Below are 60159 nucleotides of genomic sequence, written 5' to 3'. Positions count from 1 at the left end.
AGTGCACTCACCATGGGAAACCCATCCTGATGACTAAGACAAATTATCTCTCCAATTAGGAGGCATTGCACAATAGTCCTACCAAATTGCCTAAATTTATGAACTGGCTGTGAAAAATTTATCTTACAAGGAACCCCTAATTTGTATCTTTTATACAACTCCTAATATAGTTAAGTCATGCACAATGCAAGTGATATGATCTTGAATGCTCAAATCAATATCAATGCATAAAAAGGATAACAAGGGAAACGTAAAGTCTAACTTTGTTACATTATGTCTTGCTTTTATAGACATAGTATTTTTATGAACTCATGACTATTAGATAACCTTATGTCATAATTCACTGTAAGTCTTGTCTAATATGTAATCATACATACTAGTACACTTACCATAAGACCCCATCTCAATGGTTAAGACCAATCACCCCTCTAATTAGTAGTGCACTATAACCTTAAATGAATTGCTTAAGTCCACGAACTAGCTATGAACGAATAATCTATTTGCAAGGAGTCTATAAGTTGGATCTTCCGTACAACTCCTGATGCACTGAAGTCATATACAATGTAAGAGATGTCAGGCTAAAATAGTCATAAAGTATAATACATGGAAGAATGATAGATAAAAGTGAAATTGGAATAATATTAAATGAATAATAAATTCCAAATTTGTTACATTATGTTATACTTTTAAGAGTTCTATCCTAACACTTACCATGATTAGTTGAGTTCTATACCACATGATCAACTATATCTTTATTCCTTGAGGTGGACATTAAGATAAGGTCTTATACTATAAGGCTTTTTTTATTTTATTTTATTGATTCCATGTTAATTGGCAAGAGGATCAATCTTGGGTTTATCATACTTCAAAACATGATGCACTATTGTGAGAGTAAGTCAAAAGTTCTTTCCTAATAATATTTTTCTAATGAGGATCTTTAAGGAGTTTAATATTGACCTAAAGATTGAGAAGGATGTGCAACTACCCATCAGTTATAATACATATAGTGCAAAATACATGGACTAGATGCACTTTGAGAGGTTACTTGATAAGTCTTGGGTTTACAAAAGGGGTGGTTAAGAAGCTCATGATGAGAGGATTTAGCAGGAGGATGAGATCAAGGGTAAGGAAATTAGACATTTCATTCCAAACTTGTCAACCTAAGATAGATATACCTATTGAGGAAACTTTTACCGAGGTGCCCGCACCTCCTATTGTTAAGTTTGCCACTTCCTATGAGTCTCCATGAGTTGAGCAGCATATGGGGTAGATTTTATTTTATTTTTTGCTAGATTAGCTCTCTTAGTACATAGATGGAGTTTACTATGATTATTGATTCTCAATTCTATTCTATCGAGGATTGCATGGACAAATACTAGGCAACCTTCACTACTTAGCTTGATCAGTTTAAGATGGCCTGCACAATAAAGCTAGATCAACACTAAGGAGCCTCCAACCTTTGCTACTTAGAATGAGGAGATGATGGCACCCCTCTACTCCCCCTTTCAACCTCCACCTTCCTAGCCTTAAGCTTACCATATAGTGTTTTGCCCCATTTTTTTATGTTTCCAAAAAGGGAGATATATTTACATACATAGGCATATTTAGGGAGTTAGGAGTGTTTTGAATATGCTTAGTCAATCCTCCATTGGTTGTTTTTTTATGGATATATATGTTTAGATGTGCTTCATTTTCAAGTTCACTCATGGATATTTTGGATATTTCTTTGGATTTTATGATCATCTCTAATGTACTTCATGCTATTCATATCTAATTTATGTCATTTATATCCATTGGTACTTGATTTCCTTAGTTGGATGAATGTTGAATGGATGATCTTGCACTTATGTAGATTTCTTTTAATTTTCCATTTATTTTGAGTATATTTGAGCTTTATTTACTTGATTCTTCATGCATTTATTGAGAGAGAGTCACTTCCCTAGATAGCCTACTTTTGTCATCATAAAAAAAGGGAAAGCTTGTTAGCCTAAAGGTTCCCGTACCCAAGTTTCAATGATTATAAAACAAGGTTAAGTTTACTAATGACTTAAATCGAAGTAGTATTTTCAGGTTCAAATGAGAAATCTAAAGAAAGCTCAAGCATTAATTGTCAAAGAAAGTCAATATCATGAAGACTTAGAACACTTGAAGACTTAAAGTGACATAGAGCAATCTGTAAGATGGTATTTATTGGTGCACTTAGGTCTAAAATGTTTTTCATTCATTTTGAAGTTTGTTTTCATCCTCATATAAGCTTAAAAACTTTGTTTTTATCAAGAAAGTGGATGAATCTTTGTTTTAATTCAAAACCTTAAGCCAAACTCTTTCTAAACTTACTTTAAAGGTTTTAAGAAGGATTACACTAGTAATTGAGAGTTTGAGACCTCAAATCAAGTCCTTTTAAGCACTTTAAAGTGCAACTAATTAAGGGGGCCTTGCACCAATTGAATTGGTAGGAAAACTAGCTCAATCGGTTATGCTCAATTGATTGAGGTGTAGTAAGGATCGGTCGCACCTTCAATCAAGCTTAGAAACCCCAACGATCACTTGTAGACCATTTAATGCCTAATGACTAGGCCACCGGTGGTAGATCGATCGAGGGTCTTTTATGAATTTTTGGGTTCCCAAGCTAAAAACCTATAAAGTGAAGAGTCTTAAAATGTTTATGAATATGAAAACAACTATATTCAATTAGAAAAACCTTCTTTCTCTTACTCAAAGCTCTTCATCTAAGTGCATTGATTTCATCCTTACAAATCCCAATAGTGCACTTATATTGTGAGCCAAACTTGTATCTAGGATTGGAAACCGTAAAACATTCCTTATTTACTCATTTTGAGTGAAGAGACTTCAAGTGGGTGGAGTACTTGAAGGGATTGTAAGTGCCCATTGGAGCTCGTGAATCCAATTGTAAAGCTTGAAGACTTGGGTTATAAACCTTGATGGTAGAATCTTCACTTGGTTAGGTAGTTGAGAAGAGTAGATGTAGTGCCAAACTACTATAAAAGAGTTTGCATATTGTTTCTTTTTATGTTTTACTTAATTGTTATCTTCCTTTTAACACCTAATTCAAACACCCTTTTCCTTTTCCCTGATGATCAATTTACTTAGAGCACATTTGCTAATACTTTTATAGGTGTTTCTAGTTCTGAAAATACTTAAAAGTGTTTTTAAGGTGAAAAATAGGTGTTTGCCAATATTTTAAAAACACTTAGAAGTAGTTTTTATAAAAGCACTTGGAAATTGTTTTTTTGAAAAAATATTTTAAAAATGTTCAAATATTCCTAAAATATCCCAAGTATTGCCAGATACCCTTCATTTTTCTTTCATTCTTATTTTTCTCCATCACTATTCTCTTTCTCCTATTCTCTCCATATGAGTAGAGACTCTATAGTCTAAAGGCTCTCATCACTCTTATTCAACATGGTTGAACTCTATACTATCAATTTTTTTTTCTTCCTTTTTCTTGAGTTAATGTTTGATTGGCTTGAACTTTTGGTTATGGTAGGCTCAATGGTGATGTCAAATAGAGAGAGGAAGTAAATGAGGAATAGTGATGGATAGGAATGGCAACAAGGCGGGTTTGGGATAGGTCATTCTCATCCCATTCCCACACTCAATTATATAGTTATTTCCCATCCCCGGCACAAACCCGTGTTGGGGCAGGTTGATTGGTTCCCATCCCCGTTAACAAAAGAATTAATAACCTCATCCTCGCCTCATCTCGAATGTCCATTGAGCCCTAACCTTAATTGGTGATGAGTAGATCTTATACCTAAATGCACTTTCCTTTCATTGCAAAATAACGATCTTATGATAATATACCAAATATGAAAAATAATATCAAAGTTGAAATTAACACCACAACAATCAATAATTTTAAGCCCATAGCTAGCTTAAATGATACAAAATTAAAGCAACACATAAAAATAAAAAATAAAAAAAAACACCTGAACAATTTACAAGAGAACATAATGAACAATGAAGCAAATGGGAAAATGGGTCAATATCAGCCATGGATTTGAATCCTTCTTCAAGCCAATCTTTGAACCAAGATTTCATCAAATCCACTACTTCAAAGGCTTTTGTGTTTCTTTTGAGTTGTGCTCTAGGACAAAGACTTCAAGGTGATGCTCTAAATGATTGTGTTGCACATATTTAAGGCAAGGAGATTGAAGTCTATGACTAATTTGATATCACCATAGAGGAGTTTTGGGCTCTGAGGCTAAACCAAGAGCAAGATAGAATTGATTTCAGAGTATTTTAGTTGGTGTGAGGGAGGAAGAAAAAGTGGTATTGATCTTGGAGATAGGGTTTCAGGCAGTGCATCATAGGAAGAAGAAAAAGAAGCAGCTGTCGGAATTAGGGCAAATGGGAAGAATGAAAGACAGTGTATCAAAGGAAGAAGAAGAAGAAGAAGAAGAAGAAGAAGAAAAAGAAGAAGAAGAAGAAGAAGAAGAAGTAGTTGTCAGAATTAAGGCAAATGGGAAAGAATGAAGTGTGTATATATATATATATATATATATATATATATATATATATATATATATATATGAAGTGTGTATATATATATATATATATATATATATATATATATATATACGTGGAGTTTTTTTAGCATTTTACTAGTAGTTAAAGGACAATTTTGTAAATTTATATTCGGAGCAGAATGGGGAGGGTTGGAACAAAATCCATACCTGTCCCAAACCTGATTCGGGTTTTTAAAATATTCCCATACCCGACCTATACTCATTTTTTTATATTTCACACCCGTCTCAATAGGGGCGAGGCGGGGCAGATTACCCGATTAGCCCAAAAAATTGCCATCCTAAGTGATGGAGGCAATTGGTGGTATGGAGGGATATGTGTAGGCTAGTAGTGGAGATGGAGGCATGGCACTGGTATGGTTGAGGATGGTTTTCTGCATTGTCATGGTGATCTGACTGCGTAGCGCTATTAATAGTGCATAATGGTGTTCCTGGAGAGGTTGCCTGTGGTGCGATAGATCTGAGATAAATGGTGACAGTAATGAACATTGCGAGGACAACAACGAGGATAAAATCAATAGTATGAGCGACCATGAAAATGGTGGGGTGACTAGTAGGAGAAGGGAGACCAATGTGTGGCTGCCATAGTTGTGGTCGAAGTGAGGCTATGATGGTGCAACCTATGGTCAGGCTTGAAAGTTAGTGATAGTGTGGTGATAATATTAGAAGAAGGAAAAGTAGATTGGAGAAGAAGAAACCGCCCCCTCTAAAGAAAGCCAAAATAGTTGTAAGAAAAAAGAAAAAAGAAGCAGAAGGGAGTGGTTGTGCTATGGTGATGTAACTTGTGTTTGGATTATAAAAAAAAAAAGGAAAGGGGGGAAAATATACCCTTCTCCAATTTCTCAATTTTTCTTAAAAAATTTCATGTTTTCATCCTCAAAGTTATGATTCTCTTTTCCAAAAATCTAGCTTTTTACTTAAAAATTTGTTAGCAATGCTTTTGTAATGAAGCAATTATAATCATTTTTTAAATTGTATGTCTTTTTTGGTAATTTATTAAGATTAAAAATGCTTTTGTACTCATACAAGATAGTCAAAAATATTATTAGAACCCTTTTTCCAAATTCTCATAAAATTGTTTTTCATAAAAGCACTATAAAAGAAAACATTCCTAATAAAAACACTTTGACTAGAAGTACTATTAAATGGACTCTTTGAGTATGTTTGAGAGTGATTATAAGAAGTGTTTTTAGTCTTTCTAACATAGTTTTAAAACTGGATTGGATCGGTTGGTCCGACCGATTCGACTGTCGGTAGATAACGATTCTAGTCCGGTTCGGCCAAACGGACCAGAAAGCGATTGAATCGGAATCGGACCACTTGAATTGACGGTCTGAAAAACGAATCAGATGAATTGACCAGTTCCCTTTGAACCCATAAACTCATTTTCCTTCCCCTTTCCCCGTGCGGTAGGTACCTCTATTGTCGCTTGGAGCATCATCCCGTTGGCAGCACCCCTCGATGCTAGGAACCCCACCCCAACCCAGCCCCCACTCCTATAGTGCATTGAAAAGCCCTTCCACCTCACCCCCAAAATGTTGCAAATCCCGTCATCTCAATGGGAACACCCTTCAGCGTTGGGAACCCCGTCCCGCCCTTCCTCTTCCCTCCCCCATCCTTCTTTCCTCCTACCGCGTGTTGGAAAGCACCTTCCCTTTGTGCGTTGGAAACCTCCCAACCTCGACCCCAAATCACTGTAAATCCCTGTCGCTAACCCCCTGCTTGCAAAGCCCCGTCGCCCTCCACCCCCGACGGCGCACTGGAAAGCTCCCCCCAGCGGCAAAGAGCTCTCCTACTGCATTGGAAACCTCCCAAAGAGCCTTGCCTTCCATTTTTGTTTTTTAAAATTTAATTTTGATATTTTATATTTAATTTTTTATTGATTATAATTGTAGTGATATGTTTAATATTTAATTCTTTTTTATTTTTTTATTGCACTTTGAAAATTTAATTTATTGAAAATATTTGGTTGATTGACATCTACTAGGAAAAATTTTTTGTGAAAAAACTCAACAAACATAATAGATATTGTCAAAATTTAGATAGAATTTATTAATTTTATTTATTGTTTTTTTTAATTTTAATAATATATAAAATATATATTTATGACGTCACCGGTTCGATCACGATTCGACCGTTGGTCTGACTAATGAACCATGAGCCGATAACTTTTTTCGATTCAATGATTGGTTCAGTTTTGAAAAACACTGCTTTCTAATGTTTGAAAGACAAAATTTTTTAAGTATTAGAAAAGTTAGAAACACTTCCTAATATCACTACCAAATACACTCTTAATCAAATTACCTATTTTTTCACAAAAACATTGTATCAAAATGGAAACAAACCCCCTTAGATAGTTGGATAGTCAATAGGAAAACACAAATATTAATCCCCCCCTCTAATGGACTCTAAAAAAATACATCATGCAACTAACAAGAAACGAAATGTTCAAATATGAACTAATAAAAGGAATGTATTATATTAATAATGGACTCATGATCATATTTAAGACTAAAGTGTTGTTTGTTTGTTTGTTTTTTTTTACTTAATTCTAAATAGAACTTAAAACTAAATAATACTTAATAGTGTTAAATATTAGGTTATTCGTTTTTGTAATATTTTATTTCTATTTAAAAAGTAAACAAAAATCAGCATGTTATTTTTTCCATTTAGAAAAAGTCAAATATTTTGATTTTTTTTATTCGGTAAAAAAATTATAATAAGTTTTGAAAAAGTAGAAAAACAAACAACTTAAAAGTTCAAAAGCAAATTGTTTTGAGCAAAAAACTCAAAAAATAAACATCCTCTAAAAGGTGTCACTAATCCACTCTCTTATTAGCACTAAAAACTAAGGTTTTCTCACGCTTAAAGAAATAAATTTTGTATAACTTTGAAGTGTTATTCAGTTTCTCTTAATTGAAATATAGACTAAGGTGGTGTTTTTTTTTTTTTACTTAATTATAAATAGAACCTTAATGCTTAATAATGTTAAATATTAGGTTGTTTGTTTTTATAGTATTTTATTTCTATTAAGTATTAAAAAGTAAAGAAAAATCAATATGTTATTTTTTCTATTTAGAAAAAGCTAAATATTTTGGATTTTTCTATTTAATAAAAAGTTTATAATAAGTCATGAAAAAGTAGAAAAACAAACAACCTAAATTCTGAAAACAAATTGCTTTCAGTAAAAAGCCAAAAAAACAAACACCCTCTAAGCCTACATTTGAAGGCTAATGTGTTTAAGTCTCAAAGCAATAGGGGAGTTCTGGAGGTTGAAGGAAGCAAGTTCAAGAGGCAAAGGAAGAAATGAAGAGAGATTTTGACATAAAAAATTAATTCTTATTATTTTCATTTTAAAATTTTTTAAGGAATTTTATCATTTTGTATATTTTAAATTAAATTTAAATATATATATTTGAAACAATAGTTTTTTCATTTATATTTTATAATGTATGGTATAAAATATAGGTTCCAAAAAAAAAGTTTTGGAGAGGACAAGAAAAAAGAAATATGTAAGGAAATTTTGAAAGAAAATTATTTGAAGACATAAGAATCAAAGTAAATTAAAAAACTCTAATGCTTGGAAAATTACTTACAAAAAGTTATCGTTAATCTTCTTAAAACTATGCTATCAATGTGGTTCAAATTGCTACAAAAAGATGTACATTAATGTATGTTACAAAATAACGAGAATAGACGATAATAATAAAAAAAATAGAATAAGAACACAGATTTACGTAAAAAAATCTTAAACGGGAAAAACTATTGACAAAGGAGAAGAAGATTCACTCTGTCATAAAATTGGTATAAGAGGGAAGAGTTGTGAGCGGTTACAACAGAAGTATAATCATCATCATAACTCTAAAACTATACATCATCATCATCACACACACACACACACACATATATATATATATATAACTATACATCATTACTATGGGATTAAGCCGCCTAATCCCTCTACTACCACCATAGACCCTAAAAAAAAATCTCATAATTATAACTTCACACAAGCTTTTCGAGTTGGACCAAATAGAATTTGGGTCACCAAACTCTAACAATTGTATCATGTCAACATAATGATATAATATGGTTATCCATTCATTGTTATGTCATTTCACAAAATATGAAAGATTGGTTATATCACATCAGCACAACATTGCTCAAGAATGATAGTTCAAGAATAACTTTTTATTTATTTTATTAAACAAATTATTAGGAAAGAAATTATGGTAAAACCGTAAAAGTGATTCTAGGAGACCTAAAATCAATTTCAAAAGAGGCCTTAATAAGTGATTATTGATAAATATATTTACAAGAAATATTTGGTTAGAAATGATGAAATAATCCCCAAATTATGAAACTAGCATTTTCTATATTTTTTCTTAAAAAGTAACCAATTTTTAACATAAATGCCCTTTATTATTTCAAGTGTTTAGATATAGGTTTTAAAATAAAAGGTTATTTTTACAAAAAAAAAAAAAAACGAGGGTATTTTTATAAAAAAAAAAAAAAAAAAAAAAAAAAAAAGGTTAAATTTAAAAAATTGGGTTTCACTGGCCCTTTTAATCAAATAACCTATTTATAAAAAGTGGTCCATTAGAAGTGAATCAAATAGCCAAATTGTCAAATTAAATCAGATTGTCAAATTCAGAGGTTTATGGTACTTAAACGAATATGGTAACACATGCATGGCAAATCAAAAGAGAAAAAGAATCTTGTTTGGTGGAGTTTGTCAATTAGTGTCTTTTTTTCTTTTTTTTTTAAATTTTTTTTTAAAGTGTTAAAGAGAAAACTGGCTTGGCATAGTCGCTAATCGTGTTCTGACTTCGTAGGTAGCTATTAAACTAAAATACAAGAAGCATAACCCTCAAACACAGCTGCCCACAGGATTTGAAAAAGAGAAGCAAAAGAAAAGGTAAAAAAATCTCCCTTTTGTATCTCTGGTTTGCCGAGACATGGCCATCTCGGACATCTCTTTAGACTCCGAGACACCATTCCTTGAGGACGCCGTGGAGGGTGTTGTGGACTACAGAGGTGTTCCAGCCAAGAGATCTAGATCTGGTGGTTGGAGGTCTGCCTCTTTCATCATCGGTAAGCTCTACTGGGAAATCATTTGCTTCCCAGCAAGCTCGTGGAATTTGCTTTTCTGACAAACCAAACAACTTTTCCTATAGTTTTGTATGGAATTAAGAGCAGTTTTTATATCTATAGGTGTGGAACTGGCGGAGAGGATTGCTTACTATGGCATATCATTCAATCTTATAAGCTATCTTACGGGGCCACTGGGGCAGTCCATGGCCGTGGCTGCCCAGAACGTTAATACATTTAGCGGGGCTGGGTGTCTACTCCCTTTGCTTGGGGCATTCGTTGCAGATTCCTTTCTGGGTCGATATCGCACTATTGTTATTGCATCTCTTCTCTACATCCTGGTTTGTCTCACTCTTTATCTTATTCTTGTGATATCTGGTGGTTGGTCATAGTATACCTTTTATTTTACATATAGAAATCAAAGGTAGTCTATGTAGTTGTTGAGAGAATTATCGTTAATAAATCTTTTTACATTGTAAGAGTAGGTGTGTTAATATGTACCTATTGTAAAAGTCGATCACAATCCTATCACTTGGAGATTTTTTTGAATGGAATAAGACATGTAGATTTAGAATCGTTGTCCACTAGCCCACAAGTTGTGCGTTATTATTCTTTCCATTGTATAAAAAAGTCAAAAATACTGATGGGACTGGTCGGCTTAGCATTAATCAACTTTAATACATGTTATTCTACTCCATATATTCTTTCAGTTCAGGACAAGTGTCCCACACACATTATTTTGATCAAGAGATGCTGTCGGTGGGTTTTCCTTTTTCTTTTTGTCCTTTTTTTTCTTTTCCAATCCTTATTATTGTAGTAAACAGAAAAAAAAAAGAAAAAAGAGAGAGAGAGAGTATAGTTGAAAGGGAGGTAGGGACTCGGCTATTAGTATTTTGAATAAATGAATATGATATAGAAGGGACCAATTTGTGGCTGCTTCTTATGGATTTGTTTAGACTTTAGGTTAGAGTTAGTAATTAGTCAAGGGGATAATTAATATGCGATTAATTAGGATAAATTCAGGGTTTAATTTGAGGTTAATTAACAAGATTAATTTATAAGTTAATTTAAAGTAACTTGGGCAATTTCATAATCCCAAATTTGGAGTGAAATGAGCATCACATATCGACAAACTAAAGGGGCATTAATTGCCTCGAAGGTGGTTCTTGTCACTTTTGTTAATAGAGGAAGGTCTAATGTAGGGATGGCAATGGGACGGGTTTTTTTGGGTACCCTCCTCACCCCACCCCTAATGGGACGGAGTTCAATTTTAATAAACGGGTTTTGAATGGGTTTGGGACTTTTTTTAAATACCCGGGGCGGGTTCGAGTATTTCCCCATCCCATCCCGTCCCGTCCCGCCCCGATTATATATAAAATTTAATTTAATTTAAATTTTAAAATTATTTTAATTTAATTTTTATTTTACTATTTTTAATATATAGATAATAAAAAAATATTTTTAATAAATAAGTTATAAAAAATATAATAATTTAATTATTCATAAAATATATTTATTTTAATGTAATTAAAAATTTTAAAAGTAATTTTAAAAATAAATTAAATTAAATTTTAAAAAAAGGTTAAACGGATGGGGCAAGGCGTGTATGAGAATTTATCATACCCGCTCCGCCCCGTCCCGTCCTGTTTAATTTTTTAAATGGGACAAGGATGAGAATTGTTCTGAATAAATGGGGCGGGGTTGGGATGGGGGCGACTCGTCCCGAACCGGCCCCGTTGCCATTCCTAATCCAATGCACACCAAACCCAGGGCATATGATAAATTGTAAAAGGTTAAATTTTGCCCTTTTAAAAAGTTATTCAAGGGTCCATGTAGAAAGTGAACAATTTTCAGAAATTTTTTTTTCATCAATAGAGTTTACAAATAGAACTTAAGTGGTATTAGAACCTTATTTTATTTGAAACATTGACTGAATTTGCTATATTTTCCTTATTGCCTATGTACCCAATAAGGATTAAGTCATAATGTATTTCAAGGAAAATTTTCTTTGTTCTTTATTTTTATTTTTATTTTTATTTTTTTTGCACTAACATTTTTCAAAAAAATTTTAATTTCTTATTTTATTTTTTATTTTTTATTATTTATTTTATTTTATTTTTTTAAGGTTACAAACATATCCTAACTTCTGTCTAAATCACCCTAAACCCCTAAAGAGGTTTATATAGACTTCCTTATAGGCTTAAGTGACTTGGGTCCAACTTATGCTTAGGTCACTTAATCTAGTTCACTTGGGTCATAAATGATTAGTGAACCCTATTTAGCTCTAATTAATTAATTAGCCAAATTTAGAAAGGTTATTCATAAGATTTATTGTAACCTGTTATTTTTACCAAAATGCTCTTATGCATACTTATGAACTATAAATCCAAAATCCCTCATACAAACATGCCAACATGAATTAGTAGTTCAAGTGAGGATTACTAGGACCCATAAGAAAACACAAAATCCCTTATAATCTAATCTTCAAGTTGACTCAACACTTCACTAAAAAGAGTCAACTTTAATTAGTATCATATGATACTACAATGAGGCAATGTGGGATCTATGACCTACTATCCACTATATATAGACCACCCATGAACTGATGTTTGTAATCTAACCAAATAATCTTATTAACTTCTTAAAATTACCTTTCCAATCCTTGATTTACATATCCTTCTATCATGTGATCAACTAACATACTCTAACTTACAAAGAGTATAAGTTAAATTCCTCTAAAAAAATTACTGTAGTCATAGTTTTCTTGATTACATGTCTTATAATCATTCAAAATAACACACTATCTCAATCCTATAAGATATCATGGTGTTTCTATTGAGAATATCTATTGCCACCAACTTCTATCAATAATGACCCAATCCATAGTGAATATGTGACTGCCTTAAGGTCTCACTTGTAGGTCAAAACGTTCTGTTGATTTCAGTACAAACTCAATAGCTAATGTCATGATTTACCATAGGTTTTATCTAATGTGTAACCATACACACTAGTACACTCATCATGGGAAAATCATCTTGATAATCAAGATAAGTCATCTCTCCAATTATGAGGTACTACACTACAATCTCTGTCGGATTGCCTTAAACCGATTGTAAACCACTTATCACCTTAAATAGAATCCATGACTTGGATCTTCTATATAACTCCTAATGGATTGAAGTCATATACAGTGCAAGTGATATAGACACAAATGCTCAAATAAAGATTAATTAATGCAAAAAGGGATAATAAAGATAACTAAATTAATCATAAATAGATACATTTATTAACGAATCTAAACTATGTTACATCATTTCATGCTTTCTAGGGCTCTATCCCAACACTTTGGCATGTCTTGAGTCTAGGTTTGGACCTTAGCATATCTGAGGCTAGGCTTGTACATGGGCATGTCAAGCTTGGATTCATTAGCCTGACTCATGCTCACTAAGAACATCAATGCTTAATGTTGGATTGAAGATGTCTCAAACTTGATCTTCAAATCTTCAAAATTGATCTTTGAATCTTTGCACTTGTTTTTAAATCTTGCAACTGGATCTACAAATTTTCAAACTCAATTTTCAAGTCTTCGAGTTTAATCTTAGATTCTTTAAAGTTGTTCTTCATATCTTTGAACTTAATGTTCAAATTTTGAAAGATTTGAAAAACTTCTAAATCCCCGAGTCTAATGATGATGAGTCTTTGAGATTTTAGGTTCTACTTATGTCATTGATGAAAACTTTAATTTTTAACTATGGTTGGTGAAAATTGTGTGATTCTTGGATTTTAGATTATAAATTCTCATGTGCCAATATAAGAACTGTTTTGACACCTAGAAGGAATGTCATGTTAGTATTGTTCTAATGGGTAATGTTCTAGCTCTAAAGCCATTAACATGGGTACTATGAAGGTCATGATGTTTGATGGTATTGTGAGGACATTGTCTGATGTTAAGCATGCTCCAAAATTGAGGAGTTTGATTTTTTTAGGGCCTCTAAATACTCTGGGTTATGATTTTTCTACAAAGAATAATATTGTGAATATTAATAAAGATTCTTTGGTAACTATGAAGGGATAAAGTAAAAATTATATACAACTTAATTGGGAAGACAACTTTAGGTGAAGTTATAATGGTGGAGCCATACCATGAAGAGTCTTATACTAGTGTTGAAGAAGTTGTCCGAATAAAAGATCATGACAAGATGTTCATATTAGATGAAAAGAATAAAAATAAGATGATTAAGACTCCTCTTTCAGCTAAGGATGATAACTAGGATAAGGATGAGGCTAGTTGCAAAAGGAATGAAGTTATTAAAAAGCAAAAATAATTTAGACAAAATCATAAACATAAGATGATCAAGACTGTCATAAACTAAAAGTACTTATTAGGATAAGGATGAGATCAATTTAAGGAATGAAGTTATGGAAAAAACAACATTTCTTAAATAAAGTTTAATGAGAATTTGAACTTGACACATGCTTACTCTCATTGATAGTGCAATGGTGGCAACCTACACATAAAGGGTGCAAAGGTGGGTATTAAGAAGATAAACCAAATATGGAGTAGTAGAATTTGAGTTAAGGTAGAGATTGTTAAGAGTAATTTTGATTCAAAAGATTTATTTTTATTTTTATTAGGTTTGCATAAATTACTATTTTTTAATTTGATTAAGATTTGGAAACTCACTATTTAATGTTAGCCCATAATACTTCATAAATACGTAGCGTTATATAAGATTTATAGTGTGAAAGTAAAAAAAAAAAAGCGAGTTGTCAAAGTGTTAGAATCGTGAGAAGAGTGAACAGGAATAGACATAGTGTATTAGGTTATAGATAAAGAGTTTGAGAAAGAATTCTTAAGTTTATTAGAGAATTTGATCTTCCATTCTTGTGGATGCAAGTAATTACATTGAACCATGCAAATCTTTTGTCTTCTCTCTTTTTCTCTATTCTTCTACTAGATTTCGATGTAGTCATTTCCCAGATAATCTGGTTCCCTAATATTGAGCTAAGCTCAGGCTAGAACTAGGATTAGTTGGGAATTAGTTCCAGATCAACTAAAGCTCGGCTGAAGCTTGAGCTTAAGTAGTCTGAGGCAAACTAGGGCCACGAAAGAGTTGGATCCAACCCAAGCCTTGAAAGCCCAAGTCTGGCGTAACCTGGCCCTATTACACCCCTGATTGTAGCCTCTTACATTATTGAAATTAGCAATCAATAAAGTCAGGTTATTTTCTATGAACAACATGATTTGTTTTTTGACATGTTTCAAATTTCTAGTGCTAAACCGAGTTCCTTGCTTCCAGTTATCTGCCCCAGTATAGCTAGCGCTGTTAAACTATCTAACGGAAGAATCACCACCATCAGATTCTAAACTCTCTCCACTAAATATTTATTTATAGTCTTACAAAGAAAATTGGTAATAATAGGAAGAACACCATTTAAAGGACTAATGTAAACACTAAAAATCTTAAAGGCTCTCAAGAAAACTCTTCTGCTGTAATTGAATAATTACTATCATTGACTTGAACTACTACATATTGCAGGGACTAGGCTTGTTAACTCTGTCGGCTATGCTTCCTTCTCTGTTCCCTTCCTTCTGCCAAAACATTGACAATCCTCCCCAGTTCCAAGTAGTCTTATTCTTTTTTTCTCTATATCTAGTAACAGTTGGCCAAAGTGGGCACAAGCCTTGCACCCAGGCTTTTGGAGCTGACCAATTTGATGGACAACATCCAGAGGAGTGCAAAGCTAAAAGCTCGTTCTTCAACTGGTGGTATTTTGCTCTATGCAGTGGTATTTCAGTAGCTTTCTTGATCTTGAGCTACATTCAAGAAAATCTTAACTGGGTTCTTGGATTTGGAATCCCCTGCATTGTCATGGTGGCAGCGCTGCTCCTTTTCTTGCTTGGAACTAAGACTTACCGTTATAGTATCAATACCAATGAGGAAAACCCATTTGTGAGAATTGGCAAGGTGTTTGTTGAGGCAACTAGGAATTGGAGAACCATGCCATCACTGAAAACTGCAGAGGAGGTTGCTGGAGAGACCCTGCCTCACCATGGTTCTCATCAGTTCAAGTATGACTATTAGGTTTAGCGCATTTCAATTTTTTTTCAAAAAAAAAAAAGAAAGAAAAAAAAATTGGGGGAAAGCACATATTTCTCAGCAATGAATTTTGTAAATGAGGGTCTTGTATGAATTTCTTTCTAATTTCAAGACTTTAGACTAAGTAAAAATGTTCTGAATTCAGATAAATATTTTAATAGGTGTAGTTCTACTGTAACATTTCCATAACTTGGCTCTCTTTCAGTTGTGACAGGTTTCTCAGCAAGGCCTTGCTTACACTAGACTGTTCGAAGGAGGACGGAAAGGCATGTAGCTTCAGTGACGTTGAAGAAGCGAAAGCAGTTCTAAAGCTGTTTCCCATATGGATTACTAGTTTGGTGTTTGGTATCTTGCCAGCACAATTATCCACTTTCTTTACCAAGCAAGGAATTACTATGGATAGATCAACTGGCTTGGGTTTTGACATACCGGCTGCTTCACTTCAATCCTTGAATACCACCACCATTGTCATCTTTATTCCCATATATGACCGCATTTTGGTTCCTATTGCAAGACATTTAACCAGGAAACCTTCTGGCATATCAATGCTTCAGAGAATTGGAACGGGGATGTTTTTATACATCATTTCAATGGTAATTGCAGCATTAATAGAGGTGAAACGGCTCAAGAAAGCTGAAGAACAGGGCCTGGTTGATACACCAAATGTGACCATTCCAATGAGCGTGTGGTGGTTGGTTCCTCAGTATGTATTGTCTGGAGTTGGGGATGCGTTAACCATGGTAGGTTTTCAAGAATTTTTCTATGATCAGGCCCCAAATGAATTAAGGAGTGTTGGTATTGCCCTCTACCTCAGTATTTTTGGGTTAGGGAGCTTCCTGAGCAGCTTTCTCATCTCTGCCATTGATAAAGTAACTGGTGGAGATGGCCATGATAGCTGGTTCAATGATAACCTCAATAAAGCACATCTTGATTACTTTTATTGGCTTCTTGTTGGGCTCGGTCTATTAGGATTGGCTGGCTATGTGTATTTTGCAAAATCTTACATTTATAATAAGAGAGGTATTGCATGAATGCACTTCATTAATCATAAGACCCTAAATTTGTATCAGTGGTGTGATCAGTGGCAGAGCCAGTAAATAGCTTGGCAACATGAGTTGACAAAAGTTGCAGGGGGGGGGGGGGGGGGGGGGGGAAGGGCACAAAAAACATTTATTGTCTAATGGTAATAAAGAAATTCTTCCATAGTCAATACTTTTTTGCAACAATCTAGCTATTTCATTTGTATGTCTACATGTTTCAAGCGATACACACAAATGATCTATTACTATGAAGTATCAAAGGATGCATGAGATATGATTTCATCTTCTTGTAATTAGGCCTCTAAATTAAAGCCATTTAATTAGGGGACTTTTGAACCTCTTGGGAAGACTCATTCAAAATCTTCAAGGAGGATCCAATTGAAATTGAAAAGCTTTTATTGCCTCTTCAATTCACTCTTCTATAAATTTAGTAGATATCCAAATGAAGTACGGAAAGTTGATTAAAAAATATAGATAGTATCATAGAAGACTCATAATTCTTAAGCAAATTCATAATAGTCTTTCTTCCAAATAAAATCATATTCTCCAAATGAATTAAAAAATGATGCAAAATAAATTAACAGGACAAGACAGTCTTCACATGGTCTAAACCAGTGATGTGCGAAAGATGTATTAAAATACAAGAAACATGACCCTCAAATACAGTATACACAACTTCACCCGCAGTTTGGAAAAGAGAAGTGGTTGAAAGGAGAAAATCTCCCTTCTGGTCACTGTGTTTTGCTGAAACTCGGCCATGGCTAACATGCTCCAAAGCCTGGAATCTCCCCTCCTGGAAGACACGGTCGATGGCTCCGTTGATCATCAAGGTTATCCGTCCAAGAGATCCATCTCCGGTGGTTGGAGATCTGCAATTTTCATCATAGGTAAGCACCAGAAACCATAATTTGCTCTTCCTTTTTTCTCCTGTACACCCAATAACAATATGCATTATAACTTCGTGCAAAATGGAGAATATGCAAAGGTGTTGAAGTTGCGGAGAGGTTTGCTTACTGTGGCATAGGATCCAATCTTATAAACTATCTTACGGGACCTCTGGGGCAGTCCACAGCCATGGCTGCTGCTAACGTGAATACATGGGCCGGGACGGCGACCTTACTACCCCTTTTAGGAGCTTTTGTTGCAGATTCTTACCTTGGTCGATATCGCACCATTGTTCTTGCTTCTCTTCTCTACATCCTGGTTGGTCTCCCTCTCTCTCATCGACTGTCCTACCATCCCATGGTGGTTGAATATGCCTTAAGTTCAGCTTCTTATTAGCGAAAATGGCCCTCTACATACCCAGAACCACTGTTTATTATCATAAGAAGGATCCTCTTCTTTGGGTTATTTGATTAATAGGGTATTTGAAAACCTAATTTTTGAAATTTAACCTTTCACCATTTTTTTTTATCTCATTTGAACAAAAATACCCTCATTGCTTTCTTATAAAAATAACCATCTGTTTTAAAATCTATGTAAATACTTAAAATAACAAAGAATATTTATGTAAAAAATGAGTTATTTTTCAAGAAAAAATATGAAAAGATTAGATTCACAATTTGAAGATTATTTAATCCATTTTAATCAAATATTTCTTCTTATTATTAATTTTAAAAAAATTTAGATAACTTGGATTTAAATTTATAAATGTAGATCGGGGAGTTTATCCTACAAAGTGTAAATCGAATAAAAATTAGTATTAACTAATATGTATCAAAATTGAATTTGTATGAGATGAAAGAATCTTTAATTTACTGTTTAATATAATAGGATTTATACTTTGATTTTGTACAGCTTTTTTTTTTTCCTCTCTTGAAAGTTTTAAATATTATATATGTATGTATGCATGTGACAATTCCATTAAATAAGTGGTCAATTGCATTAAAAAACTTGAGCTTGCAAGCCCAAAGCTTTGGGGTCCATTGATTTAAAATAGTAAAAACTAAGCAAAAGAGCATGAAGTGATATTATTAATAGGTTATGGACAGCTAGCTGGCCATTAATCAACTATTATTCCACATCATATACTACATAGTACACCACAAGAGTCCATGCACTCATTAATTACTTCTACGTCAAAAGCATTTTCCTCCATTAGTAAATGTGTTTGTGTGTTTCTCATCCAAGGGGTTTCATAGCCTTATCTTGCTTTGACCACTTGTTAAAAATTGTGTCATCTTTTTATTTCCTAAGTAACAATCTACATTGAAATTTTTTATTTTTTGGGAAGCACACTTGTGGATTAGGACAAACTTTATTAATTCAATAAGCTTGGTTAATTCTAAATTTTAAAAACATATCTATGGTCTCCCCACTTCCCAAGTTATTCTCAAAATACCAAGTATAAGTGGATTTTTAGTCTAAGCACCAATGCGAGAAACAAATTCTTCTGGTAAAAAATAGAACGATCGATTTATATCTTTGACTTGGGTTGCTATGGATCTCAGGGGCTGAGCTTGTTAACTTTATCTGCTATGCTTCCTTCCCTCATCGCCTTCCAAAGCCAAAACGTGGACTACTTCACATTATATTCTCCTCCTCAGCTCCAGATAGTATTGTTCTTTTTCTCTCTATACTTAGTAGCAGTTGGGCAAGGGGGTCATAAGCCTTGCACACAGGCTTTTGGAGCTGATCAGTTTGATGGACAAAATCTAGAGGAGTGCAAAGCCAAAAGCTCATTCTTCAACTGGTGGCTTTTTGGTGTATCTACTGGTACTTCAGTAACTTATGTGATTGTCAGTTACATTGAAGAAAACTTTAATTGGGGTCTTGGATTTGGAATTCCCTGCATTGTCATGGTTGCAGCCCTGCTTGTTTTCTTGCTTGGAACTAGAACTTATCGGTTTACAATTAAAAGAAATGGGAAAAGCCCATTTGTGAGAATTGGAAAAGTATTTGTTGAAGCAGCAAGGAATTGGAGGACTACCCCATCATTGAAAGCTATTCAAGAGAGAACTCAAGAAAACTTGCCTCACCATGGTTCTCACAACTTCAAGTAAGGAAACAAGTTTCTTTCCAATCTTTTTAAAAATGGGGAAAACAGAGATCTCAGGTAAGAGTTTTGCAAAAACAATTAGCATTTTGATTCTAAATTGACCTTTACATCTAATCCTCAAAATGGCCTGAAAATTCAGTACTAGTTGTATGGGTAGATTGTTAACTTTTTAACCACTACATTGATGAACACTAAATGTAGTATTTGGGCATATTTCCTATTGTGACAGATTTCTCAACAAGGCATTGCTTGTTCCAGCTTGTTTGAAGGGAGATGGAAAGGCGTGTAGCATTACTGATGTTGAAGAAGCTAAGGCAGTACTGAGTCTGTTTCCCATATGGGCTACTAGCTTGGTGTATGGTATTGTGACCGCACAATCATCAACCTTCTTTACCAAACAAGGAATTACTATGGATAGATCCATTGGGTCTGGTTTTCGCATACCTGCTGCTTCACTTCTATCTTTCATCCCCATCACAATTATTCTCTTCATTCCCATATATGACTGTATTTTTGTTCGCATTGCAAGAGCTTTAACCGGGAAACCGTCTGGCATAACAATGCTTCAGAGAAGCGGGATAGGGTTTCTTCTATGTGTCGTTTCAATGGTAACTGCAGCAATAGTCGAGATGAAACGGCTCAAGACAGCTAAGGAATATGGCCTGGTTGATATGCCAAATGTGACGGTCCCAATGAGGGTGTGGTGGTTGATTCCCCAGTACATCTTGTTGGGAATTGCTGATGTTTTCGCAATGGTTGGTCTTCAAGAATTTTTCTATGATCAGATTCCAAATGAATTAAGGAGTGTTGGTCTCTCCCTCTACCTTAGTATTTATGGTGTAGGGAGCTTCCTCAGTGGCTTTCTCATATCTATCATTGAGGAAACAACTGGTGGGGATGGCAAAACTAGCTGGTTCAATAATAATCTGAATCGAGCTCATATTGATAATTTTTATTGGCTGCTTGCTGGGCTCAGTGCAGTAGAATTGGCTGCCTTTTTGTATTTTGCTAAATCTTACGTTTATAATGTAAGGACCTCATGAATAAACTTCACCCTAATATTTCCCTGATTTTGGAGAACATTTTCTTTGGTATAACATTAATTTCCACTTCAAATCCTGTATATGATGCCTTGTATATCTGTTTTTCTACATGTACCAATCAATATATCATGAAAAAAAACAAGGCAATTGTTGTACGAATTTTGATAATATATCTTCATTGTACATACATGAATGAATTTGTGAATTTGTTATAGATGCATATTAGTGATCTACATATGTTATATGTCCTAAATAGCATTATCATATCCTTTTTTTTTGTCCTTTTTTCTTTCTATTTTTTTTCTCTTTTACAATAAAAAAAATGAAAGAAAATCAAATATAATTAAAATGAATTAAAATTCATATATTTTCAAAAATTTTAATGTTTATATAAAAAGTTAAAATAAGGGAAAAGGATTTGAAGTAACTATATTAATAATTTATTAATTTTAATCCTATTTTTTTCTTTAACTTTTTATCTCTTGTTTTTTTCTCTCAATTTTCCTTTTTTCATATTTTTTAGAAACAAAACATTGTTAAGAAAAATAGAGAGAAAAATCTTTTAATATTTTTCCTTCTCATTTCCTTAATATTAGGTTTTTTTTACCCTTTTCTATTGTATCAAAACATAAAAAAATTATTTTTTCTCTTTTACCTTTTTCTTTTTTTAAATCTTAACTAATTTGAAGCCAAACATAATGTAATATTTTATCATATAGAATTCTCCAACACATTAGCAAGATGTTCCATTGTCTAAGTATGTCGCAATGGTTCTTCTGCAGTTGGTTACGAAGTACGAGTCCTAGACCCTTCAAAGTACTCTTCTTTCACAGGCTCTATAAGAATGTTTAAGGTTCCTTTGTTGGCACCTCTCAAATTTCTTGAAGTTTGATACATGGACAGCTAAGGAAGAATTTCGTCCATCACATATAAACTAGATGTTCCTATGAGACCATCTCTCTGATCTTCAATTTCATAATGATAAGAAACTTTTTTGAAAATACCTCAATTGGTGGAATATATCAAGATCCCCATCAGGATTACTATCTCAATTAGCCTATGAGATCTACATATTAACAGATTAGGAGTTACATGCTTTGGTCCGGCTTATACTATCCATGAATACTTAAGATTCACCTCAAGATAATATAGGTAAGTATAGTTCGGTTAATTGGGGGAATAGTACGTGACAGAAAATAATGAGGAAGAATTGTTGTAGCGCTGCCTATCCCAAAGAAACCATGGCAAAACTTTTCCATTGATTTTATCAGAGGATTAATTCCCAAAGTCCAGGGATATTGATTTGTTGTCATTGAACAATTTTATTTTTAATTTTATTTTTTGCTTTCTATGTGCGTGCCAGCGCGTGTGCTACCAGCAGAAGAAACAAGATTGTTTCTTGTGATGAGATGAAATACTTAGGGTTATTAAGAGACATAGTGAGTGATGGGATGCTCGATTCATCCAATGTTTCTAGATGTATTTGTTTAACTTGTGGCGTTGAGAACTTAAATTCTCTATTATAAGCCATGACCATACTTCAGGCATCTTGTATTGTTCATGTGTTTCTTTGTACTAGAAAGGAATTTTCCCAGTTGAAAAACATATTTATCTATTTAATCAGAACAAATTATTGGAAATTATAAAGTTACACTCAATTTCTAAATCTGAAAATGGATGTGAAAGAAAATGTTTACTCTTCACTGCAACCTAAAAAAGAGTCACCTCTCTAGTAGTCATTAATATTTGAAGGGTTATTTGTTCATTTTTTTTTAGTGTTATTATTATCTATTTAACAATGACCAATCATCTTCTCTCAATGATCTCTCTTTTTCATTGTTATTATTATTCATTGATCACTATTTTTCATGGTCATCATATCTTTTCCCCATCATTATAATTATTACAATTACAATTTGGAAAGTGGTCATATGTTCCGATAAATTTCTTTTATGTGTTATATGCATTTGTTTATGGTCATGTATCGGAATTTTATATTAAAAAGTGGATGAGTTAAAAATGCTATTAGGACTATTGCAACGTTGTTGGAGACCTCGTGACAGAGTACTATAACCAGATTCTATTACACCTTCTTGTCTTAGACACTAGTATAAGTACACAATAATAGATTATTTAAATGGATACCATTTATCTAATAATGAATGTGCTTATAAAGCAATATAACTTACTATTACATGTCTCTAAGTAGGCTCCCTCTTAGTGGGTCTAGGTAGTTTAAAGTCTTTGTTTTGAGTTCAATAATTACCAAGACCCAACATAAACTTTAATATTACATACATACAAGTTAGAACCAATAAGAAGAATATATTGTAGCTTATAATCCCCACAACATTGATATATCAAATAAATTACTTTGTATTGAATGAGATAAAAATTTAACCATCTTGCTTTGACCCTAGTAGTCTGCCTATTATAAGTTATGATCTATTTTAAGTTTGGTGTGCTTTAGATCCAACTTTAGAAACTGTTGTAGAATAGACAAAAGGAATATGTTCTTCCACCCTTGCAATTACCAACTTTCTATACAACCTCCTAATGAAACACAACACAACACAGCATATTTAAGGAAATGAAATTTTCCAATTATAAACATAAGAAATTAATTGTAAATCCTTTAACCCCATATAGAATGAGATACAATTTATGGATAACTCTCAAAATGATATCATATTCTCCTTGTTTTAGCTTAGATGGATACTATGAAAGACCAACTCTCCTTGTTTTAGCTTAGGGTGATAATATGAAAGACTAACTAATTAATTTTCCTTGTCCCTATTCCAAAATTACTTTCATGTCTTCCTCTTCTTTTCCATATTTTTTTAAATCCTTTTACCTCATATAGAATGAGATGAAATTTATGGATAACTCTCAAAATGATATCATACTCTCCTTGTTTAAGTTTAGGGTGCTAGTATGAAAGACCAACTCTCCTTTTTTTAGCTCAAGGTGATAACATGAAAGACCAACTAATTAATTTCCCTTTTCCTTGTTCCAAAATAGCTTTTATGTTTTCTTGATCTTCTTTCCTTCTTTTATTAAATCCTTTAACCCCATATAGAATGAGATACAATTTATGAATAACTCTCAAAATGATATCATACTCCACCTATTTTAGTTTAGGGTGATATAAAAAAAAACCAACTAATTAATTTCTCTTTTCCTTGTTACAAAATAGGTTTCGTGCTTTCTTCTTCTTTTCCTTCTTTTGTTTGTTTTCCTTCTAAAGAATCCTTTTCGAAAAGAAGGTATTGCTTTCATCCATCCAAATCCTGTTGAATCAGAATATTTTGATAATCTTGTATAACAAAAACCAAGCCTTGGCTGTGGAAATGGATGTGTATTTGTCAGAGAAATCAAGAGAAAATTTTATTAAAGAAGCAATCTTGTTGGTAGGTGTGAACATTCAGCAAGGGGGCATGAAGGATTGAGGCATCTTGATTCCAAATAGAGGAATGCAGTTTGGTAGGCTATTCCAATTGATTTGATGAGAGTTCAGTGATCAGCTGTAGACAAAAACAGTGGGCCATGCATTTGAACGAAAATCCCATCGAATAAAAAAAACATATGCATCAGGAAATAAAAAGGTTTAAAATATTTGGCTGTCATGTGAGTTAGAATAGACTTTAACCACTTAATATTCCATGAGTGGATCTTCAGTTTTTTACTTTGGTATGTTAATTATTTTTCTGTCATCATGTGTGCCTATCATTCCAACTTTTTTTACATTGAAGATGCTGATAATTCTTTAATAAAATAAAGCAACTAGAATGTGCATATTATGGTCTTTTATGTGGAATATGAATACAGTCCAAAGATATGTGTCACTGCAATGTATCAACATGCAAGATGATGGACCACATGGGGCAAGTGGGTGTAATATATGCATATGACACTGCACATTCATGAGTTGGTCTGTTGGAGGACAGACCAAAAGTTAAAGCTCTTTCTTCACACTCTGGCATTCATCCAGACAACACACTGGAGTTATACCTGTAAGCACAACTGAGAATATGTAAAATTATATAAAAACAGTGATGAACATATCTTTATAGGAGACTCAGGCAAATGCAAAATGAACATTACCTATTCAAAATGGACTTTTCCGTTTTAACATAATCCAAATTCAAAATTGGCCACTTCCAAATTGAGGATACCACTTATGAATTTCAATGTATTATGAAAATGTATGCCCAAATTCAAATAAAGCCCACTGCCTGTTCAAGACCAAGCCTCCTCCACTTAGAATTTTAGACTTTCAACACTCTTCCAATCTGAAATGATCTGAATCATTTATAAATCATTATGTTTTATTCTTTTGGATATTTATGATATAATTTTTGGATATAAGTAGTCAATAGGAATATGCATGTTAGGGATTGCACTTCCCTATAAAAACTCAACGTTTTTAGAGTTTTTGGGGAGTTTTTCTTTTGGATTCTTTATAGAGAAGAAGACAATGACGAATTCTTGGTTGTTTTTTCTTCTCTATGTTATTAATCTAATTATCAATTTCATTTTTTTTTTTATATTCAAGAATGGTTCTTTCTTTTTCTTTTATAGATTTTAATTTGTGAATGAAATTTCCTTTCTATTTCTTTCATGGATTACGTGAATGAAATCACCACTAGGAGAGGCACGATACCCAAAGTATTATAAAAGTTCTTATGACTATTTTTCTAGTTTTTCTTGGTTAAAGTCAATACATAAAAGGAAATTAGTATTTTGGACAAGATGGAATTGTGGTCAAGAAACCAACATCATTATTGGGGATTAGCGATCATTTATAACTAAGATAACGTGAATTGCTTTATTTTTGTTATTTTAATTTATTTTTAGGATTTATTTGCTTTTACAAACTTAGGGTGTTGCCTTCTTTTATTTAGTTGTTTTTTCAATTTTTTTTTCTTTTTTCCCCTCAATTTTAGCCATTTTATTTTATCTTCTCTTCCCTCTATTTTATACTTGGTTAGGAGAGAGATGTTTTAAGTAGACTTCATCAAAGAATAAGTTAGCAAGCTTAACCAAATATGGAGGATAATGAGGATGACAGTACTAACCACGTACAACAAGTCTCAAATACCTCATCAAGGGTATAAGACTAAGGGAGCATCTAAATCCTTCCATGAAAGCACACCATCATATTTTTCAATCCTTCATAATCAAAATCATGTCATAATTAAGCCACAAACTATTTTCTTTGTTGCCCATATTCAATGAAAATGAGAATGAGAACCCTTACACAAATATTAAGGATGTGGAGGAGATATGCACAACTTTTCGAGAAGCTAATGCATCTTTAGTGATCCTATGCATGAATCTCTTCCCATGACTTTAAAGGATATAGAGTTAAGAACTAGCTAGTTGAACAACCCAAGGCCCCTTAGAATCATAACTTGGAATGAATTGCAATCTATTTTCTAACAGAAGTTCTTTCCACCTCAAGGACTAGTGCACTAAAAGAAATCTCAAACTTTAACATTATAGAAGATGAGAAATTATTTTTCTGTTAGGAGAAATTGATGGAAATTGTCATATTCATCCTCATCACCATTTTGAAAACTGGATTTTAATGTCCTACTTCTACAAGGGTATGTCTCCTTAGATGAAGTAGCTTCTCGAGACAATGTGTGATGAAGATTTCATAAACAAGAGCACAAACAAAGCATTCCAATTTCTTGACTACATGGCCGATGTGTCTAACACTCAAAACTTCTTAATGGAAGTATAGGTTTTTCTTACAAGATTTTTGGATGTCTTTTTTGGGTCTGAAAAAAATATAAAAAATATTGAAAATTTTTAACAAAATTTCTTAATTTAATTATTTATCATCTTTCCTATTGGAAATTTTGTGTTCTGCTCATGAAAATTTTTTAGCGCCTATTGTTTTGAGTCATTCAAATAACTTGAATTTGTGTTCACAATGTTTCTAACTAACCTAATTCTACATCGAATTAATTTAAAATAATTTAATTTATACTATTTATCATTTTAATGTATATGATGATGTCCATTTTTAAACATTTTTCTAGAGTTCCTTTCTATGATTCAATATTTTATATGTTTGTATTTGACTGTTTTTAAAAAGTGTTTCATAATACTATTATGAAGTTACTATTTTTTAAAAAAAAAATTAAAATTGTGAGATGATAGATCAATGATTAAGTGCTAACATTATCTGTTAGCCTTTAATCAGGTCATAGTGTAATTCTTTTAAACCATGAAAGTTGACCTCTGTCTAGTATTAACTTGCCAACTTCTTTTAATCTCATTAGCCTCAATGATGGATGACCTTGTCTTAAAACTTTGCCCTAAAACAACAATAACCTTGCTTGTCAAATCAGAAAATCATAGAAAATTTAGTTTCTTTAAAGAAATCCAAGTATTTTATAGAAAAATTTTGGTTGGCATAGCCAAGATCCGTGATGGGCAAATATATTAATTAAAAGAAGACAAGAAATGTGTCCCACAAACACATCAGACATGGCAAAATGAAGAAACTCCCACAAAATAAAGGAGAGCCATCTCTTTTCTCTGTGTTGTTTGTGTTTGGATGAAACATGGCCATGGCTGACATTCTCGGAGGCTCTGAAACTCTGTTGGTTGAGGACTCTGTTGACGGTACCATTGACCACAAAGGTTGTCCTGCCAAGAGGTCCAGCTCCGGTGGTTGGAGATCCGCATATTTCATCATCGGTAAGCACAGTTCAGAAACTATCTAATTTTAATTTCAACCATTTTTTAAGCTGGCCATCATAGATTGAGGTTCCATTTGGGTTTTCCAAACTAAAAATTGAAGAAAAATAAACTAAATTATGATTTAAATTCAAATCTGTTTCTCCTTTTTCGTCTTCCATACGAAGAACCAAACATTTGAAAATAATTTTGATTACACTTAATTTTTCCTGCAGAATTTTAAAACAATTTTGTAATTTTAGATGATAAAACAAAGGATATGGCTCTTAAGTTTTCCCCTTTTTTTTTTTTTTTTTCTACACAGGTGCTGAAGTTTTGGAGAGGTTTGCCTACTATGGCATAGGGACCAATCTTATAAACTACCTCACTGGACCGCTAGGTCAGTCCACAGCCGTGGCTGCAGCCAATGTGAATTCGTGGTTCGGGACTTCGACCATAGTCACTCTTTTAGGAGCCTTTGTTGCAGACTCTTATCTTGGCCGATATCGCACCATTGTTATTGCTTCTCTTCTCTACATCCTGGTTTGTCTAACTTTTCTTGTATTTTGTCTGACGCCTCACCTGACGGTAGTTGCATCTTGTACTCAAGTATTAAGTAGTGGGTACTTACTACTTTTTTTCCCTTTTTTATTTCCTATATATAAATAAATAAATATTATCTCTTTAAAAAGGTTTTTGAACGGCTATGGTTTTGTGGCTCCACCCATGTCTATAAACAAAAATGAAACGTAAAGTCGAATCAATGGGACACTGGACAGCTGGGCAGTAACGACTCTATTCTTCTATTTATATATACTAGTTTAGTATAGGACAACACTCCACAACTAATTGCTTCTTAGCTCAAAGCCACTGTTCCAGCAGATAATTAAGTTGATGAAATGATGATATCTGGATTCTTTATTTGAATAGGTATTCACTATTTTACAAAAGGAGCATAAAAAATATTTTTGAAAATTCCCTATTGAAAAAGAGTAATATTTTGTGTATTGAAGTCCATGTGACTTGGCCTATCCAGTGTATGCTTTGTCATTCGGAGCACTTATGTTATTGATATGGCAAGAAAGTGACAAGCATCATCTTGAGTATAGTTTAGAATTGGTAACTAAGTTGGGTAGTTAAGACATATTTTAGGGAATTAAAGATCAATTAAAAGGCCTGAAAATATTTTAGGAGGTAAAAGGGTATTTAATTATATCGATAGCTCATATCGATATAAGTAAACGACTTTGATCCTTTTGTGACTTGAGAGTTCTGTACATATGCCCAATCCTAGAAATGTATTTTAACACATACTTATGTATAAAATTTTCTAGACTTTTTTTGAACTCAAATGACAGAATGTCGTTTTGCTACTCAATTATTTATGAGATTCCCAAAAGGGAAAAAAAGGGGCAGAATAAAAGTCCTATTTCCTGATGAAATGTTGTTAAAAGGGCTTGAAAGTTTGATAGAATTGTCTTAAGTTGTGGTTTTAGGTTAAGGGGAGTAGCTAAGAAGTAATGCTGGACAAACTTGGAAATTTTAAATGACATAAATTTAACTTTCTATGAAAGTTATTATCAGAAGTACTTGAGTAGAAGCTTTTATGATCTTGGAATGAAATTAGAATAGCGTTTTATGGAAGCACTTCGGAACTTTACTTTGATGATACACCATGTCTAGACCTTATGATCCTTGTATTTATTTATTAGTAAGTAAAGTTAAATTGAAATCTCAATTGGGAATGTTATCTAGTAATAGGATATTTAGAGTGTGTTTAACAACTATTTTAAAAAATATTTTTATCATTTCTAGTATTTGAAAATTTTTGTAATTTTAGAAAGTGTTTCTACCATTTATAATATTTTAAGTTTTTTTTTTTTTTAATTTTCAAGTATTAGAAATGGTAGAAACACTTTCTACCACCACTATCAAACACATTCAGTGCGCTTGATAGTGATTTTAGGAAGTGTTTTTAATTTTTTTTATACTTGAAAAATAAAAAATTTTAAATATTAAAAAGACTAAAAACACTTTCTAAATTTACTGTCAAACGCGTTCTTACTATATCTATCAAATAAAACTTGCCTTGTATTATTTGTGCAGTTGGAAAACTAAGCATGCACATAATCTATAGATGTGTATATTCTTACTAGAGCACATTAGAACACTTGATATTTAGAATACCATGCAATATTCTCTATATTATTTAGATTTTGTACATATATGGTTAATGACACGAAAATTTGTAAGGGATTCTTTAGATGTAAAGATTATTGACGGTTAATTATATTCTTTTAGGTTAATTTCATTGAGAACTCTTTCAGGTTTAGTATAAATATACTATACTATTATTGGTTTCAAATTTCATTGGTTAATACATCTATAAATATATTTCATATATAAATTTTATTTTAAAAAATAAAATTTAGTTTTTAAAGAATTTTTAAATATCTGTATCTCTAATATTTTTATCCAAAATATTCTAAAAAATAAATCTTATAAACGAGATAAATTTATACGGGTGATGACAGATGAAATTTGAAATAAATGGTAGTTGAGTGTATTTACTCCAAATCTCGACAGGTCTCATGTGATCTTTTTTGTAGAGCTTTAACTTCTTAGAATTCTAAACAAGAAAGAAGTATACCACGGAGAACTCATATATAGCATGAGAGAGAGCATGTATGGAAGTTTGGATAGATGGGAAGCCTAGCTATTATTGAATATACCTTAGTCAACAAACCTATACCAGCCATATATATGCATTGTGATTACAAGACTGACAGAAGGAATTTGGGTCTTTTTTGCAACAAAAGTAGCCTAGGAATTTGCCAACTGCTTTCAGAACTGCACTTTGTAGGTTACTTGTATGATTATGATTTTTAATTCCCAATGTTTATTTTCATTGTAATTTTTGTGAGTGATGAATGTTGGTTATCAGTGTTACTCTTGCAACTTATCATTAGCTTCACAAAACAAGATTTTCAGTCAAGTTTTCAATAACATCATTCAAACCATTCCAGCAACCAACTCAACCGTTTTTGTCACATAGAAAATCATTACATATGCCAATCAACATACTGGGATTGTGTTTTGATTCATGGAAATGAATTATTGTAATTAAGCTTCTGCAATAATACATAGTGAGAATAATCCTTGACTTGGACTGGTTTGAATTACAGGGACTCGGCCTGTTAACTCTATCTGCTGTACTTCCTTTCCAAAGCACTTTCGACTGCCAAAACACGCACCAAAGTACATCATGTTCTCCTCCGGAACTCCGAATAATCTTCTTTTTTATCTCCCTATATTTAGTAGCAGTAGCTCAAGGTGGGTACAAGCCTTGCACACAGGCATTAGGAGCCGATCAGTTTGATGGACAAAATCGCGAGGAGAACAAAGCCAAAAGCTCATTCTTCAACTGGTGGCTTTTTTGTTTATCGGCTTGTACTTCAGTGAGTTATGTGATCTTGAGCTATATTCAAGACAACCTTAGTTGGGGTCTTGGATTTGGAATACCCTGCACTGTCATGATTGCATCACTGCTTATTTTCTTACTTGGAACAAAGACTTATCGTTATATTCTTAAAGGCGATGAGAAAAGCCCGCTTCTGAGAATAGGTAAAGTGTTTGTCGAAGCAGCTAGGAATTGGAGAACAAGCCCATCACTGAAAGCTACTGAAGAGGTAACTCAAGGAACCTTGCCTCACCAAGGTTCTCACCAATTCAAGTAAGGCAAACAAGTTTCTGCCTTGTTTTCAGCAAAACATTTTTCAAAAATAAGGCTTTGCCTAGATTTATTTCTAACTTTTTGGGATTCTAGACCGTCCTCTAGAGTAGACATTGTCCTCAACAATTTGGTTGGAGCTAACTCAACATTTGGTGGATTTTCTACTGTGACAGGTTTCTCAACAAGGCCTTGCCTATGCAAGATTATTTGGAAGAGGGTGGAGATGCATGTACTGTAAAAGATGTTGAAGAAGCAAAGGCAGTACTCAGGCTGTTCCCCATATGGTCGACTTGCTTGGTGTATGGCATTGTGCATGCACAGTCATCAACTTTGTTTACCAAGCAAGGAAATACAATGGATAGATCAATTGGTTCTGGGTTTGACATACCAGCTGCTTCCCTTCAATCCATTGTCCCCATTACCATTGTTCTCTCCATTCCCATATATGACTGCATTTTTGTTCCTATTGCAAGAGCTTTAACCAGGAAACCATCTGGCATAACAATGCTTCAGAGAATTGGAACTGGGGGCTTTTTATATGCCATTTCCATGGTTATTGCAGCAATAGTCGAGATCAAACGGCTCAAGACCGCTCAAGAACATGGCCTGCTTGATATGCCAAATGTGGCGGTTCCAATGAAGGTGTGGTGGTTGGTTCCACAATACGCCATGTTTGGAGTTGCTGATGTGTTCGCCGTCGGTGGCCTTCAAGAGTTCTTCTATGATCAGGTCCCTAGTGAATTGAGGAGTGTTGGTCTCTCCCTCTACCTCAGTCTCTTTGGTGTAGGGAGCTTCCTGAGCGGTTTTCTTATCTCTGCAATTGAGAAAGCAACTGGTGGAGATGGCCGTAGTAGCTGGTTCAATAGCAACCTCAATCGGGCACATCTTGATTACTTCTACTGGCTCCTTGCTGGGCTTACTGCAGTAGGATTGGCTGCCTTTTCGCATTTTGCAAAATCTTACATTTATAATAGGAGAGTTATATTTTGAATGCAGTTGGTCTTTTTATTATTGAACCGAGTGTAATATCTATCGTGATCTTAAAAATATCTATCCATTGTGGTTCAATAATTATATTTTATGGCAAAAAGGTGTATTTGTATCAATAAATATACAACAAACCACGAGATGCACCATGTCTTTCTTTGGAAAGGATTTTTAAAATAGATTCTCCAAAGATCTTAAGAGTTAGAAGAATGAGGCTAAAATAATGATTACAACTATAACAAGTACTGTTGTGTCAATTGAAGCTTTAATGTAAATATATTAAAGGAAAAACACAAAAATAAACAAATCATATAAAAGGTATATGAGATTTTAATGTGATTCGATCAATCATGCATACCTCTATGAATGAAAGAGAACATTTCATTATATGACAAAAAATATTACAAATGACCAAAAATAGAAACAACTACTGGTCCCTTTGTATCTTTATGTTGAACCAAGAGTCATTTTGATTCACGAGATGTCTCACACTCTTCCTCACATCTATACCCTAGCAAGCCAACTTGCTCTATTAGATGTCTTTCACTCTTCTTCACATTTACACCCTAGTGAGCTCTCTTGCTCAATTTGATATCTCTCACTCTTCCTTACATCTCTATCCCATATCTCTCTCAAGTAACTTTTTTCTCTGATCGCCTAAAATATTTATAAAGATATTCTCACTAGTTTTTCTTATTTTATGAGGAATCTAATTACAATTATATATAAAGTTAAAAAATATTTTATATAATATTCATTTATATATATATATATATATATATATATGTGTGTGTGTGTGTGTGTGTATGTATGTATGTATATATTCTAAATAGGAATTTGAAACACCTTTTCAACACATATCATAATAACATAATGAAAACTAGGTCTTTATATCAAATCCAATTAAGTTTTGACAAGATGAATTTACAAGAAAGTTCATTTTAAAATCTTACAAAGGATAATTTAATACAAATAGAAGCATCATTATTCAAACTCCCCTCAAGGGGCATTTGGACCATATAAGGATGTTTGAACACCTTGGAATTTTCCCTCCAAATTACCAATCCAATGATTTTACAAAGCCATTTAACTTAATTGTCATAATACTTTCAACACATACATACCTTTATGAAATTTGACTCTCAAGCAATTTGATACTGACTATAACCATTGAGACCCTAAAACATAAAAATGTGTTAGAATGAGCGCATGGATGAAAATTTTTTTGTCAACCTAATCTAATTTACTAACAAATTAACATCATAATTTGCTAGGCCAAAGTAGTCTAAAACATACTTTTAGTTTTGGAAATAAATGGTTATGCATAATGAAAAACATAAATATATTTACGTATTTAAAAAAAATGAATTTTACTTGTATTTATAATTCATTTTAGATAAAATTTTACTAACTATTATTATTTTCTAAAATATTATTATTTGTTTCTAGTAAAAATACAACTTATAGTTTTATTAAAATGTTATAATCACATTTTTAACTTCTATTAAAATATCATTACTCCTTTGAAAAAATATATAATTTATGTTTTTATTATCAATGAAACTATTTACAAAATTTATCATTATATTATTCATTTAAAAAATTATTGTCTATTCATTTTGAATTTATTTCTTATAATTTAATATCTATTTTAAAATTAAAATTTGTTTAAAATTTTAAAATATTATAATTCTTTGTTATAGTTTTCAAAATATTATTATTCATTTTTTACCAAAATAATATGATCTTAATAATCTTTTAAGATTGACAATTTGAGAAAATTTTAGTGAAAGAAAAAAAAACTGCTTTCTATTCTTAAGAATAGAAAATAGGATGTTTTCAGATAATATCTTCTAGTTGTTTCCATTTAATTTTTTATGGTTGTTTTAAAAAATAATTATATAAACAAGTAGAATGATTAAAAATAAAGCATTAGACATAAAATTATTTGTGAAACATATTTAAAAAGATTAAAAACATGTTAAAACATTTGAAGTTTCTAAACAAATTTTTATTTAACACAAAAAATAATTTTCAAAAATTGTCTTCAAATTAGTTTTTAAAATTGTTTTAAAAAACAATTACCAAACAGGACCGTTATTTTTTCTCTCAATTTTTATCAAACTTATTGTGGATTCCTTTACTATTCAAATGATAAAACATTTGGAAAAGGAATTACTTGGTCTGTATGTCAATTTATACCATTTTTTCTTCTATTGAGGTGAAATCTAACACCATGGGGTTGATGAGTGAATTAGTCCCTCACTTCCTCATCTCTCTGCCTCACCTCAATCTGTGTAGTAGAAGTGCCGAAATGGTGAATCAAGCTTGAGGCCATGCCCAATCCAATTATAATTATATGGATTTCTTCAAAAGGCTAGCCCAACAGCTTCCAAGTGATAGAGGGTTGGACGAAAGAGTTTCCACATGAATAAAGGCTATCCTGAGGGGCTTAAAAGCTTTTGATATAGGAAAGGAACCGTTTAGGTAGACGATCTCTGAACAATGGGGGCTTGCCAATAGCCCAGTGTTATTTTAACTATCCAAAAACTTTGCCAGCCCGCTAGGTTTCCTCGTCTTCAAGCCCAATAAACGAGCTAGGTTGTATTTGTACCCATCTATCCCGAAAGGCCCTAGCCCGACCACTACTCTATCTTGGTCCCATTTCTCCTAAACCCAGCTTGGGCCTCGATTTGGAATGAGGAAGCCAACCCCAAAAGTAACACTATTCTAGACGAAATCAAATGCTAACGCCATTCTCCAACATTTGGGTGATTCGAGAGCAGCTTAGTTATACTTGTTATGGTTCTTAATTATAATGGTATATATGCTACAATTTTTAGACTTTTCATTGTGATTACCCACAGGCATTAGAGTGACTGGTACGTTATCATATGAAACTCATCATTGGTAAATAAATTTATACAAGTGTTCCTTTCGAGCTATATTCGATTGTCGAAATGAGATCTTATAAGCATAAAATAGTGCTGCATGACAAAATCAGACGAAAATGACATTTAATTTGTATGCTTATCATTATTAATATTTAACAAAAGCATAGTATTTTGGTAGAGAAAATCTCCTGTTTTTCATTGAAACTTGGCCATGCCTGAGATAGTTGAAGGCCGGGAATCTCCAGTGCTGGAAGACACAATTGACAGAATGGTCGACCACAAAGGCTGTCCAGCCACGAGATCCAGCTCTGGTGCTTGGAGATCTGCATATTTCATCATAGGTAAACTTATTGGGACGTGATCAGAAATACATGATCTGTACTTCTCTTTTTATACTTTATGCAATAAATCTTGAAACCGATTATTATTTCTCTAAGAACAATAAAACCCTAGAAACTGCTCTAAATTTATATGCGCAGGTGCTGAAGTTGCAGAGAGAATCGCATACTACGGCATAGGGTCGAATCTTATAAACTATCTCACCGGACCACTGGGCCAGTCCACAGCCATGGCTGCTGCTAACGTGAATACATGGTCCGGGACTGCGACTTTGTTGCCATTGCTAGGAGCATTTGTTGCAGATACTTATCTTGGTCGATATCGCACCATTGTTATTGCTTCTCTTCTCTATATCCTGGTTTGTCTCCCTCTTTTCTCATCATTTCGGTTTATTCATCAACTGATATTTTGTATTTGCACCTTGTGCTGAATTACTGGCATTGAAGGTAACGAAGACGAACTAAATGAAAAATACTTAGATTGAGACTGTAATCATTGTTTCTAATAATAGCTTTTACACGTCTTTTATTTTACTCATTCTTTTATAAAGGTAATCACGATCATATCTTCTGTAGATTCTTTTCATTTATATATCAAGATAGGCCACTTGCCCTAAAATATTAAACTTGTACCAATGTGTATATAATATATACAATAATGGAATCTCTAATTCAATATAGGACAAGAGTCTCTGACTTCACACTTCTAGGTAGGCATGTGAAAGGGCAGGGTGAGTAGGGCCAGGTTGCACCCTCTTTGCTCGGGTTTGGGTCGGGGGCTTGAGCCATCCTTACACCTTGGTCAGAGGTAGCCTTCAAGTGTTCGAAATGGGTTGGAAATTTAGGTTCTATTCAGTAACAGTTTTAAAAAATAGCTTTCGATAATAATTCTTGAAAACCTCTCTCACTTGTTTTTTAAAACAAAAGTTTGTTTGAGATGAAATATAAAAAATATAATATAAAAGTTTTAATTCAAAGTAGTCTCCAAATTTTCAATTATTTTTCAAACAACTCAACAAAAAAAAATAAAATGAAATGAAAATACTTCAAATATATATATATATATATATATATATATATAAAGATATTTTCATAACAATTTCTAAAAAACAATGCTTTATAGTCTCCAAACAAGGCCTTGCTTTACAGTCTCCAAATAATACTTTAAAATTTTCAATTGTTTCGATTAGAATAAATTTATTAAGCATGCATTTTTAGTTAAAAAATTGTTTTTAAAATAGTTTCCAAACAAGGCCTTACTTACAAGTTCAAGCTTGGCTATAGGCCCAAATATTTAAAAATACTTTGTTACTTTTCTTATAATTATTTTTTTAGGCTTTCGGTAATGCTACTTTACATATTTCCCACCTTGGGCCAATTTACTCTCTTATTTTTAGGCATTGTTCTCTCTATTGACATGATGCCATAGTTGTATGACCTACTATAAGACTATTTCTCTTCTCCAGGTGTTTTACACATAGGGAATATTAAGGTACTAAAGAAGTATTTAATTATCAAATTTTTATCTCGATCATTGAAATATGTGATAAAATTTAGGTGGTTGAGCAGAGGTACAAGCAATGGGACCAAGTTACAAAGAATAAGACTAAGATGCAAAGTAATGAAACTAAAGGTATAATATAATGAGATTTAAATATGCATATAGTACTCTTCATGAAACAAACTTATTAGAAATCAAGACATTGACACACTGATTGCCTATTCCCAAAATTAAAGCATTTGGTAAACCTCAATCAAAGGAAGAATACTCTAATAAAAAAGGCAATTAACAAAGTTGAAAATTACTATTTGGTTCTTATTTGGTTCCTTATGCTTAGGAATATGTTTCAATCATTTTCGTTTTTTGTAAATATCTCACATTCACAATATATTAGTATACCAATATTCAAAGTAAGAATAATAATAATAAAAATAAAAAAAATTTCTTGCTATATGTTTGAAATTCTTCATGGTATTCAAGCCATCATCCTTACAAACTCCATTGCAAATGCATGCTAACACTTTTTTTTTTTTTTGTACTCTTTAAAAATAAAAAATATAGATCCACCAAATTCTAAGTTCCATTCCAAGGTTAATTTCTTCTTCTCAAATCCTCATAAAAAAGTTTAGGTTTAAGATTTATGAATTCTACATTCACCTAAACACCAATTTGTTTATTTAAATAATTTTTTTATTATATTATTATTATTTTCTTTATGAAACTAAAATAACAATTGTATTGTAAGGAGAAGGAAAATATTTTGAAATAAAACCCTTACCTTGGTCTGAAATCCCAACTCCTCTCTATCCTTCATTCATTATAGTGTATAAAAGTGTATTCCGAATGTATCTTAGGGTTTTTATATTATTAATGCTAATATTATTTTTTTGATTTATTTATTTTTCTTTTTGGCCTATATATAACCCAAAATTTAAGCTTATGGACTAAAAATTCTATTTTTGGGCTACTGTAACCCTTGGGTGTTACAAGGGGAAAGAAAATTAGAAAGATCTCAATTGATTGAAGATTCAAACCAGCAATGATGAAAAAAGAATTGGTTCTTGGTGTGGAGGGTGAGTGGGAAGGGTGTTGGGCGGCTTATATATTAGTTTTATGGTAGTGGTCAAGCCCATGTGGCTTTGAAATCCATATAATGTGTCCATTAGGTCATATATGGTAACAACGCATTACTTGTAGCTATAGGAGCTCCTATAGTAGCGCCCAATCAATTCCTGCTGCTTTAAGGTCAGTGGGAACCTCTTTCGACCCACGATTCAAATAGGTGTGAGGCTTTATATGCTCTTTGATTGTAAATTTTGTTGATTCCTACTAAAATTATGTGGCCATATACATCTCACTTTTCATGTAGTGTTTATTCTTATTTTTATTTTCATTTTTACTCATGTATTCTAAATGGATCCTCAATATTCCCATTATTAGATGATGTTTGGTGACTTTGCCAAATCGTATATAATACCATAGTTTTGAGGTGCTTTTAAAATTTAAAAAAAAAAAAATGTAATGAAGGGTAGGTTTGAGATTTTATTTTTATTTTATTTTCTTTAACTTGAAATGAGTTTGGGGTGGGTTTTGGGCACTTTTAAGATTTTTTTAATAGAGTTAAACACGATGGGAAAAGAAATGTATGAGAAATTCCTTATCTGTTTTGTCTCATTTAAATTTTCATTAAAACAATAATGAAAATTGATTTAAATAATCAAAACAAGGTTGAAATGGGTAACCTTTCTTGAGCCTGTTCCATTCCCATCCTAAACGAAATTCATCCCACTTGCATCATCATGAGTACTCTTAAGAATTCATGCACACCCTTTGCTAGTTAAGACATGGCCACAAACGAGTATTCATATAATCACACGTTGGTCTACATATATGTTAATATACACCACCTTTTAAGTCATGAGTGTTCAACACATGGCATATTAACTTTGACAAAATTAGGTGTTATTTGATAGTGAAGTTAGGAAAAAATTAAGGCATAAAATTTTAAATTAAATATAAAAAAGGTCATGCAGATGAAGTAATTAATACTTAGGAGAGCTCATGCTTAGAGGCAAAACTGCTATAAAAGTATATTGATCAATAAACCAAGCGAAGTTAAATATAATTTTTTTTTTTTATAAAAAAAACAGAAGTCTAGTTGATAAATAAGCAAAATAGCTCAATGTATAAGAACTTTTCAATTGATGTATAAGACACTACAAAATTCCATAACTGTCATTGTGAAATGGTCCTTTAAAACTAGGAGGTAAAATATTACTTCAAAGGATCCATAATTCATATAGATGTAACTTTCACAAGCTAAAATAAAAGGAAATACATGTTTAATTGATTTACTAACAAGCACTTAATTTAAAAAATATTTTCACTCGATGTATAAGGCAAGTACATCAAAAATTAATTTGGATATTGTGTTATGTTGGACCTTCACAATGATTTTAACACTTACCTGACCTTCATATTTTATAATATTGCATTCATTCCTTGTATGCATGATGTTTTTTCTATTTAAAAATAGAAAGCAAAAAGTATATTTAAAGATCAACAAAGTCATTTCATATAGTAAGACATGCAAAAGCATTAGAAGTCGATATATTTCCCATATGTGCCTTGAGAGATAATGAAAGAACATTCTTTTAGGCACTTGTATCCCTTTAAAAGTAGTAAGGTAGGTTATATTTGGAAAGTGCTTTCGAAAATAACTTTAAAAAACAGTTTTTGAGAATAATTTTTAAAAAACTGTTTTTTGATGTTTTATAAAGTAAAAATTTGTTTGAAAATTTAAAATGTTCTAATTTTCCAGGGCTAAACCACAAGGTCATAAGAGAAAAATCACCTGAAACTGTGAGATTTGATACATTGAAATGGTTACGAATTTCTTTGAGTACTATACTATTATAAGGCTTCATAGTAATGGAAGGATAATTATCTTTGACCTGGAATGCTATATATTAATGGCAGGGACTAGGCTTGTTAACTCTCTCTGCTGTGCTTCCTTATCTGAGACCTTCTGATTGCCAAAACAGTGACAAAATCACATCATGTTCTCCTCCTCAAATCCCAGTGATCTTCTTTTTCTCTCTATATCTAGTAGCAGTTGGGGAAGGTGGGCACAAGCCTTGCATCCAGGCTTTTGGAGCCGACCAGTTTGATGGAAATAATCCAGAAGAGTGCAAAGCTAAAAGCTCCTTCTTCAATTGGTGGTATTTCAGTCAATGCGCTGGCAGTTCTGTGACTATGCTGATCTTGAGCTATATCCAAAACCTATCGATATGGTATCAAGGGGGATGAGAAAAGCCCATTTCTAAGAATCAGAAAGATGTTTGTTGCAGTAGCTAGGAATTGGCAAACTACTCCAATGATAACTAAGGAAGATGGTGTCCGAGGAACCCTGTTGCAACAAGGTTCTCATCAATTCAAGTAAGCCTAAGAACCTTGTCCAGAAAATGGCCTGAAATTTTATAAATATTTTTATTGGTAAACTTCTCTCAAGTATTTACTTATTATATTTTGATTCACTGATTGGAACATAGTTAACATTGCCTCTTGGATCCTTCTGTACTGTGGCAGATTTCTTAACAAGACCTTGCTTTCACCAGATGGTTCAAAGGAAGATCCAAATGTATGTAATGATGGTGGTGTTAAGGAAGCAAAGGCAGTTCTAAGGCTGTTCTCCATATGGGCTACCTGTTTGGTGTATGCTATTGTGTCTGCTCAATCATCAACCTTTTTTACCAAGCAAGGAGCTACCATGGATAGATCAGTTGGATTGGGCTTTGACTTGCCAGCTGCTTCATCTCAATCTTTTATTGGCATCACCATTGTTCTCTTTGTTCCTATATATGACTGTATTTTTGTACCCTCTGCAAGAGCGTTTACCAGGAACCAATCTGGCATAACAATGCTTCAGAGAATTGGAACTGGGATATTTTTGTATGCCGTTTCCATGGTAGTTGCAGCACTAGTTGAGATGAAACGGCTCAAGACAGCTCAAGAATATGGCCTGGTTGATATGCCAAATGCGTTGGTTCCAATGAAGCTCTGGTGGCTACTTCCCCAGTACATCTTATTTGGGATTGCAGATGTGTTTACCATGGTTGGTCTTCAAGAATTTTTTTATGATCAAGTCCCAAATGAATTAAGGAGTGTTGGTCTTTCCCTCTACCTCAGTATATTTGGTGTAGGGAGTTTTCTGAGCAGTCTTCTTATAGCTGTCATTGAGAAAGCAACTGGTGGAGATGGCCAAGATAGCTGGTTCACAGATAACCTTAACAGGGCACATCTTGATTACTTTTATTGGCTACTTGCAGGGCTCAGTACAGTTGAACTAGCTGCTTACTTATATTTTGCGAAATCTTACATTTATGATAGAAGTACATTGATATGAATGCATTTTGAAATCATTTTATACCCTATTGATTGTAATCCTAAATATCTATCAAAATTATTCAGAAGTTGTATTTTATTGCAAAAACGTGGAGGTACCCATGGACTCATGAATGATGGGGTAGTACACAATGAGTAGATTAAAAAGTAACTTACAAGACTTTTATAAAGAAAACCTTGAGAAGATCTTAATTTGAAGCTATGGTGGAAGTTCAAACCAAGACTCTGAAAAATCTTTTATCACTATGCAAGTAGATTCCAATCTTAAAATTCTCAAATCCTAAAACCATGTTACATCCAAAAGACTCTCTCTCCAATTCCAAATCTTTTCCCACGTATTATGTAGTATAAAAATAACTTATTTCTTTTTTTTTTTTTAATCTCATAATAATATAATTTATTTATAAGAATAAGTATTAGTGCAATATGCTACATATTTTAATTTGACAATTTTATTTCAATCATCCTGATTTAGGATTTTTCTATTTATACTGTGTTTCGTCTCTATTCAAAGTTGTTGCATGATCACCTAGGATGACATTAATAAGCATGGAGAGGCCTAAGAAAGGCTAATTGGGTTTAATTAAGGCATAAAGTAGATAATAGGTTTTTTAAAAAACCTCCGAGGGCTCAAACACTAGAAAACTCTCAAGGGTTCTTAAGGGCACTCAAGCTGCTCATGGAAGAATTTCCTAATAGATGATTTTTATTAATTTTTATATTATGATTCAAGTTCTTCTTTCACTATCCTATTTATGCATTATATATGCTAAACATTCCGGCTTGCATCACTTACATTGTAAATGACTTGGATTCATTAAAAATTGCACAAAAGATTTAAGTCATGCATTTCTTGCAAGTCGATAACTCTTTCACAACTGGCTCATAGACTTAGACAACTCATTTGAAGTTATAGTACAGTACCTAATTGGAGAAATGACTTATCTTGGTCATCAGGATGAATTTCCCATGGTAGGTGCACTAGTGAGTATAGTTACACATTGGACATGACCTATGATGAGTTATGACATTGACAATCAAGTAGTTGTGACTTCGCCAAGCAACTATGTTCCATGAACTCTTGAGAGAATATTGAGTTAGTATTGAGGTTTTCAATGACCTAAGGTGGTCCTATATTTCCTATAGATTAAGTTATTGCTGATCAAGAGAGGTAGTAATAAGTATTTTCAAGATAGGTACCATGATATCTCACTAGTTTGAGAGAGTGTGTCCTTCTAGGTGATCTTAATGACATGTGATCATGAAATTTGTAACTGTAGTAATTATTTGAAGGATATTTGGATTTGTTAATCATACGTATACATATGGGCATTTTGGTAAATATGCAAGGTTGCATAAGAGTTTTTGAATGGTCTTTTCTAGTTTGGGCTACTCAATTAGAGTTTAATAGGGCTAATTAATTAATTAGCTCCTAGTGGGCTACATTAAGTGGCTTAAGCCCAATATGGGCTTAAGTCACTTAATCCCACAAGTAAGTTTGATATAAACCCCTTTAATGGTTTAGGTCTTAGAGTTTTTCATTTAGTTTTTAGAGAAAGGAACCCTAACCTCCATTTTCACATGCTAGAATTAAGGAAATAGAGTCATTGGGTGGAAGATCGCAAGATTTTTGAGATTCACACCACCTTCTTTATTGACTAGAATTGATAAGGATCATCTAGATCATATGTATTGTTTTCTAAGCTTTTACATTTAATTCATAGTTTTCAAATTCTTCTGTTACATAGATTTAGAAATTTGTAGGAAGTTATATGCATGCACCCCAATGATCCAAGGCTTAAAATAGAGCAATCTAGATATTCCAATATCAAAAAGAGGAAAGTTCAAATACCATACCTTAGGATTCTTTTAGAAATGTTCTATAGCCATCCTTAAATAAATGGATGAACCTAGAGATGACATGAAAGTAGATGAAGATATTGGAATAAGTGAAGTGGGAAACAGGAACAAATCTGGGGTACCTAAATATCACCATATCTTAAATATTATTAGGAACATGAGTGATTCCATGGTTACTAGGAGATAATAAAAAATTAATGAGATAGGCTTTATATGCTATACCTCCCAACAAGAGTCTAAAAATGTGGAGGAAGCACTTAGAGATAAATCTTGGATTATTGCACTATAGAAATGGCTAAAATCTTTTAATGTCTTGGATTACTTCACTTACACCTTCTACCCATCCTCCTATTAGATAGATTGGATCATTCATGCCATTCTCTCTAGCCACTTGACATACCTCAAGTGATACAAGATATTATGACCAACTATTGTGAGCTTACTTGACTTGAGAGTCTTCCATTTTCCTTTATCATCTCCTAGATCCTTGTGGACACCAACTTCGATATTGACTAAAGTTGAGTGTGCTTGGTCTGCATGCTCTTATTGATGAGAGCAAGTGGTCCCAACACATGATTAGCCTCACAAAACCGTTAGGGGTTAAGGCGATAGAGGAGCAAGAGGATATATGGATGGCTGAGTAAGAGGGGAGCCCTTAGTGACTTGAGCTTATGGGTACAATAGTCATGGGGTGGTTAGTACCTCGATCTTGCCCCTCAACCCTTATTGATGATTTTAGCTTTCAATTATATTGCTCAAGTTATTTCTCATATGTAAGCAACAATGTAATTACATCAGTTAGCTTGTAGGCATTCAAATTAGATGTAATTTGCACAATGAAGGATTCATAATCATAACCTAATCTACCAGTAAGAGAAAGTATGTGATCTCTTGTGGAAAGAATATCACTAGCTGAGGCAAGTGAATCCATAATTGTCTTTATTTATTTTTCAATTAATCCCTCATAGCTAAACTACTCTTCTATAACTTTTGTAGTTCAAATCTAAATTGCATTAAATGAGCTCCATTTTAATGGATGAAGTATTGATTCAAGGTAAGCCATTCCTCATGAGAAGTAGTACATCTAACAAATCAAGGAAGGATGCTTACAAAGATTGAGCCAAGAAGCCAAGAGACAATCAACGTATCTTAGCATTGTTGTAGTTCATAATTTGAGTTGAGGATGACTTGAGATGAACCTTCATTTGAATTTGAATCTAGACAAATTTAAGGAGGATAAAGAGTGCCTAAAGTAAAACTATCAAGCCTTAATCCATGAATTGCAACATAGATCTATTGTTTCCAAATGAGGAAATTATACTCATCAAGCTTCACTACAACGGGTTGTGTGGTTGGATTCATGACTTTAATCAATGAAGGTGATGGGCTAGAAGGCATTGATACTGTCGTTTTATTGGAAGACGATATTGGAATGGAATCAAGAATTTACCATTATTGAAGGAAAGCTAGCTTTGATACCATGAAGAGAAATGAGAGAAAGAGAGAATTTGGGTTGCTTGACCTTTTTATTTCTTTGTCTATTGTACCCTGCTACTGTACATATATACTTTTATATACTTTGGGTCACACTTCTAGCATTCTCTTGGAAAAGAAAGAAAAAAAAAAAAGAAAAAGGAAAAAATCGATTACACGAAAGAATACCTCATCCCCCTCACTATATAGTTTTTATAATGCCACACCAATGATGACATAATTGATGTGATTATGATATTAAAAAAGTACTAAAAGGAATTTAAGTGAAATTTTATTCAAGCTTTATTCATCAAACTCGTAATATTTTCTTTTATGGTCAATTCAAATTTCTAGCTATCTATCCACATCAATGATCATTAGATATATAGTCTTTATCGAATGGCTGGGCCTATATTGTTTTTCACTCGAAAAAGAAACTAAAACCAAAAGGGCATCAAATTGTTGCGTGATCACAAATCAAAAAAGGTAGTCATGATCGGTGGATTTTGTCCATTCTTGTATGCGTTATTCAAAAATAAAAATAAAAGCTGAAAAAAAACCAAAAAAAAAACCAAAGGAAAACAGTATTGGATAGAAGACCAGCTTTTGGCATTTGGCTTTACTCAAGACTACAGAGGAAGGTAGTACAATAAAGACAAACAAGCATCACACTATTCACACCCACAACACCACACTGGAAAGAGTAAACAAAGAGAAGGAAGCAAAATAAAACAGAACTTTCCTCTCTGCTTGCATTTGCCTCAAACATGGCCATGAATGGCTTGCTTGAAGGCCCCCAATCTCCACTTTTGGAAGACACGGTCGTTGGAGCCATAGACAACAAAGGCCGTCCCGCCAGGCGATCCACCTCCGGCCGTTGGAGAGCCGCATGTTTCATCGTAGGTAAGAACCACTGGAAAATTGAGTTATTCTTTGATACCTTATTCACTAAGATGAAAAGCACATATGCAGGCGCTGCAGTTGCGGAGAGATTTGCGTATTTTGGCATAGAGGCGAATCTCATAAACTACCTTACGGGGCAGCTGGGCCAGTCCACCGCCGCGGCTGCCAAGAATGTGAACACCTGGTTCGGGGTCAGCGCTTTGCTGCCATTAGTGGGAGCCTTTGTTGCAGATTGTTATGTGGGTCGATATCGCACCATTGTTGCTGCTTCTCTTCTTTACGTCCTGGTTTGTCATCCCTTTCATTTTCTCAGTCTCTTCACTAGTGGAAGAGACATCAGTTATTTTTAGTTCACTGTGCTATTACTGTAGCCCAAAGTCATGTACTAAAGCATTGTTGAAAAGTCCTGGAGGACAATAACTTCATCTTCTAAACCTTTGTTAGTATTAAAAAAAAAAATTGTGCTATTAGTAGTCAAATTAACATTAAAAGTACTCAGTGACACTTGGAGAAAATTTTGGTTTTGTCCTGTATATAGTCTTCCGATAACGGTTACCTCTTTAATAACTGCTACTTAAACTGGATGACTCCAATTTTGTAAGGAGCTTCTCCAAAAACGGGATGTGGAATGTGAGAAAGATTTTCCTGGAAATGTGTATTTCAATTTATTGGAAATGATCTGATTCTTGATCTACTATAGTAGATAATTTATCTTTAGACTTGGATTGGTTTGAACTGCAGGGACTGGGTTTGCTAACTCTATCTGCAGTGTATTCTTCTCAAAGCCTTTCTGACTGCCAAAACACTGAGAAAATCATGTCATGTTCACCTTCTCGGCCCCAAGTACTCTTCTTCTTTTTCTCTCTATATCTAGTAGCAGTTGCCGGAGGTGGGCACAAGACCTGCAACCAGGCTTTTGGAGCTGATCAATTTGATGGACAGGATCCGGAGGAATGCAAAGCAAAAAGCTCTTTCTTCAACTGGTGTAGTTTTTGTCTATGCATTGGTCTTTCAGTAAGTATGCTGACCTTGAGCTATATTCAAGACAATCTTAACTGGGTTCTTGGATTTGGAATCCCCCGCATCGCGATGGTTGTGGCTCTACTCCTTTTCCTGCTTGGAACTGATACTTATCGGTATAGTATCAAAAGAGACGAGAAGAGCCCAGTTATGAGAATCTGTAAGGTGTTTGTTGAAGCAGCAAGGAATTGGAGAATAACCCCATCATCAGAAAAATTTATTGAAGAGGGAGCTCCAGGAACCCTGTCTCACCAAGGGTCTCAAGAATTCAAGTAAGGATAATAAGTTTCTGCAAATTTTCTAAGAAATGGAGAAGAAAAACATAGCCCTCAGTAAAGAATTTTGTAAAATCAAGGCCCTTTTCCAGGTTGACATCTAACATTTAGGACCCTGGAATTTCCTTTGGACCTATACTTTTCAACCATTTGATTGGAGTTCATTCAATATTGGATTTTGGGACAATTTTTGTTGTGGCAGGTTTCTGAACAAGGCCTTGCTTGTGCAAACTTGTTTTGAGGAAGATGGAAAGGCATGCAGCGTCAGTGAAGTTGAGGAAGCAAAATCAGTTCTGAGGCTGTTTCCCATATGGTCTACATGCTTGGTGTATGCTATTGTGTTGGCACAGTCATCTACTTTCTTTACTAAGCAAGGAATGACCATGGATAGATCAGTATGGTCCGGCTTTGACATACCGGCTGCATCACTTCTAGCTTTTATCAGCCTCTCCATTGTCCTCTTTGTTCCAATATACGACCGCATCTTGGTTCCTATTGCAGGAGACTTCACGAGGAAGCCATCTGGCATAACAATGCTACAGAGAATTGGAATAGGGATATTTCTATCTTCCATTTCCTTAGTAATTGCAGCATTAGTTGAGATGAAACGGCTTAAGACAGCTCAAGAGCATGGCCTGATTGATATGCCAAATGCCACGGTTCCAATGAGGGTGTGGTGGTTGGTTCCCCAATACGTCTTATTTGGACTTTCCGAGGTGTTCGCCTTGGTTGGGCTTCAAGAGTTCTTCTATGATCAGGTCCCAAATGAATTAAGGAGTGTAGGTGTCTCCCTCTACCTCAGTATCTTTGGTGTAGGGAGCTTTCTGAGCAGCTTTCTTATCTCTGCCATTGAGAAAGCAACAGGTGAAGATGGCCAAGATGGCTGGTTTAATGATAACCTCAATAGGGCACATCTTAGTTACTTTTATTGGCTACTTTCTGGGCTCAGCATGGTAGGGTTGGCTACCTACTTGCATTTTGCAAAATATTACACTTACAATAAAGGAGGTGTTTCATGAATATATGGAGGAAACAATGGATGAGGAATATGTGGTAGATGTTTTGTTAATTAATATCATTTCAAGTATACATTTGTTATTATCACATGATTTTTGTTAATTACTTTAGAAGAAATTTTAGTGTCATATGTTTGTATAATAACATAAATCAGTGAAATGAATTTGAAGTGACATGAAAAAATAATTTATTGACATTTAAGTCTTTTTTTTTTTACTTTACCTTTTCTTGTCTTGTACTTTTCTTTTATTTATATATATTTTCTTGAAACCAAACATAACCAGAAATATATAAAATAAATTCACAAATATTGATATGTAAGGATTTAATATTGTTCAATTAATTATTCGTATATCTAATTCACTATATTGCAAAGAAAATTATAGAGGAATGTTAAAATTGATGTTGTTCAAAATCAATATCAAACGTAGTGTCTTCAATAACTCTAGAAGTTATTTTCAATAATTATAAACCTCTAAAGGTTTTATGCTTGACATAATTTGTATTTCTTACGCCTTACAAATTAGGAGAAATAGAAAGCACTATTGTTGGTTAATGACATTAGTCACATAACATGTGCACCAATGTTCTTAGCAAATGTCTATTAAGTCATCAAAAAAACTTATTTGAATAACCCTTAGAACTTATTTGAATGAATTTAAATACATAGTCCACAATTTTAACCTCTGGTTCAGTTAATGACATGTGCAGTATCCGCTTCTTATATATTGGTGGAAAAACATGCTCCACTTCTATTCTCTTGATCATGTCAATGATATGATCCTCACATCTTGATTTATATTATGGTTAGAAATTCTCTTATAGTTTATGAGCATATCCAATTTTGATTAAGGTCGTCTACCTCTTAATACTTTCCTAGTTGTCTTTAATTGTACCGTTTTAGATTTGACCCAAAAACAATTTTAATGAGTAACATATATTCAAACTTTAATTAAAATTTGAACAAATTAAAAACTTAATCGTAAAAACCCAATTATTATTATTAATAATAAATTAGACATTTGTCTATCATTGCCTAATTATATTTTGAATAAATCAACATACATAATTTGACTAAGTCACAAAAAAAAAAGAAGAAGTTTAGACATTAAGTCTTAACTATATATTGTCTAATTAAAAAATGAAATTATTTTTTTCAATGAAAAATTCTTAGAAAAAGAACTTAAAAAAAATGTATATATCATCAACTACACCTTTTCCAAAAACATAATCAAGATTTTTTTTCTTTAGGACAATAACTTTAGAGAGAGAAAAATAATAATAATCATGTGCATATGTCAATTGTAACTTTCCTAGAAAAATTATATATATATATATATATATATCTGTTTTTTAAGTTATAACTTTTATATATATATAAGTATTATCAAATAGACAAAAGCAGGCTTCATAAATTCTCCATTAACATAAATAGAGAAAAGAAAATAGATATAATTTATTGATGCTAGAAAACAACTTATATAATGGTTCTGATACCAATGAAATAAAAAGAGGATTTCTAATTACCTTAAGGGATGTCAAAAAATCCTAATAACTCCTATAAATTGTTACTTCTACTTTTTAAAGTTCACTTGATACTCAAACCCATTTCCAACACCTTTATTTATGCATAATAAAATATTTCTACTTTTACAAATACTTAATAATTTGGCGTTAAGTCTTGATCGAGTGGTTGCCACAAACTTGAAGTTAGATTCCAAGAATAAAATAATAATAATAATAATAATAAATATCATATAATTGCACTAGAGAACCTAAAAAGGGAATCATGACCGGTGGACTTTGTCGATTTGTGTATTCATTGTAAAATAAAAAACACATCATATTTGAATAGAAAAGTAGCTGCCGGGGTGTTTTTTATTCCCCCAAAATAAAAGACAAGCAAACATGACATCCCCAAAAGTAGACTGGAGCTAGTGTAAAGAAAGAGGTAAAAGCAAAATAAAGAGAGAAACTCTCCTATCTAGCTTGCATTTTCCACAAACATGGCCGCTAATGGCATGGTTGATGGCCCTGAATCTCCACTCCTGGAAGACACCGTCGCCGGAGCCGTCGACCACACAGGCCTTCCGGCCAAACGCTCCACCTCTGGTGGTTGGAGCTCCTCATATTTCATCATAGGCAAGCATGGGAAAATGATTTATTTTCTAGCACAATTTTCTGTTTGATTCTTTGATGGGTTCAAAAAGAGGTTGTATATCTGCAGGTACTGAAGTGGCGGAGAGATCAGCCTACTTTGGCATAGAGGCGAACCTCGTAAACTATTTGACTGGGCCACTACGACAGTCCACGGCCATGGCTGCCAAGAACGTAAACACTTGGTTCGGCATCACCACTTTACTGCCATTAGTAGGAGCCTTTGTTGCAGATTCCTATATGGGTCGATATCGCACCATTGTCATCGCTTCTCTTCTCTACATCCTGGTTAGTCTCTCTCCTCGATATTTTTAAATTATCACTTTTATTATTATTATTATTATTATTATTATTTACTTTTATATAAATATATAAAGTAGAATGTGAATGATACCATTGGACAAAAGGCCGGCATCTGAAAATCCTAATCTTATCTTTTGTCAGATAAAGATAGGTGCTCTTTCCCCCGCTCCTCACGTCAAGACAAAAAGGCATTGAAGACTATATTTGATTCAGTGATTTTATATTTTTATTTTATATAAACTTATTGAGCAATGTAAATTGGAATTAGTATTATGGAAGATAATAAATATAAATAAATGACAAATTTTCAAATTAGTCTTGACTTTCTTTTATTTTTCTTATTTTTTTAATGGATTGATATATGGAATATTAATCATTAATTAATACTTAATAAAATCATATTAAATAAAGTTTTCATATGTGAGACTAAATGTATAAATTACACATGACATCTTGATTAAAATATCAAATAAATCATTAATTATTTTTTAAAAATTAAATGATAATGAAATTGAATATCAAAACAAAGTGAAGTTATTTTTAATTATTTGACATTTAATTTTATCAAATTTATCACTAGTGCCAATATAAGTGAGTTGAACTAAATATATAGGGCATGAAAAATATTTATTTTTATTAATTTGAGAAAATAACTACACCAATAATAACTTTTCCACACCTTTTAGATTTAGGTAATCTATATTTTGAGGATGCTACTAGATTGGTGAAATATTTTTTTTTTTAAAATTACTTATTCCATATCTTTTTGTTTATTTAGGTCTTTCTTAATTTTTTTCTCTTGTTTATTTGATATATTATAAATATGAATAATCTTATAGTTTTCAATACATTGATGCAAAGAGGGTGTTTATTTTTTTTATTTTTTTGTTGAAAATAATTTACAACTTTAAATTGTTTTTTTTTTTTTTTACTTTTTCTTGGCTTATTATAAAATTTTGACTCTTTCTAAATGGAAAAAGTAACATCTTGATTTTTTTTTTTTTTAACTTTTTCATAGTTAATAATAAAGATAAAATATTAAAAAAACAAACAAACAAACAAATTCTTAATACTATTAAACAGTATTTATACTATTACACATGTTCAATTATACTTCATTTTCAATAATTTTACATAGCAAATAATATTAGGCCAACAATCTCACTTCTTTTCACTTATTACATAACCTAGCTTTAATCCTCAAATACGGGCAAATTACATTTTTTTTTGTGCTAACAGAAGCTTTAATACAATCAATGTTAGTTAGAAACACAAAGATAAAACAATCAACACAAAAATACATGAGATTTTAGCATGGTTCAACCAATCATGTCTACTGATAGAAAATCATTTCACTAAATCATCCTTTGTACTTGTTGGGAACTTCTTCACCAGTAGACATGGTATATCACAAAAGTTTTTCAATTTTCTTTTGTTAGAAATACTCATTTTGATTTATGGGAAATGGTTATGAAGCTTCAACTATAGTTGATGACAATTATCTTTTTAACTTGGATTGGTGTAAACTGCAGGGACTGGGCTTGCTAACCATGTCTGCAGTGCTTTCCTCGCACAACCCTTCTGAATGCCAAAATACTCGGAAAATCATGTCGTGTCCCCCTCCTCAGTGTCAAGTAATTTTCCTTTTTCTCTCTCTATATCTGGTTGCAGTTGCAGAAGGTGGGCACAAGCCCTGCACCCAGGCTTTTGGGGCTGATCAATTTGATGGACGAGATTCGGAGGAGGGCAAAGCAAAAAGCTCCTACTTCAACTGGTTAAATTTTTGTGTAGGCATCAGTCTTTCAGTAAGTATGCTAACGTTGAGTTACATTCAAGACAAGCTTAGCTGGGTTCTTGGATTTGGAATCCCCTGCATTCTGATGGTGGTGGCGCTACTTCTTTTCTTGCTTGGAACTAATACTTATCGGTACAGTGTCAAAAGAGCAGATAAGAACCCATTTGTTAGAATCAGTAAGGTGTTTGTTGAAGCAGCTAGGAATTGGAGACTAAACCCATCATCAGAAAAAGCAATTGAAGAGGGAGCTCAAGGAACCCTGTCTCACCAATGCTCTCCCGAATTCAAGTAAGGCAAATAAGTTTCTATGCATATGCTTATTCATTTCAAGCTTTTAGGTCATCTTGGTACTTGAGAATGAGAAGTGGGAATGTACAATTAGTCTTTTTCTCATCAATTCTCATGTTTGGATATATAAATGATGATGAGAATGGAAAAAAAAATCAGATCTTCAACAATATTTTGATTCCTATGGAATGATATATAATATGTTAAATTACTATTTAATCCCTTCATTTCCATTAAGTTTGTATGATCTTTTATAATTGATTTTTATTCATTGAGTAATTTTTTTTTTCTTAGTTTTATTATTTAACAAAAAAATAGAACTCCTAAAAATATTTTTTCAAAATGAAAATAAAAATTATTATAAATTTGTGTAAAGTCAATATTATGAATTTATTCTTTTGCCATTCTAACTCCTACTGTCACCAAAAATAAAAATAGAAATAAATTATCATTCCAACTTTACATTACACCAGATTTATTTGTATTGAAAAAAAATAGGAATGTCCATATTCCCACTTATTTTCCTTTGAACCTTCACATTTCAACCATTTGCATGGAATGGAGCACATTCAATGCAGCAATTTGAGACACTTTTTACTATGGGCAGCTTTCTTAACAAGGCCTTGCTAGGGACAAAATTTTCGGAGGAAGATGGAAAGGCGTGTATTGTCAATGAAGTTGAAGAAGCTAAGGCAGTTCTGAGGCTGTTTCCCATATGGTCTACTTGTTTGATTTATGCTATGGTGCTTGCACAGTCATCGACTTTCTTTACTGAGCAAGGAATGACTATGGATAGATCAATTGGGTCGGGTTTTGACATACCATCTTCTTCGCTTAAGTCCTTTCTCACCATCACCGTTGTTCTCTTCATTCCCATATATGACCTTGTCTTTGTTCCCATTGCAACTGTTTTCACTAGAAAACCATCTGGCATAACAATGCTTCAGAGAATCGGAATAGGGATGTTTCTATCCACTATTTCCATAGCAATTGCGGCTCTGGTAGAGATGAAACGACTCAAGATAGCTCAGGAGCATGGCCTGGTTGATATGCCAAATGCCACCGTTCCAATGAGGGTATGGTGGTTAGTTCCCCAATACGTCTTATTTGGACTTTGCAATGTGTTCACCACAATTGGTCTTCAAGAGTTCTTCTATGATCAAGTCCCAAATGAATTGAGAAGTATTGGTGTCTCCCTCTACCTCAGCATCATAGGTGTAGGGAGCTTTCTGAGCAGCTTTCTTATCTATTTCATTGAGAAAGCAACTGGTGGAGATGGCCAAGATAGCTGGTTCAATGATAACCTCAATAAGGCACATCTTGATTACTTTTATTGGCTACTTTCTGGGCTCAATGCAGTAGGATTGGCTACGTATATGCATTTTGCAAAATCTTATGTTTATAATAGAAGGGGTGTACCACCATGACTATGCAATTCATTTTATTACTATTGCTCTAATTGTTGTAACAATATCCTTTTGAAGATCTTAAGTGAGAACTTTAATTTATTGCACTTTACTAAAAAAGAGGCATTATGTTGTATATATTTTGTTAATATTTTTTGAGTATATATTTATTATATTACATGATTTATGTCGTGCAAAAGATATCTTTAATATTATATATTGGTGTATTAATGTAAAAATAAAACAAATTCATATGTAAGGTTGATGTTTAGTTATGGTTCCAATAACTGTACCTACATTTACTTATGAGAGAAAATCAATATATAGTACCATAAAAAGATTATAACAAAAAATGGTAAAATAGATATAACCTTAAACTCTAAATTAAATAATCTCATATTTATCTTATTTTCATATTTACACCCTAAAAGACGAGCTTTCATTTTCTTACATCTCTGTCCATTTTTGTTTAGTTTTACATGCCCATCTCCATCTCCATGTTATAATTTTTTCAATCTCATGACATAGAATATTTTCAAAGATACTATTAAGAAGTTTTCCATTATTTTAGAGGGAAACCTATTTTTATAAAGAAGTATAAATATTTGAAATATTATATATAATATTTTTTTTTATAATATATATGTTTCTAGTTTTTGTTTTTTTTTACAAGGAAAAATCATGAAATTTTTCACATGTTCTCATTATTTAAAATTATTGAACATGAATTTGATTTCTATTTCTATTTCTATTTCTATATTTTATACATTTTAAAAATGACATTTTATAACTACTATTTGATACAAGTGTAGTTCTATTCATTTTTTTTTATGATATTTTATCATAAGATATTAATAAACATAAATTTGATTTATATTTTACTTTATTTATTTAATGTATTAATGTATCATAAGATATTAACCCAGTTACTGCCATTAGTAGCAGCATTTGTTTCGGATTCTTATCTGGGTCGATATCGCACCATTATCGTCTCTTCTCTTGTCTACATCCTGGTCTGTCAATCTCCTTGTTTCATTTTACTAGTCTCCTTACTAGTTGAATCACGCAATGAAAACGGGACCAAGTTCAGTTGTTTTCTTCAGTACTGTTTCATAATTACTTCAGCTTAACAAGTGTTAAAAATATTGGATCATGCCATATATGTACTTCAAGGGCATCTTTGGTCAATGTTTTCCAAGGTAGTTTTCTATTTCCCAAAACAAAAAATTAAGACTATGGTCACACTTACATATCCAAAAATGAAATTAATTTAATAAGATCATGCCACATATATACTTCAGGGGCATATTTGGTACATATTTTCAAAAGTACTTTTTTATTTCCCAAAACTAAAAAAACAAGAAAATATGTTTGATAATAAAAAAAATAGCAAACCGTTTTCCTTTCTTAAAAACAGACGAAATGGTATGGTTTTTAGATAACATCTTTTTTACTTGCTTTCTTATACCTATTTTAAAAATAATTATACAAATATCAAGAATGATTAAAAATAAAACATTACTTATAAATATTACGTTCAAAACATATTTAAAAACATAAAAAATAAATTTAAAATATTTCAAGTTGTAAAATAAAACATTTGTTTTACAAAACAATAAATAACAGCTTAATAAAATAATTATCAGAAACTATTTTTTCATAACTATTTTTGAAAACATTATCAAATAAGACCAAACTCAATTCCATTTTATTGTACATTGAAGGACTTAATTTATATTATTGACGTGTATCCATTTCATGCCCTAAAATTTTCCTTTACATTTTAAATGGAATTAGTCTAGATTGTCATACATGCCTCAATCAAGCTAATTGAGTTGACATCTCCAATAATATTTTTTGATTTATCATTGAAAATAATTATTTTATTTTTATTAATTATTATTTTTATATAATTTTTACTTTTATTTTTGAAAAAAAAAATCATCAAAGACCACTACCACACGTGCAGATTCCTTTTCCAATGAAGAATAATATGAGAATTAAAAATTTGAGTCCCATTAAAATACTACCTGTACAACTCAGTGAGAACAGATGGGCATTTGTTTATTCTACATTATCTTTTCTTAGCTCAATACAGGTGTTCAGTCCCTCCACTGATTACTTCAATATATATGGGCATTACTTTCTTTGATTATGTAAAATTCACCTTTGATTTTAGATCCTAAGCTTTAACTAAAAACTATTATGACTAAAATTAAGTGGTTTTAATTTTTTTTAATTTAATTTTCCGATCTTTTTTTTTTAAATTTTTTAATTAATGGAATGAATATTTAAATTAAATAAATACATCAGAAAATTATATTAAATAAAAGTTCCATGTGTAAGCCATCGACTTAAAGCCACAAAAGACATCTTACTTAAAATAAAATTATTAAATTATCACATAAATTTAAAATTTATTTTGTAAACAACAGAAAAAAAAAATAAAAGAATAAAAAACCTCCAATTCCAAATGTTAAAAAAAGAAAAAACAAAGAGAAAAAGAGAAAAAAAAACTAACAACTTACAAATTAATAAATAGTTCTAATAAACGTATTGGTCTAATTAGGACTGCCACATTGTCTCTTTCAAACCATGTTATTTAAACTTAATCATGCCCGGCCGTCATCTTTTTTCAATTTGACCAATATTTCTACCTCAATTGACTTTATAGAAATGTCTACTTAAAAGCATTTTTTTTCTCCTTTACTAACTCACGGAAGTAAATTTTAATATTAATATGTTTGCTTCTTGGATGAAAACTGGATTCTTGGTTAATGCAAATGTTGATTTACCTTCACAAAAAATTATTTATAGGAACTTCTTGAGTATGACTTAATTTAGAAACATTCAATGCAATCATATCGCTTGAGTAACACCTTTACTAGTTATTGTTAGTATATAACCCTTAAATGATGTAATCGAATAACTTTTCATTAATAAATTTATTTATTATAATATTCTTAATTGCATTAATTGTTATTTGAGCTTTCATATCTATATCACTTGTATTGTATAACTTGAGTGTATTAGGACTTAAACAAAAAATTTAAGTCATAAACCTTACAAGATAATAAGTTATTCACAATCAATTCGTGGAACTAGACAATTCATGAAAGACTGTGGTGCACTACTTCTAAATTAGATGGATGACTTGTCTTAGTCATTAGGATGGTTTCCCATTATGAGTGCACTAGTGTGTACAATTACATAGTAAATATGATCTACTTTTAAGTCATTACATTAAGCTATTGAGTTTTCATAATTCACCAAACTATTATATTGTATAAGCTCTCAACCTTAAGAGAATATTGAGCTAACAACCTTCAGTGACTTTGACCTATGGATGAAATCCTAAGGTTGTCATATATATATTCCCTATAGAATTCGTCACTATTTATTAAGCTATGTAAGTGGCAAATGATATTCTCAAGATTGACATTATAATATCACATGGATTTGAGACAATATGTTCCCTTGGATGATCTTAAGGACATTTGCTTAGGAAATCTATGACCATGGTAATTCCTTAAATGGAATTTGATATACACTTTTAAAGAGTTGTATGTCAGTTGATCACATAATAAGAGGATTTGAGACTCAAGCATTATAGAGGTAATCTTGAGAGGTTGATGTCATTCACCTCAATAGATTATAACAAACATCAGTTCATGAGGAGATTGCATACAATGGATGGTAAGACATGGATGCAAGTTTAGTATCTCATTTTAATATCATAAGACACTAAAGTGCAGTTGACTCTTTATAGTGAGATATTGAGTCAATTTCAAAATTGGATTCTAAAGGAGTTACTATTTTCCTATGGGTCCCAATGATCCTTTCTCGACCTTATATTCCTTAATGACACATTTATTAAGGATATTTGGTTTCTTTATTCATGTGTACATGAGGGTGTTCTAGTAGTTGTGCAAGATTACACAAGAGCTTATAAAAGATCTTTTTGAATTAGACTAATAAATTAATTAGAGTCCAATAGGATTAATTAGTTAATTAAGACCCAATGTACTAGATTAAGTTATGCAAGCCTATAGATGGGCTTAAGTTACTTAAACCCATAAGAAAGTTTATATAAACTCTCTTAGGGATTAAGGCTTCATGGTTTTGTTGGGCGGTCTTCCAAAGAGAGAGACCCTAGTCTTCATCGAGTGCTAGGATTCTACCTCCTTCAAAAAGGATTCCACCTCCTCCGTTGTCAGGATCTAGGAAAAAGAGTCATTAGATGGAAGATCCATTAGTTTTCAAGATTCATGTTATCTTTTTTATTGACTGGAATTGATTTGGGAATATTTAAATCACATGTGTAGTCTTTAATCTCAAGATCTAAAGTTCTAAAATCCCTTTTGCTTCTATTGTATAGATCTTGCATGCACCCTAGAGATCTAGTGCAAGGAATGAAGTAATCTAGATATTCCTACAATTGCAATGTACTTGGCTTCTACTATTGATAAAACAACTATTTATTGTTTTGTTTTTTTATAACTATGAAAACACTAAATTCATAACCTAAAGTACTTTCTACTTCTTTAAATCACGTCTCTAATAACTATCTATGTATCCAATAAGCTCAATTTTTATTAGGATGTGCATAAAAAGATATTATCACATTGCACACTTTTGATTTATCTATTGTAAGCTATGCTTATTGCTTGCAAACGAGACTAATGTAGAGAGTCCATGAATTTGCTTAAAAGCCCAACTCCAAACACAATATTTGGTCACATAGAAGTTAAATAATGCAAATTCAAAATTTTGTAAGATCAATAAATTTACCAAAGTTATGTTTCCCTAATTTCAATATTTTTCTGTTGGAGTTACAAATACACTCATAATTTCTATGTTGAATTTTAGTGGAATATCACTTACATACTTCTTCTGAAAGATAAAAATATTATCATCTACTTGAATTACTTCAATTCTAAGAAACGGGATATCAATTCTACAATTGTCATCTCAAAATGACTAATCACTTTCTTAATTTTGCAATAATCTTCAAATTATTACTAGTAATCATTATATCATCCATAGACGAACACAACTAGAATTAGTGTTACCTTGTAAATTTGATTTGACATATAAATTGTCTTCATAAGGACATGCATCTTTGAAATCAATTGTTACGTAAACATTTATCAATATGTGTGTACCATGCTCTTAGAGATTGTTTCAATCTATACAAGACATTTTTTAACTTATATTTTTATTTATTTATTTATTTACATACCTAGAAAGCCACTCAACATGAACCTCTTCTCGTTATTTTCCATTCAAGATAGCTTACTTGACATCAATTTAGAATTTTTTTAATGTTTTTCTGCAACAAGAGAAATAATCATGGAAATAGTGTCAAGTTTAGGAACATGTGTAAATACTTCAAATAGTCAAGATCTAGTGTAGACCCTCCATTTTGTCCCTTTAGCACATGTCTTTAAGTTCACTTCTAGTGTTCCATAGTGGTTCATTGATGACCCATTACTACTTGTGTAGCTTATCTTTTTTTAGCTACCTCGGAGACTTTAGTTGAAGGGTTTATCTGACTCCACATTATGACATTAGCTGCCCTTCAAGTTTAGATTAGTCTTCACTTAGGTGCACTTTAGGTTAGACTTAGTTAGGCCCACTTAGTCTCACCTTAGGCCCGTATAGGTATACCTGGCCCATTAGGCACCACCTTAGATTATTTAGATACCTTAGGTTTGTCTAGGTTCACTTAGGCCCTCTTAGGCACACTTGGCCTATTAGACATTTTTTTAGCATTTCTTGCATGACTCACATAGTCGCATGACTTGCATGACCCGCATAGGATTGACTATTTTATTTTATTTTATTATTTTGTTTTACTTTATTTATTTATTTTATTCTACTTTATTCTTTTATATGTTGCAAGATTGCTAACTCTTTTTGGTTTTTTTTTTTTCATTTTTATCATTTGACAAGAGAATTGGGGGTTGTTGATCAACTCTCACTAAGGCACGTGCACTCAAAGAAGGTAAGAAAAATATTTTTGGAGGGAAAAGATGATTAATGTGGCTGCATACATATGGAAAGAGAAGACCCTACATAAAAAAAGAGAAGCATTCTGATTTTCGGAAAGGAAGGGAAATAAAAGAAATGAAATTGGATTTCCTTCAACGGTTTGAATTTTTGGGAGGTTGATACAAATACATAAAAAAAAAAATTGAAAAAAAGAAGAAAAAAAAAGAAGAAAGGAAATGGGGGATTTTCCTTTTTGGAACAGATTTAGGTTTTGGGGGCTGATACTTATACGTGAGAA

At 32.5% G+C, this 60159-nt stretch overlaps 4 protein-coding genes and 1 long non-coding RNA gene across 5 annotated transcripts; 4 read left to right on the top strand and 1 right to left on the bottom strand.

Moving 5' to 3' along the window:
- The first annotated feature begins 9398 nt into the window (after positions 1 to 9398).
- On the top strand, positions 9399 to 16949 carry LOC100852988 (protein NRT1/ PTR FAMILY 5.10). Its single transcript, XM_010667097.3, has 4 exons — positions 9399 to 9641; positions 9762 to 9979; positions 15179 to 15711; positions 15945 to 16949. The coding sequence occupies exons 1-4, from the start codon at positions 9506 to 9508 to the stop codon at positions 16768 to 16770; spliced, it is 1713 nt and encodes a 570-aa protein (XP_010665399.1). The 5' UTR covers positions 9399 to 9505; the 3' UTR covers positions 16771 to 16949.
- A 330-nt stretch (positions 16950 to 17279) lies between these two features.
- On the bottom strand, positions 17280 to 17886 carry LOC109121667 (uncharacterized). Its single transcript, XR_002028877.2, has 2 exons — positions 17794 to 17886; positions 17280 to 17706 (listed from the first exon to the last, which is right to left on the bottom strand). It is a non-coding gene; the product is annotated as an uncharacterized LOC109121667 (long non-coding RNA).
- LOC104882760 (uncharacterized) lies at positions 17537 to 32336 on the top strand. Its single transcript, XM_010667099.3, has 8 exons — positions 17537 to 17666; positions 17765 to 17982; positions 19230 to 19777; positions 20007 to 20805; positions 27447 to 27534; positions 27839 to 28056; positions 30699 to 31246; positions 31420 to 32336. Exons 1-8 carry the CDS (start codon positions 17537 to 17539, stop codon positions 32234 to 32236), a joined length of 3366 nt encoding a protein of 1121 aa, XP_010665401.2. The 3' UTR covers positions 32237 to 32336.
- Positions 32337 to 35337: 3001 nt separating this feature from the next.
- Positions 35338 to 48007, top strand: LOC100853111 (uncharacterized). Its single transcript, XM_010667101.3, is given in 9 exon segments — positions 35338 to 35468; positions 35607 to 35824; positions 39946 to 40244; positions 40246 to 40404; positions 40555 to 41357; positions 45520 to 45606; positions 45676 to 45893; positions 46348 to 46898; positions 47104 to 48007. Coding segments are annotated over 9 exon segments (3282 nt in total). The 5' UTR covers position 35338; the 3' UTR covers positions 47921 to 48007.
- Positions 48008 to 49801: 1794 nt separating this feature from the next.
- On the top strand, positions 49802 to 54003 carry LOC104882761 (protein NRT1/ PTR FAMILY 5.10). The gene is made up of 4 exons (XM_010667100.3): positions 49802 to 50060; positions 50146 to 50363; positions 51911 to 52461; positions 53069 to 54003. Exons 1-4 carry the CDS (start codon positions 49925 to 49927, stop codon positions 53886 to 53888), a joined length of 1725 nt encoding a protein of 574 aa, XP_010665402.1. The 5' UTR covers positions 49802 to 49924; the 3' UTR covers positions 53889 to 54003.
- Positions 54004 to 60159: the final 6156 nt, after the last annotated feature.

This window comes from Vitis vinifera, chromosome 18 (assembly GCF_030704535.1).
Source record: "Vitis vinifera cultivar Pinot Noir 40024 chromosome 18, ASM3070453v1".
Lineage (NCBI taxonomy): Eukaryota > Viridiplantae > Streptophyta > Magnoliopsida > Vitales > Vitaceae > Vitis > Vitis vinifera.
The sequence above is the reverse complement of the archived record's forward strand: the minus strand, read 5'-3'. Positions and strand labels throughout refer to the sequence as shown.

What these genes read in the sequence shown, in the direction of transcription:
- LOC100852988 (XM_010667097.3), top strand. Translation starts at nt 9,506, where the DNA reads ATGGCCATCTCGGACATCTCTTTAGACTCCGAGACACCATTCCTTGAG. An exon ending in CATCTCTTCTCTACATCCTG is followed by an intron (nt 9,980 to 15,178) that starts GTTTGTCTCACT and finishes TACATATTGCAG; the next exon opens with GGACTAGGCTTGTTAACTCT. An exon ending in CATGGTTCTCATCAGTTCAA is followed by an intron (nt 15,712 to 15,944) that starts GTATGACTATTA and finishes GCTCTCTTTCAG; the next exon opens with TTGTGACAGGTTTCTCAGCA.
- LOC104882761 (XM_010667100.3), top strand. Translation starts at nt 49,925, where the DNA reads ATGGCCGCTAATGGCATGGTTGATGGCCCTGAATCTCCACTCCTGGAA. An exon ending in CTCCTCATATTTCATCATAG is followed by an intron (nt 50,061 to 50,145) that starts GCAAGCATGGGA and finishes GTATATCTGCAG; the next exon opens with GTACTGAAGTGGCGGAGAGA. An exon ending in CTTCTCTTCTCTACATCCTG is followed by an intron (nt 50,364 to 51,910) that starts GTTAGTCTCTCT and finishes TGTAAACTGCAG; the next exon opens with GGACTGGGCTTGCTAACCAT.
- LOC104882760 (XM_010667099.3), top strand. Translation starts at nt 17,537, where the DNA reads ATGGCTAACATGCTCCAAAGCCTGGAATCTCCCCTCCTGGAAGACACG. An exon ending in ATCCGCATATTTCATCATCG is followed by an intron (nt 27,535 to 27,838) that starts GTAAGCACAGTT and finishes TTTTCTACACAG; the next exon opens with GTGCTGAAGTTTTGGAGAGG. An exon ending in CAAGGTTCTCACCAATTCAA is followed by an intron (nt 31,247 to 31,419) that starts GTAAGGCAAACA and finishes CTACTGTGACAG; the next exon opens with GTTTCTCAACAAGGCCTTGC.